This window comes from Aythya marila (genome assembly GCF_965140915.1).
Source record: "Aythya marila genome assembly, chromosome: Z".
Taxonomy (NCBI): Eukaryota; Metazoa; Chordata; class Aves; order Anseriformes; family Anatidae; genus Aythya; species Aythya marila.
This window is the reverse complement of record NC_139080.1, coordinates 63,567,131-63,639,219: the sequence shown is the minus strand read 5'-3', so window position 1 is coordinate 63,639,219 and position 72,089 is coordinate 63,567,131. Positions and strand designations below refer to the sequence as shown.

The 72,089-nt window shown below is 39.3% G+C and overlaps 1 protein-coding gene across 4 annotated transcripts; it reads left to right on the top strand.

Moving 5' to 3' along the window:
* Positions 1-24,979: 24,979 nt before the first annotated feature.
* Positions 24,980-67,714, top strand: GRAMD2B (GRAM domain containing 2B). Of its 4 annotated transcripts, none has more exons than XM_082784247.1 (14): positions 24,980-25,157; positions 46,865-46,987; positions 48,952-49,039; positions 49,334-49,400; positions 50,377-50,480; positions 56,024-56,119; positions 57,136-57,207; positions 57,329-57,409; positions 58,084-58,195; positions 59,884-60,006; positions 60,144-60,231; positions 60,702-60,803; positions 62,745-62,838; positions 66,500-67,714. In XM_082784247.1, exons 1-14 carry the CDS (start codon positions 25,030-25,032, stop codon positions 66,539-66,541), a joined length of 1,320 nt encoding a protein of 439 aa, XP_082640373.1. In that variant the 5' UTR covers positions 24,980-25,029; the 3' UTR covers positions 66,542-67,714. The 4 variants fall into 4 exon arrangements, with proteins under 4 accessions (XP_082640373.1, XP_082640372.1, XP_082640375.1 ...); XM_082784246.1 differs by having other exon boundaries at positions 60,141-60,231; XM_082784249.1 differs by lacking the exon at positions 24,980-25,157 and adding an exon at positions 34,884-35,025.
* Positions 67,715-72,089: the final 4,375 nt, after the last annotated feature.

The following is a 72,089-nucleotide window of genomic DNA, read 5'->3' as shown; positions in this document are numbered from 1 at the left end:
GTCAGTCTTTGACTGTCAGCAACAGAAGCCAGACTCAGATATAAAAATAACCAGCATCTAAGAATAAAATAATTAGGTCAGTTGAACATCCAGAAAACAAGGTGTGCTACTGTCGTCTGTAGCTACATTTCCCCTAACACCCACAAACAACAATCAACTGGCTTAACCATATCTATCAGCATGAAAAAGAAAGCTCTAACATGGTAGATAATTAATTACAGAACTATGCAAGAATTGCATTTGTAGTCTTCTCCTTGGGGAGGTACTGGCTCAGTGAGTTAGATTCTTTCCCCTTCTGCCATGACCTACAACCACTGGCTCAATTTAAGCAGCACTAATGTGCTGAACAGTGTCACTGCCCTCAGAGTGGGCTAGGTACAGCCCCTCAGTTCACAGGAGACCCTTATCAATGTTTCTAATTCTCTCCTGTTCCTTATACACAAGTTCTCCACCTCTGTTCTTTAAAGCACTCAACCCTACTACCTCAGTCTTCTGCCATTTATATCTGACACTTCCCTGCTTTCGAATAAGATGCAGTTTGTTATAAACAAGAGATGCAAAACACAACTGGATGACTATTTTACTTTCAAAGTTTCCAGCACAGTGTAAACTAGAGCAAAATTTCATCTGAATTTTTTGAAAATGCAAAGAAATAGTGCCTTTCCCTTCAAGACCAACCTTTCCCATGAAACAGATCCCAAAACAGCTTACTGGAGACCAGCTCTGAAAATTTCTTTTAAGCCAGGGCTGTTCATGCTGCTGTGAATCCTGCTGCATCAACAAAGACCCACCAAAATTCCTGAGGGCAGCTGAAAAGATTTGCGTATAGGTAAGTGACAAGTTGGATTTTAAAATCTTAACATATGAAACTCAAAAAATAAAAAAAAATAATAAAAAATAAGTAAATAAATAGTAATAATAATAATAGCTTTATCTTTAAGTGGTTTAATGTTTATATCACAGTACCACTTGTCTTTGGACTTGTAAACTGTTTTCAGCTCATAGACCAACTAGATTAATTCCCACATGATTGGAGGGCAGCTTGACCAACAGATCAGACAAAACATTTCTCAATTCCTAGCCTTCCAGCACTAGGCTGATGGTGTAAGAAACTATTGCTTAAACAAAAGAAAAGTACATTGTCTTCAACCACACACCTACCACCTTACTGTATTTATTGAAGTTCTTGTATCTTGATCTTGTATCTTGAAGTCAGTGACCTGCTCTTCATGATATGTCAGTTGCTTCATAAAAGCTAGTTAGTAACTGCTTTGTGTTCTTAGAGAATGTCTCTTTAGCATGGGACTGAACTGAAGATAATGAGAGGATTAGCTAGATACACCAAATTAAACTCCCATGCAAGAGAAACACAGACTGTATTTATCAAAACCATTCAAGAGCAATAGATTCTCTATATCTGAGTATTAACAGTACTAGTAGCTACTAGTAGGTACTAACTGTATCCAGTACTAGTAGCTACTAGTAGTAACTACTAGTACCAGCAGCTGCCTGGAGCGTTTTATAAACTGTAGACTTCAATTCTCACTGAAAGCTGCATCCAGAAACACATATATACACATGCATGTGCAAACCCACTCAACATTCATTTGAAAAGGAGGCATGGGAAATAGGTACATTCTCCACTATTTTGAAAGCGTACTATCATATACTTTCTGATGTATTTCTTTGAAATGAAGGAGGTGGTTAGGAGAGAACAGACTGAGGAACTAAACATCATGTAGAGTAAGTGTTAAAAGAAACTAAGCTCACATTATCCAAACTTCACCACCATGTTAAAAAGGAATGAAATTAACAATTAGGTAAACATAAACAAGAATTAAAATAAACCCTAGTAAGTGACTCTTTATAATAGCAGCCCAAACCTTTTCTACTTAAATAAATAAATAAATAAATAAATAAATAAATAAATAAATAAAAATTTAATGGCTCATTTAAAAAATAGTTTCTAGCACCAGTTAGAAGAAAGATGCTCATGTCTTCATATGCAGTGGGTTTCCAAGTTTGTTTTATGTTGGACAGAAAATGTACTAGTTTTATTTTACCTACATGAATAATAATAATAGTAATAATAAATTCCATATCTGCCAAAGCCACTAAGAGTTTATTAGATACATTCAAATGAGCCTCTTCCAGATTTTCTCTACTTCAATACATATCCTGGTTGTCAGTGGAAACAACAATAAAGCATAGTATTTCAGGAGAAAGGGGAAAAAGCAATTCAAGGCTACAGAAAAACTTAGATCAAAAGTTTAAAGAAACTTTTTCTTCCATGTTTTTATTTTTTTTCCTATGTGTATGTGTCTTGATGATTTTCTACGGTTATGTATTTACAGGAGTTACAGTTAAAATTAATATGAATTTAACATATTAAAATGAGAACATACCTCTCCACTCTTAAGACTTCAGATTTCTTCCTATGTCTTAGGGATTCTGAGATGACAGGTCCCAGCAGCTACAGAAGCATTTAACATACATACAAACATAATGCACAAACGCATTCACACATAATATTTAAGTAAAGCTCCAGTGTTCATTGATTGACTCTTCCTTTTCTGCCATGCTACACAAGTGAATATCCACTCCTTTGCTCTAGTACAATTTATCTAACGGTATTCCCATATAAAAATACTCCTAGGATTTTTCAATAAATTAAAATATTTTCAAAATAGGAGAGCTTTAAGAGGAAGTGTTCCTAAGAAATAAACATTCTTTCTGCTTGTAACACCTTTTGTTTGTTTGTTTGTTTCCTTTTTAAGATTGTACTGGTATCTGTAGAGCAAAGGAGTGGATATTCACTTATTCTTTGAATCCAGGCCCTTCATAGATATGGAAAATCAGCTGATATATAACAAATACAATACTATATTCTAATGTAGTTGAGATAGGTCTGTATTTATTTATATATATACACTTATACCCACAGCTGTATACAACTCAACTGCATTGTAAAGTATTGACTTTGATTTATATCTACTGGTTTGCCATTTATTAGACAGCCCATCAGAGATCTTGTGTAATTATAATGTTTTAATACTTTTTTCATCCCTGTATCTTCGTTGTGACTTTGGCACCCACAGAGCTTGGTTTACTTCATTTTTGTTCTGGCAATGAATTAAGATTTCCAAATTCTTTCTATAAATCTTACTTTTCTAAAATAATTAGCTTAAGTTAAACTATGAAGAAGGTATAAGAGTTGAAAATTCCATTACTTCTTTCTTACTTCTCCAGTGGAATTTACAAAGGACATGAATATTTATTTTTCTGCCCTTCTGATCACTACCATTCCTATATGTTTAGTCAGTACAGGACAGACAACACTTGTAACACTCTTTGCAAACAAACACAAAGAAAAAAATCAGTAATATATTTCCACTTTTCCAGTGCAACTTTTGTTCGCATTCATATATCACTGTTAACAAAAAAATCTGCTGTTAGGCCCTAAAAGAATTAAAGGGCAACTCTACTTACAATGTTATGTTGCAAGAATAGTGGGGAAGAAGCACAGTGACATAGAGCATATTATTCATAATTTAAGTTATGATTTCTTACTTGCTGGAAAATAGTTTGTATAAGTTTAACAGGAAATCTAGAACAATATATCCTGTTGCAGAAAGTCAACTAAGAAAAAATGTCTCAAACATACTTGCTGTTACATCCAAATTATACGGAGGCATAAGGCAACTGGAAACTGCTAAATAACAGAATAGAAAAACAAGAAAGGTGGCAGAGCACAAAACTAACATAAATTCAGATGGCGAGATCAGTCTGCACGTCCCTTTTCTGGGGCACTAGGTACCAGGGTCATCTAGGCACCAGAAGTTTATGATAATGGGCATGTTTAACACTGAAACAGAGCAGGATAAAAACTAGTTCTTTTACACATAGTGGCATCATTTAATTACAAATACAAGACAGCAGCACAATTTGGAAGTGATAGAAAGTAAAGGCATAAAGTAACTGAGGTGAGAACAGCAATAAAAAAATAACACTCCTGGTTCTTAGGAAGGAAACTGGGGGGGGGGGGTGTGAGGAAAAAATAAATAGCTTTCAGGAAAGTAGACTTTTATAACCTTACAGATGTGGTCACAGAGGTCTCATGGGATGAATGTCTAAAAGAAGAGAAGGGAATAAGATCTTGTAACCTTTAAAGGGAACAATGGTAAGGGCACAAGTGCAAGTTCTCACAGTGCAATGAAAAGATAAGGAAGGCTTGGAAGACACCAACTTGGTTAATTCAGTTTTTCCATGAATTCAAAAAGAAATTTATATTTAGAAATTAGGTTAGATTATTTTTTAATGCCATTTGTAATTTAAACACACAGGAGAACTAAGTCTAGAAAGACCAATTCTTGAAGAGTTAAGGAGAAAGTAAAGTTATTTTGTAAATAACTTAATGAGAAGACAACCACCAAACAGGTTGGTTTGATACACAATGGAGAGGAAGTGCTGCTTTGCAGTCCTCAGTGACTGCCACATTCAGTATCAATTTGCCTCCTTCTTTACCCAGTATGTCATCAGACAGTTTGTGTGACCAGCCCTAGTAACAGAGAGGTAAGATCTCCAGCTATCACAGGTTAAAGAGCATGTTGGATGTTTTCAAGCTGGCAGTGTTTTGAAATCCATCTTTGAATGTACTGAGACGAGAGTCCCCATGAACAATGGAGACAGTCTAACAGTGCACTAGGTCTGAGCAGGGAAGAGGACAGTGCCTTCAAAGAGCCAAAGGAAGCAACTCCAGCACTGTTAGCAGCTATCTCTCATAATTCATAAATGACCTGGAGGAGCCCAGACAACTGCGAATAGTACAACAACAACAATAACAATAATGGTGTCTGCCATTGAAAAAGGAAAAAGAACTTGGGAGTCAGAGGTCTGTCTGTCAGCTTACCTCCACTTCATAAAAAAAAAAAAAAAAAAAAAAAAACAGTAGAACAAGAAAATTTCTGTACCACAAAAGTAGCCCATAGAGCAGTACCAAATTAATCTCACTTCCTCCCTTCTTCTAACAGGGTATAGACCCTTCCAGACAGGGGAGACATAGGAAGCATTAGTAGCTCAACTTCTCATCTTTAAGCCTTGATTACAAAGCTGTTTCAGATTACATTCTTGTAAGAAATATAATATCAAGAGAGATAAACATGTAAGACAAGCTAAACAGCAAATTTATCAGCAGTTTAGTGACAAATTATAACAGGATACAGACTGACTTTTTGTAGAAGTCTTTCCCATGTCCAGATCTATTTGGTACTTCATTGCTAGCTTGGATGAAAGAAATAAGACGTATGTTTAGTAAATTTATAGACAATACCAACCTGGAAGAGACCAAGCTGAAAGAATGTATTAGTATGAAAATCCCGATTAACTGAATTCTAACTCACTACAGCAGAGGTTAGGCAGTACTCAGTAAGAACAAATGCAAATTTTCATGGTTAGAGATAATCAGTTGCACAGTCAGAGGGTAACAGATGACTGCACATGCAGCTGTGCTGTAGAAAGAGATCCAGAAGTTAACTGGGTTGTTTGTGATACAAGGGAAAAAGCATAATAGAACAGGCTTTATCACCCATGAGAATTTCTTCACACATTTAAGCAATGGAATTGCCCTCAGCTTGAATGTTATGCCTGGTTTTTGGCACTCATTCAAAAAAAGATGTGAGCAATCTGGAAAGAGCAGTAAGAATAATCAGGGGTTTGGAAAACTGGAAGAGCTGAAAGAACTAGGGTTGTTCAGTCTTGAGGGATGTGGTAAAAATCTTCCATTGAGGAAGAGTTATCTGAAAAACATATATTGGAATAAATTCTTAAGGTCCCCTGTAAACCTCAGTGATCTTAAAGGTTGAAAGTTTTACACTACATCCCATGGAAAAAATAAATAAATAAAAATAAAATAAAAAATCTTAGCATCCAGGTCTTTTAGAAAAGGAAGAGAGCACTTATCATTACTCTTTTGAGATCAGGCTAGACAAATCATTATGACAGACAGTAGAAACATACTAAATGTTTTAAATCTCTAATGAACTTCAAGATGAATTCAAATATTCAAGTAAAAAAGGCTGGAGTTGTGGAAAGAGGTGAGTGACTGTCCTATAGAGGTGAGTGACTGTCCTATAGACGGTATGCTTCTGAATTATTTGAATTACATTAAGGATATTGTACTTCAAGTAGGTATCCCCTTACTTTTCTTCCAATTATCAGTGACTACTGCATCCAAACTTCACATTGTATTGCCTTTAAATCTATCTATATTGTCAATTTATGATACATATTATTTGCAAATCTGATATTATTTCAGGAGCTGAATCGTGAAAAGGTAGAAAGTAATGATCTCATTCTACATTAGCATCTGTAAACTTTGCAAATGGGATTAATCCTCATGGGATTAAAGAAACAAAAAACAACTGATTGATATTCAGTGTCTCATTGAAAGGTATTCATCACTTAAACCATAGAACATTTTCTCACACCAAACCACCATGTCTAGTGAGATTATATATTGCCTACTGTGGTATTTGTTACCTGGGCAGACAACTCAAATGTGATACCAGAAACGCAGCAGCAGATGGCATAATTACACTGTGATCTACTGGAAATTCTAGGTCCACTTTGCTCAAAAATCTCTTTTGCTTAAATGATTAATTTAAAATACATAAATAAATAAATAAGTGCCTCTATCTAACATTTTCCTCAAAACTGAGGAAGGATGAAGCTTACTGATGTACTGTAAAAGCAGAAACAATGTAAGGGAAAATATACATCTGTTTTCATGTTGGAGAAAGTTGTGTTCCAACCCCAGTTTTTTGTAACAAGAGCCAGAACCAAACTGGAACTCAGTGTTTAAATTTACTACTTGCAATTTTACTTTACAAAACTTTCAGAAAAGATACTCATTGTGTTCTTCTGCAGATATATAGATATCATTAATGTTACTAACCATTGCTTTAGATTTTTTATTTTTTTGTCCATGCAGGTTTTATAGTAAGTTCAGTGTGGTGAAGTCTAGTTGGAGGCTGGTAGCTAGTGGTGTCCCCCAGGGGTCAGTACTGGGTCCAGCATTTAACTTACTCAACAACCTGAATAATGGAACAGAGAGCACCCTTAGCAAGTTTGCTGATGACACAAAGCTGGGAGGAGTGGCTGATACCACAGAGGGCCATGCTGCCATTCAGAGGGACCTCAACAGGCTGGAGGGTTGGGCCGTGATCAACCTCATGAAATTCAATAAAGGCAAATGCAGGGTCCTGCACCTAGGGAGGAATAACCCCAAGCACCAGTACAGACTGGGGGCTGACCTGCTGGAGAGCAGCTCTGCAGGGAGGGACTTGGGAGTCCTGGAGGACAGCAGGCTGACCATGAGCCAGCATTATGCCCTTGTGGCCACGAAGGCCAACAAGATCCTGACTGCATTAGGAAGAGTGCTGCCAGCAGGCCAGGGTGATCAGCCCTGGTGAGGCCACACCTGGAGTGCTTTTCTGGGCTCCCCAGTACAAGAGGGACATAGAGCTACTGGAGCAAGTCCAGAGGAGGGCTACAAAGACAATGAGAGGCCTGGAGCACCAGTCGTACGAAGACAGGCTGAGAGAGCTGGGCCTATTTAGCCTGGAAAAGAGAAGGTTGAGGGGAGACCTCATCAATCTGTATAAATATCTGAGGGGAGAGTGTCAAGAGGATGGAGCCAGTCTCTTTTCAGTTGCATCCAGTGACAGGATGAGTGGCAACAGGCAGAAACTGAAGCACAGGAGGTTCCGGCTCAATATGAGGGGGTACTTGAGTACTGTGAAGGTGACAAAGCACTGGGATAGGCTGCCCAGAGAGGTTATGGAGTCTCCTTCTCTGGAGATATTGAAACCCCGCCTGGATGCCATCCTGTGCAACATGCTGTAGGTGATCCTCCTCACCAAGGGGGTTGGATTGCGTGATCTTCAGAGGTCCCTTCCAACCCGCCTATTCTGTGATTCTGTAAGGTTGATTTACTTAAATGCTACAGTTTTGCCTTTGCTTTGTTTTTCTGTTGTTGTTTTAAGGAATCAATGTCATAATAATAAATAAGTGTATATCAGAATTTTTCCCTTTACTATCTCAGCTATCATAGGTCTTCAGAAATTTCACCTGAAGTTGTTTTAAATTATCAGTAAAAGCCCTCAGTGCCTTTCAGATAATGATGTCAAAGTGATGAATGGATATTACAACATTTCGCTGTAAAATAAATAAATAAAATAAATAAATAAATTGCCATAAAGAATATAATATAACAACTTCAGAAGTACAGGCAGCAGTAAAACTAAGCTTCCCTACCAGCAGGAGTCACCAATACCTTAAAGAAAACTGAATTGCCTGGTGCTTTTTTCCTTTGGACATAAGAATGTTTCAAGAAGCATGTTGTCTTGCAATGTACTTTGATCTTTATAGACTGCAGAACAAACTCTCCAACATATATCAGCATTACTTGTTCAAATGATTCTCATTCACTGGATTGTACTGCAGGCTTTGAGAAGTAAAAAAAGAACAAGGAAGGTATCCTCAAACTCCTGTAACATGACATAGCATCTAGGGATATCAGCATCTCTATCAGATCACACTAACCCCTTTAGAATCCCAGATCATCATTTCTCCATCTTAACAGTGCCTGATTTTGTTAATAAAAACATATATGTATACATATATATATTCATATTTTATGGCAAAACTCTGTCAGCATAACCACTGCTCAAGCAGCTACGTCAACTGGTATCAAAAGAGACCTACAGTGTTGCCAGGTTTAACACCACTCATTACTGCATGCACATTCACTGCATTGTCCATAGACAACCTATGGCAGCAAGGAAGCTGGAGCCAGAGGAGCTACGAGATGTCATTGACGTAGTTCATTTTTTAAAAACAAGACCTTTAAACAGTACAACCTTCACAATATTCTGTAATGAGATGAGGAATGACCATGAAAATCTTATGTTCCTCACAGAGATTTGCTGGTTACCTCATGGCAAAGGGCTTTAACAAAATGTCAAAATTAAAAAGGAATTATGCATTTTCCTTTTACAAAAAGAAGAGCCTTCCAATTTTACTGACTTGCACTGTGAAGTCAAATGAACACCAGTAGTATGGTGCCTAGCAGACATTCTCAGAAAAATAAACAGACTTAAGGTATCCCTTCAAAGTGAAGGTGACCTTTTAACAATGAATGAGAAAGTAATTGCTTTTCAAAAGAAAAATTTGTTTACCTCAGCAGGCAACTCATTTTTCATAAGTCTGTCTACTTAAATTCACAGTAGTGTTATAAGTGGAGGTCAGACAGTTAAAACTGACAGACATGAGTGTTTTCAGTGCAATTGGATCATGATCCTGAAGAAAGTTGCAGCAAGGAAATGGGTTTAAAAAAAAAAAAAAAAAAAGTGTCAGAAGTTCAGAAAAGAGCAACAGTCCAACCCAAAAGTTTCAAATACTGGAAGTATGTAACTACTTAATAAACAAACATAATCTTAGCTACAGCTACTAATTACCAATGCTATAGCTGAAATCCTTTAACAGCATACACTGAAAAAATGGCATGCATAGCCAAGTCCTGGAGATACCATTATCAACATCCAGCTTCTCAGCCTGGGACCTGCACACTGGGGCAAGATGCAGGAAAGGTGGACAGAGACAACCCCAGCTGATGAACAGCCCACTTTCTGCCCACTAATTCATAGTGCTTCTGTCTTTCATTATGGACCACATTTACACAGTAAAAAAAAAAAAAAAAAAAAAAAAAAAAAAAAAAAAAGAGTTCTTACTGCTTTCAGGCTATAGCACTAAAAGAGTCGGGTAAGACAATTCTTGAGCAGAATCAAGAATTTGCTTCACATGGGCCATTACTCCTCTAGTTTTTGTTTCAATGAGCATTAGCTGCAGTCAGGTTCCAGGTACTCAAATCATCCATTCCCTTGCTCTACGCCCTAACACCTGTTCACAAGTGATCTGCATTTTGGGAGCTCCTGGTACTTCAACTAGAGGCTGAGCTGATTTCAGAAATCAACAATTACCAATGAAAAGCAGCGATTCATTAAATCCTGATACCATCACTGTCTGATCACGTCAGCCCTAAATTTTAATCTACACAGCGATAGCTTTTGTTTTGTTTGACATTTTCCACTCCTGTGTCAAAGAAGTGCCAAATAGCTCCCAATTTGTTTGATTGGTTTATGTATAATTGGGATGTTATTTGAAGCTATTCATGTGAAGCTGCAAAGACAGTTGTTCTGAAAAATACAACAAGAGCAAAAGATTTTTTCTCAAAAGGAACTGAAACAGCTATGCAGAGTCTGAATGAGATGTTAAGCATAAAAGCTGAAGGCCCACAGAGCACGCACGCGTTCTGATGATGTAGTCCCTAAAGGCAACATGGGACCCAATACAATTTCCACCATATACTCTCAGTAAAAGCAGGGCAGGTCAGGATGACTTTTCTTGGGTTGCTGTACTCTTTGTCATTTCATCAACAGCCTCTTTATCCTTTTATAAACCAGGTAGTCTGAATCCTGGAAGGAAAACAAGGTATCACAAATTTAATATCCAGCTGAAGTTCCTCTGAGAAGAAATACATACCGACATATTCAGCTAGCAGCTTTATCTGGCTTTATAACAGGCCTTGGAGATTACATATCACCAAATGCACACTTCAGATTTACTTCCCATGGTTTGGGATGAGATGAAAGGCTAATTTTCCAATAGTACACAAATGCCTACACTTTGATTGATAACCAACTGAGGGAAGAGCTTTGTATTTATTAGAATGTAGTCGGTTCAATAAGTAACATGGGAAGCATTACTAAATCAATAGTCCCTTCTTGCCAGGGTTGTTGATTGTTGCAGAGTGTGCTGACACCCTCCTGCTTTCCTGCACACAGAGTCTTTGTACAATAAAATCAAGCATACTATGAAATCAAAACACCCCTGGATCTTTCTTAGTGTGCAACAGCTCATTCACTTGTTACCATAACAACAACAAAAGATGCAGTGGATGAGAAGTTATTCTCAACCTGGAATATCTGAAGAACTGTGTTCTTCAGGAAAATAATCAAAAGGCACTAAATACCCTCTTCTTCAATTGTATAAAGATTACAAGCTCCTGCAAGCTAAAAACATGCTTTCAAAGTGTTCCTGTGTAGTTTTAGCTAGCTCAGACAGAAAGACAATAAGTAAATAAATCATAATCCTAAAGAATTAAAACAATTAAAGCTGTCTAAGTTTACTTGATACAACACCTGAATTGTTCTTCACTTGTTTTTTTGGTTTGTTTGTTTTTTCCTCAGGCACTTGTAACAAACAGCTGTCAAATTAAGTGCTGTACAAGCTTTCAGGGGGTAAGCTATTAAATAAACAATTTTTTCAATGTAATCCAACCAGAAAATTAATTTGTTATTAAAGCTTAGCTAAAGTGCAAGCCAGGAACTCCAGATATTCATTTTAGTGCATTAACAAACAGAACACATTACTTATATCTCTAATGTAATACTCAAGACCAAGTCGATTTCCAAAGCAAACTAGGATGAGTATCCGGCTGATAGAATATTTCATCAACTAGATAGTTTAAAAGAAAAAAATGTCCACAGAAGCAGTTTAGAATGATTTTAGAGCTTCTTCACCTTCCACAGAAGTTATATATGGATGTGCTGAGGACAGAAGAATTCTCCTTTTTACTCTTTCAAATTGCTGTTATAATTCACTGACACACATGTATGGTTTTCTTGATCAGCACAGTACTTGCTTGTCTCAATACTTTAAGCACATTCGTAAGTACAGGTCTCTCATCACATTATGCTTTCCAACACAACATAAGGGAAAGCAAAGCAAAACAAAACAAAACAAAACAAAACAAACACCTCAGAAAAATAAACGTACAAGAATGAGGATTCAGTTTAACCAAGAGAAAAAAATGTATTAATGGAATAGGAATATATATTAGGAAAATATTCAGCAAAGTTGCCTGCACTCACAAGCCTCTTGCTGTGGATGCAGTCAAATAAATAATGTCAGGACACACATAACGTGTCTACAGTGATGCTTGGTCCCATATCTGTGCAACCAACTAGGAAATTTCGTGCTTATGATATAATAGAGCTTGAGTACATAGTGTAGCTTGTGCAGTAAGAGCAAAACTATAAAAGGTTTTATGTAAATATAATACTAAATACAAGGGGGTAGCAATTAAAATCAAAAATACAGGGGGTAATAATATAAAATAATAAAACAGATACAGGGGGTTAGCAATTCTAGCTACCTAGACCATTGCCCACAGACAACGTTGCCCACAAACTGTGCAGATACCTGTGTGCAGCAGGCAAAGATACTAACAACTGGGCAGAAAAATTCAGTCTCCCAGGTCAGGAAAACCAGACACTGCAAAAGTCTTCAAAAGCCTCAGATTCATAAATAGTTAGATGTAGATGAACTAAAGGTGTGCTAAAATATGTCAGCGCATTTCATGGTAAAATTGATATTCCTGATTCATCTTCTACCCATCTTCTTTTAGCGAGTATAATCTACAAAATGTTTTTTTTCGGAGACCTTTTTGTACAAAGGTGACAAAAACAAATTTGGGTTGTTTTTTGCTTTTCTCCAGGGGTGGGAGTTTGTGTTTTAAAACCACAGATATCAAACAAGCAAATCACAAAGACTCATTTTTCCCAAAATAATAATAATAATAATAATAATAATAATAATAATAATAATAATAATAATTCCAGTTCTACTTTCCACTGTGGTTTTTTTTTAGAACTGAAGATGAATGCTCAAGTCCACAAATAATTTCAGTGGTGAGCCCTCCTCACGAATTGGCCAACCAGCACTGCATGCACTTCTGTATCAGGCTCAGGACTATACCACCACTTATAATTCATCCCAGGAAGCTCAATATTTCCATCAGAATATTGTTACAAGATTGCCACCCAGGCCTAGAGCCAGAGATTCAGTCTGTGAGCATGTTCTACCACCATGGCACTCCTGTTTCTTTTAGCAGTGTGGGGAACTAGGAAGGAAATAAGCAATAACCACAACGAGTGCATTTGAGGATAAGGCATAGGAGGTGGACATTCCATGTGAAACAGATGAAGAGCTTCACACAGATAGGTATATTGCTACAGGGAAAAAAAACAGCACAAGTCAGAAGATCACTGAACTGTTCCCAGAGACCTCTCAGCTACAGAAGTATCATGTCCTGTTCACATTTCTGTGCCCTGTCCTATCAAATGAAGCACTGTCATCAGCACAACCTCTCCAGCACTAGCTTGGCAACAGCTTTCACACCAGCTTTGATCCCCTGTCAGATTACTACATTATCTGCATCTGCAAGCTTATATTGTACAATAGGCAGTCTGGATTAGTGTTCATCATTTTAACAAGTGTATTCCTACGAGCAGACAAACTATGGATTACACAGGTATCTACAACAGTTTCTGACTAAGCATAAATTTACCAGCAAACACAAAAACAATTCATCTTTCTAAATCTAGATTCCATAGCTAAACCTCCTTGGATAATACTTTTGCCCCATCATTTTCAGGATATATTCAAGGTTTGCATTTGACAGTCAGATCAATTAGGATCTGGTATTTGCCACTCTCCATAACTCATTTCAGATATATCATTTAAAATACCTGAGACCTGATATTTTAAAGCTCTTGCATAAAAATTAGATGCTGAGAAATTCCCACCTGCAGGTCAGTGGAGAAAACAACAACAAAAAATAAATAAATAAATAAATAAAATCCAACAACAAACAATATTAAACAGATAAAGCTAATGCAGAGAACAGACTCAGCAGTTCTGCAGCTAACTAGCCTTCTCAGAACTACACATAGCACCCTCTTTTCCTTTTCTTTTATTGAAGGCTTGAGATATTAATTCACAAAAGCTAGTTATCATTCATCACAATCATTCTGCAATGCTTGATTTATTCACCATAATTTTTATAGCTTCTCTTATAATTAACAAACTACAAACATCCACATCACAAGCGAGCTACAGATGAGGCAGCAGGACCTCACTGGTACTCGCTTATATCAGGTGGACACCTTCTACTCTGTTCTTTGGTAATCTCTGGTGCATAAAATGCAATATTGTCACAGAGGCTAGACAATGTTGAGTAAAAAACAGCATAAAAAAACTTTTTTTTGTTCTCATAGAGAAAATATATGACTTTCTTCTATTAAAAAAATTCTTACTTTCTATCATATCACAGAATCACAGAATCACAGAATTTTCTAGGTTGGAAGAGACCTCAAGGTCATCGAGTCCAACCTCCAACCTAACGCTAACAGCCCTCCACTAAACCATATCCCTAAGCTCTACATCTAAACGTCTTTTGAAGACTTCCAAGGATGGTGACTCCACCACTTCCCTGGGCAGCCTGTTCCAATGCCTCACAACCCTTTCAGTGAAGAAGTTCTTCCTAACATCTAGCCTAAAACTCCCCTGGCTCAACTTAAACCCATTCCCCCTCGTCCTGTCACCAGGCACGTGGGAGAACAGGCCAACCCCCACCTCGCTACAGCCTCCCTTGAGGTACCTATAGAGAGCGATAAGGTCACCCCTGAGCCTCCTCTTCTCCAGGCTGAACAAGCCCAGCTCCCTCAGCCGCTCCTCGTAGGACTTGTTCTCCAGGCCCCTCACCAGCTTCGTCGCCCTTCTCTGCACCCGCTCAAGCACCTCCATGTCCTTCTTGTAGCGAGGGGCCCAAAACTGAACACAGTACTCGAGGTGCGGCCTCACCAGAGCTGAGTACAGGGGGACGATCACCTCCCTAGCCCTACTGGTCACGCTGTTCCTAATACAAGCCAGGATGCCGTTGGCCTTCTTGGCCACCTGAGCACACTGCTGGCTCATATTCAGCCGACTGTCCACCATCACTCCCAGGTCCTTCTCTGCCTGGCAGCTTTCCAACCATTCCTCTCCCAGCCTGTAGCTCTGCTTGGGGTTATTGCGCCCCAGGTGCAGGACCCGGCACTTGGCCTTGTTAAACTTCATGCAGTTGACCTCAGCCCATCGGTCCAGCCTATCCAGATCCTCCTGCAGAGCTTTCCTACCCTCAAGCAGATCGACACACGCACCTAACTTGGTGTCATCTGCAAACTTACTGAGGGTGCACTCGATGCCCTCGTCCAGATCATCGATGAAGATATTAAAGAGGACCGGCCCCAGCACCGAGCCCTGGGGGACGCCACTAGTGACTGGCCTCCAACTGGACTTGGCTCCATTCACCACGACTCTTTGGGCCCGGCTATCCAGCCAGTTTCTAACCCAACGAAGCGTGCGCCAGTCCAAGCCAAGAGCAGCCAGTTTCTTGAGGAGAATGCTGTGGGAGACGGTGTCAAAAGCCTTGCTGAAGTCAAGGTAGACCACATCCACAGCCTTTCCCTCATCCACCCAGCGCGTCACTCTGTCATAGAAGGAGATCAGGTTCGTCAGGCATGACCTGCCTTTCATAAAGCCATGCTGACTGGGCCTGATCGCCTGCTTCCCCTTCAAGTGCTGCATGATGACTCTCAGGAGGATCTGCTCCATGAGCTTTCCTGGCACTGAGGTCAAACTGACAGGCCTGTAGTTTCCTGGGTCAGCCCTCCGGCCCTTCTTGTAGATGGGCGTCACGTTTACTAGCCGCCAGTCGATTGGGACCTCCCCCGATAGCCAGGACTGTTGATAAATGATGGACAGTGGCTTGGCCAGCTCCTCTGCCAGTTCCCTCAGTACCCTTGGGTGGATCCCATCTGGCCCCATTGACTTGTGCACATCTAAGTGCCGTAGTAGGTCACCAACCAGTTCTTCATGGATAATGAGGGCCACATCCTGCTCCCCATCCCCTTCCACCAGCTCAGGGTACTGGGTATCCAGAGAACATCCGGTATTGCCGCTAAAGACTGAGGCAAAGAAGGCATTGAGCACCTCCGCCTTTTCCTCATCTCTTGTAACTAAGTTTCCCCCCGCATCCAGTAAAGGATGGAGATTTTCCATTAAAAATAGCAAATACAACAAAAAATTACTAAGAACTTGTCTTGATATCTGGCTGCTTTCAGAACAGAACTTCCTCATTTGTTCTATGATTCCTGAATCAACCCCTTAAAGTAGCTTTTATTTATCGTCTTACAAAAATAAACATCCCTTGCACATCATTTTATGAGTCAGAAGGACTGATGGATCATACTGCAAAAAGTTTACTTTGGAAGAAAGGCTACCGATGAAGTGCTAGATTAACTTTTAATAAGTTCATTGCTGAGGTAGTCAAGAAGTTCCTAGACCATTGATTAGTCAAGCAGGAAATATTTGTAGGGGATGCTCTTTAACTGAAATGATGTGATAATAGTTTTTGCACGATAAATGGAATATGCTAAATGCCCCCCAGTCTGTGAGGAAGGAGAAAAGAAAAAAAAAAAAAAAAAATTGCAGTACTGTTCCATGTTGACTTCAGGACCTACACTTTGTCTCACTGCTGTTAGCTACCGTTCACGGTGGCCCTTGACCATGGCTCAGGTGGAGGAGGAGAGCAAACGCCTCCTGCCAGCCCTCGCGGTGCCAGGATCCAGCAGATGGAGCTGTTCTCCCACAGATTTAAGAACTGTGCGTTTCAACAAAAAAGCAAGAATAGGAAAATATTCACTAGGGGGCGTGCTGTAGGTTTCTTTTTTTTTTTTCTCTTTTTCTTTTTTTTTTCTTTTTTTTTTTTTTTTTTTTTTTAATTGTGGGGTGGTATTTGTTTGTTTATTTTTTAAGGAGAAAAGTGGAGAAAGCTCCGGAAGAATATTTTATCAGCTTCCTCTCTTAATGTATCTATATCACATCTTTTGCTTGAGGCAATGTTGGATCAGAAAATTACAATTTGCCCTGCTATTAGGAAGTTTTCTTTTTTCCTATTTTTTTAAACTGTTGTGGTCTACAATAATTTATTACTTAGACTACTCTAGTGATGTTTTCTATTATTCAACCAAATCCTAAATTATACCATGAGGGAGTCTTCTTACTTTACTAACTCAAAGAAATAGTCAACGTTAGAAAATAATGTATGTGGAAAGTACAAATTTCCTTTGTAAGTAAAAAAAAAAAAAAAAAAAGAGTTTAAATTAAATTGCAGGTAATATAACCTGATTTTTTTGCAGTTTTATATGTATATGTCACACGTTCAGTGCACACAAAGACTCTTTTTTCTAGATGACCTATTTCATTTTGTCTTCATTTCAAAGTAATAGTCTATGGCCTTCCATACCTCCTGAGGGCATACCAGGAAAATAAATTCACTGATCAGAGGGGGCAAATGATGTCCTGGCCAGATGGAGAAACGAGTAAATGATAATAAAAGATAGAATTTTCAGAAAAAAATGGTGTAAAAGTGTGACTTGAGCAACATGAGTTAATAACTTTGTTAAGGAAAAAGGTTTTAAAAGATTATGAAGGGTATCATATATAGTTGTAGGGAAACTTTTCTAAAGGGGATGGGAAGAAAGGTGTGAAAAATACTAAGCCATTAAACAAGCAGGAAAAAAAGTCATAACAAAACAACAACAACAAAAAGTGGAGAATTATCCAGTTTTACTTTCAATAGAGTTCAGAAAATAGGCACCTTGTTGCTGAAGGCCTGCATAAAGTTAGAGGAGAATTCAAGACAGTGATTGCAAGAAGCACGTTACCATCTATCCTTCCTAGTTCCAAACAGAAAGTTCAGAAACAAGGCTGAAACCAAAAGTTAGGTTGAAAATATATTAGGCAAAGAACAAATCCTGTGTTATTCTGAAAGAAATATGTTGATGAAAACTGCTATTGCACATGCAAAATTACCACCACACCAAAGAACCATGTATAAAATGGTAAGTTTGAACAGTGTTTGTAAGGATATAGTCTTCTTATGGTGCTTCGTCTGCTATTAGCTTACTAGATAGTTTCTTATGTGTTTCGTTCACCATAGAAGGTATTTTTCCACACAGCATAATGGCCTGTACTGAAATTCTAAGTCATAGAATTCTAAGTTATAACCTATGTAACCCCTGGAAAGTACAGAATGCTTGATGCATAAAGCCAGATCTTAGTACAAAGATTTTTGAAGCTTTTCCTTGTACTTTCAAACACATCTTTTTAATTTAATCAAGATTTATGCTAACATTTTTCTTGCAAGTCTTGCCAGCTTTGTTATTTTTTATACATATGCTTTGTCTAGTCTCATCCAAAAAAAAAAAAAAAAGCTACTAGAACATTAAAATGTATATGTAAAAAAGGTTGCTTAAAAATTGACCCCAGTCACCGCCACTGGAGGAATTTATACAGAGACAAACAAACCAGAATTACCATGGATCATCTCCTTTAAGTAACATTTCACTCAGCATTGATTGGTAACAGAGACTAGATCAAAATCAGCCTTTAGCCTCAGCTTTAGCCCTTAGCCTTCCTCAAATACCTTCATATCTTCAAGATTCACGTAATGTCATTGTAAAAAGTGGTCTAATGCTATTCAGGGTGGTGTTTGTACAATGGTTTAACCTCCTCATTAGAACACCCACAGAGGTATTTTTGACCAATGAGGCCCTGTTGTTATAACCTATCACTGCATAATTCCATTGTCTTTACCAGCAACTAAAGTGGGGCAAATTCTCTTAAGTGATAAATACCGGTACTGGTATTCCTATCTCCTTTGCACCTCAAGGAAAAAAAAAAAAAAAAAAAAAAAAAAAAAGGACTGTAGGCTTATATAATTTAAATCCTGTACATAGCTAAACATAACGTAATGTTCAAGGACAAAGAGCCACACCTGAACTTTAGTTTCTCTTTTGCCCCAACATGTCTCTTTCTAATTATCCTACTCTGGTAAAATAAATAAATAGATAAATAAATAAAGCTTTTCTTTTAACATACTTGCACAGAGAAATACAGCAGATTAAAATAGATTTTTACTTGCAGGGGCTGCAGTTTATTTCTGGAAAGGCAGTCAAAAGGAAAAGGTTTGTTTTGTTTTTTAAATGTACTTTATTTTGCTTTCAGGAAACTACCTCCTGTACAATCATATAAGATTAAATCAGTCTGTCTGATTCTTCCTCATATTGTTTGTTTTAAGCACAGCAAAATATATATGATAGGAGGTAGGATGGGAATGTAACTGTTGAACCTGTATTCTGACAGGACTGCTAGGCATCAGAGCAGTAATTTGCCACCTTCCTGATAAAGAACAGAAAAACAGGTTTGAAAATATGGTTACATTTCCTGGACATGTTTATATTCCTCATGGGCTAGTCTAACAACTTTCAGAGAAAATCAGAGCAATCACATCCATGATTTGTTCAGAGTGTTGATTTGATTACCGTCGGCAAGCTTCTATCAAGTGAGTTTTTTCCATAACTCTTATCTATAAATTAAGTTCAGTGTTGCAGCACAGGGTTGTCTGACAGTGATCTCACTGTAAGTCTGACAAAGTATATGAAGCTTTTATTCATTTCAGTGGTGTTTTACATAATACCTTAAATGCTCATCCCGTTTAACGATTTAGTGTACTGACATATTACAGCCGGCCTTGCTGGACTACTATTCCTATTTTGACCTTGTTGCTGATTTTTCTGATAACTGCATTACTAGCTGTTATCTCGCTGTATGTCCCACATGTTATTATTGGCTCACATGTCTTTCTGGCACTGTTACACTAGATAAATGCTACTGGAATTTCTTTTTTTATTCACTAATGTCTTCAGCCACACTACCCTCAAGAAGGGGTGCCAATGCATAGCCAGTGTTGGTACTCCACGCTGTGGAAACCAGTACCTCATTTACAAAGTGGAGTGTTTGATACAGCAGAGTCTAGATGGAAGACAGCTAGCACAAGCTCACCTCAGAGATGATGATAATTCTACAAGTAAGCAAAATTTTTCAGCATATCACAGTGCTGCTTACTGAACTTACACTGCCTTTCACATCACCAGCATGGTAAGCTAATGCCAATTCTCATTCTTAGCAACATTTTACTGCAGGCCTTGGCTGTAATCCTCACAGTGACCACAGAAAGACAAGAAAGGTGCACTTTATGAACAGAAAACAATGGAGAGAAAATGCACAGGCTTGCACAAGGCAGTGAAAGAAAAATAAATAAATAAAGGCATCCCTAACCATCAAGGACAATGTCAGATCTGAATCAGAGCAGCTGCTGTTTTAGGTAACACAGAAAATGAAAATGATTTGAGCCAAATCAACAAAGCAAGAACCCAGTGCTTTAGGCTATTTGATAAGTGTTGCTCTGTCCCCGTTCCCCATTATTTTAGGGTTTATAACATACTAATTATGCGCAGGCTTATTCCATAATCTTACAAGACTGTAACTTTTTAGACTCAGAACAAACTGATGAAACACTCAGTCATGCACCTCCCTCCTCTTTTTTATAAAATCTGTAAGGTTTTGTGGCTAAATTCCAGACAAGATGGAAACTGTTTTGAAGCTGTATGTAAAAATACTCACTATGATCTCAAATCATAAGTATTACATTCTGCCATGAGTACAACAGCTGGTTTAGTGTTGATTGGATTTATTCTTGGGTGAGTAACAAGAATGAATGTTTCCTTCAGAATGTATTTCCAGTCATCTCTTTACTTTTTTTTTTTTAGTAGTCTCTCTTTATCATCACTTCAACTTACAATCTTTATGCAGTTTATCAGCCACCTATTGGAAGGCACAAATGATTTCTCAGCAACCAAAGATCTTACTCTAATACCCAGAATTTTCCACTTTTTTCTTCTTATCTGATAACATGGGATCACTTCATCAGGATACAGTGAGTTAAAACAAATGCAACACAATTCCATGTGTTGTTAATATATGTCATGGTACCTCTTTCCCCAGAACAAATTCTTCAGGAGAAAGTGAAAACAAACCACCATTTCTTTTACTGGAGTAACTTGCTTTGAAAAAAATTCCCAGCAGTCATGAGGATTAAAACTAAACAAAACAAAACAAAACAAAACAAGAAAAAAAGAGAGAGAGAGAACTGTAATTTTTTCAGAATAAATTCGAACCTCTTAGTGGTGGCTGTGCCTGAGAATAAAGTTGTATGAAGTTCAAGGGCACCAATCATTTCTTTAATTTCCTCTACCTGCCTATCAGAAACAGTTGCAACAGCGCTAGACTCCAGAAGATATAGCCTAGCAGGTGAGCGATAAAATGTCAGGGCCAAAGGTAAGAATTAAAGGGTGTAGTTCAATAACTGAGGAAAATAAGCAGCCAGATATGAATATGGTGTTGGAGAAAAATAGAAGAGAGGAAGAGAAACAGTAAGTAAAAGGGGGAAACCTGTTTTTGTCATAACGGCCACCGAGAAACAGTCAGAAAAATGCATTTAAGCTTACACATCACTGAGCTACCAATTTCTGCAGAACATGGTGAACAATTCTCTGGGGAGAAGTCAGTGTACAGCAGATAGCTACACCATCAGGAGTATCAGCTTCTCTCCACACCTGATCCACCACATCAGAACGAGAAAAGATATACTGACAAAAATGGTTTCTTTTAACTACTGCTAAGAGATCTGAAACAAGCAGAGAGAAAAGTAAGCACTGTCTCTGCCACATGCCTCTATAGATGAAGTTTATCTGAGCATAGAAAATTTTATGGATACCAATATCCAAAAGAGAGTGTCTGTCTTAAAAATTGGCAGACTAATCACAAACTAAAATGCTTGCACATACATGCATCAGAACAGGACAATCCCCAGGCAGATCATACTGTTGAGAATCTCTTCCTGTAAAAACAGCATGAATTCAAGCCATTCAAGATTCTTATACAGCTGTGTGGACTCCTAACTATAAACTACCATCTTCTTCTTTCCCAGCCCCAATACAATCTGCAAAACATACCACACTCACAGTCGTGCAGAGGCATTAAAAATCCATCATAAGTTCAGTTTGTCTGACACTAATAGTAAGGAGAGGAAAGCTCCATGTCTTGGGCATACAACAGTACCACCACTGCACCTTCATTCTTTCCACCAGAAAAAAAATCCTTTAGGGCCTGCTTCCCTTCCTTCTAGTGGCAGCTACTGCTAGTGCTGTCAACATCCTACAAATGAGAGCATTCTTAACAAGCAGCAGCAACTCATTTGAGGTCACCATCCCACTCTCTAGTTTTGTTTCTCATGGCTGTGGATAATGCCAGTGTTGCTGCAACAAAGTTCACATAGTCAGATAATATCAGCTCTGTAGCCACAAGAGCATTTAACTCACTAGGCAAGTACATGATCTGGCTAGTTTAGCACCAACATTGGGAAACCTGGAAGCTCTTCAGTACAAGCACAAGAAGAAATTCTTCACTCAGAGGGTGGTGAGGCACTGGCACAGGCTGCCCAGAGAAGCTGTGGATGCCCCATCCCTGGAGGTGTTCAAGGCCAGGCTGGATGGGGCTTTGGGCAGCCTGGTCTGGTGGGAGGTGTCCCTGCCCATGGCAGGGGGTTGGAACTGGGTGGTCTTTAAGGTGCCTTCCAACCCAAACCATGCTATGATCCTGTGGTTCTATAAGCATACTCAACATGGTCATGTTATTGCAGGCTGGAAAGCATACACTTAACATGTGTTAGCATATGACAAAAAATGGTAATTTAGAGAGGGTCAGGGTGCTCAATAAGAGAACTTAACTGTTTTGTGGACAAACACATGGATACATAAACTTTAAGGAAGGAAACTATGTAATAGTTGCTCCTTGCTGAAAAAATTCCTGCTGTTACCCATTCAGGAAAAAAATTCAACTGCTCTCTCTCTTATACTTGCTCTTTAATGTCCAGAGGGAATAGAGTTGTCATGAAAGGTTTTCATTACTTTTTGATATACTAATACTGTGTTTTCAAAGATAAATATTTCATACTAATAATTTACAAGCTCTCTATCATAGAATCATAGAATCAATAAGGACCTCCAAGATCATCTGGTCCAACCACCCCCCTACCACCAATGCCACCCACTAAGCCATGTCCCTAAGCACCAAGTCTAACCTTTCCTTGAACACCCCCAGGGACAGTGACTCCATCACCTCCCTGGGCAACCCATCCCAGTGCCTGACTGCTCTTTCTGAGAACAAATGCCTCTTAATTTCCAACCTGAACCTCCCCTAGAACAACTTGAGGCCATTCCCTCTGGTCCTATCACTTGTCATCTGCAAGAAGAAGCTGACCCCCAGCTCCCCACAACTTCCTTTCAGGTAGTTGCAGAGAGCAATAAGGTCTCCCCTTAGTCTCTTCTTCTCCAGACTAAGTAACCGCAGTTCTCTCAGCCTCTCCTATGTCACTTAAGTTTTCTCATCAGTTACAAGGACATTTGTTTCTTTAAAAAGAATAAGGACTTAGTATCACAAGTGGGTAGATGTCAACAAAACAAGAGAGCCAAGGCAAATTCTCCCTATGACTAGAGGAAGAAGACAGCTTTTCTTTGTTGTATGTGTTGAAGGTTATATCACTTGTTTTATGGAATAGGAATAGAGTAAAGAAAGACTGCATAGCTTACCATCCCTGTGTCTGTAGTCTATGATCACACAGAATCAAGCAGAACCAAAGTAACAGAAAGGCTCAGATGGCAGGAACCAAAGACGTATAGCATAGCTACTGAAAGATGCATTCATTCTGAAAAATTAACTTAGGAAAATTTTGAGCAGCTTGAACATTGCTCCTAAATACAGATTGTTTCATTTGTTCTGTTTCACAGGGAATATCTAAGAGGATCAAGAGTGTGTATTTCTTCTTTTTTTTTTTTTTTTTTTTTTTTCCTTTCAAGAAAAGAAAGAGTCGCATCTATTTGGAATTTTCACTTCCAAGAAAATGGTTGTTTCATCTTTACCTTTACTTCTTGACTGTTATGCTAATCCTGTATTTTAATAGTTACTGTTCTTCCTGTTGTTTCTGTCATTTGCAGAGTTCATTACAGTTTGTCTAGTACTGTCTGCAAAATGAATTTTATCTTTAAAAATGCAAAGACCAGGTTTTAAGTATTTAGGAAGGTGTGACTTGGGGGGAGGGAGGGTTGAACAGGGAATGACACATTCAGAAAGACAGAATAGTTTGATTAGATTTCATTCAGCTTAGCAGCAAAATATGAGAACAGTCCAAATGCATTTGTATTGTTTCACAATCTATTTATAGATACTGACAAGAGAAAGAGAGAGCTACACTCCGCATGTTTGTTCAGTCTCACAGACTAGGGCTTATTATCATGCAGACCCTAAATTAAGATTAGCTGAAGTTCTGGAGATCTTGGGGTGTTGCTTCAGTTTTATAGGAGGGTTCACAATTTAAAGAAATGCTCCTTAACATTTCTTTTACTAACCTAATCATTATAGTCATCTTCAACAAACAGAAAACCAAGCAATTTTGTAGTTAATGTTTGCCAATTCCTATGGAAAATGAATAAATAAAAATGATTAGGCAAACTGGCTTTGTTCAGTTGGTGTTTGGTGCACTGAGATTTAAAAAGATTTTCCATGGTTAGGATGAACTGTGATGACTTTATTTCATGGCAACTACCTGCATGCATGTGCACAAATATGTTACTGCAGAAATGCAATGTAATGACTTTGGCATGTCAGAACAGGTGGATATAGTCACTTCTGAAACATATACTCATGTTGTTCAAACTTGGAAAATTAGAGACCAGCAGATAATTCACAAAGTAGAATTTCTGACAGATCATGTTACTACTTTCAGCACAAGGCTGGCAATGCAACGTCATTTGAATTAAGAGTTCTTGGCTTTTTTTTTTCTTAAATTCATCCAAACAATTTATTGCTATTTGTACCAACTTTCCAAAGACATAAATTTGATGAAATTTGTTTCAAAGTGTATCTATGAAGTGCTGCAGGTATAAAAGAAAAAAAAAAAAAAAAAACTTGTGATGTCACATCAATGTGTTACTGATTAACTGATTTTAAAACCAGCCCGAGCTGGAGTCACACCAAGAATGCATTTCCTACAGCAGTGAAAGGCTGTGCGCTTGAAGGATCGCTCCAGACCCAAACTTACCTAACTCTGCAGTTAGCACCATTAACATGATGAGAAAAGGGAATTCTTTGGAAGACTCGGTTTTTCATTTTGAAAGTCAGAGCAGCTTCAGAAAGTCAAGTAATGACCCTCCTCCAGTCAGCCCTACAGAGAGTTCCGGATCAGTATTTATAAGGTAAATTCAGGGGCGTTTGGGTGCTCTGTACATACTTGATGCAGGGAGGGACAGGGGAGCAATGTAGGAGGGCACCGGTACAAACACAATGGTGGAAATACCCTGATGGGGAAGCTTAATTTTTGAAGGCAATGCACACAGAGCTGATAATTTATCTTACATTACTGATTGCACTGGGAAGGGGAGTGTAAAGGAGGAATTTGTTGGAGGGGGGACAGGAGGGCATTGTTCTCTTTTCGTGTAACTTTTAGACTGAAGCAGGTCTTTGAGTGTGTATGCTAGTATATAAACTCAAGTCTTTAAATGACCTCTGCAAGGTCATCAAATACTATCTACTATCTTTGTACAAAACAAATTTAAACTGGGATAGAACAGGGAATTTGACAAAATATTTTGATGTATGTTTTGGCCTATAGGAAACTTTACAATGCTTATTAAGTTATGTTTCAAGAGAAATTCTACCATCAGAAAAAGGAGTATTCATGCAAGTTGAGATATTTAATGGCTTTTCTGATAGAGCAATTGCAAATGATTGTCAAGGTGAAATCTCTTTTCTTACTTTAGAAGTGTGGACTTGTTGGGTTGTGAAGTTATAATGAGGTAGAATTCATTGTAAGGAAGAGTTCTGGACAAATTGTGCACATTTTAGACAGCATGGATAAATGAGGAAATGCAGAGTCAGAGGGTTGCTGGCACTCTGCATTTATTCCTTCCCATCTACTGCAGGAGAGGGACAGGTAAACATCACCACTATCTATGTCAACCCATTATGAATAAATTATCTTTAAAAAGCTATTCAAAGTAACATTAAATATTTATTGTTCCTTAACCAACATGAAAATTCGTTAGTAAGCTCTGTCTTTCATATCTGCTCATGTCCACCTTGAAGACTGATTTGCAGGGAGCACCTCTATTTATTCTCTGTGTGACTAAATTAAATTTCTTTGTAGCTGGGTGATGGCTTGTATCACTAATTGGGTCACGAGTATAAATAAGTCTGCTGGCCTCATTTTTCCCCTTGTGAAATGTTATTTGGGCTTTTTAATACTATACCTGTATAATGTATTTTCTTACAACTCAAATGTCAGAGAGTTAATGTCCAACAGTCTGAACACAATAAGGAACCACAAATGTAAAGTTTTAATTAGAACTCTCAGGGGCTTTTACCTAGAAGTAGTTAGTCAGAGCTTGTTTTTTAAAACAGCATCCACACATGTATTTTTATGCTTCTCTTAATCTTTTCCAGTTAGGCAAGTAAGTACAGAGTAAATACAGTGGTGGACAGAGGGTTCAACGCAAGTAGGTTATGTTTAACCACTTGTAATTTGGGCAACAAGAAGTTTGCCCTCTTTTCTCTCTCCAGCCTGGAACTCTGAGCAGACAGATTTACCCACTTTTTATTTACCACTAGATAACCTGTACACAAAAAGCTACCATATACACTCTGATAGCAACATGATCAACCCTTACAAAGAACAGAGTCCTTTGCCTTGTGTTTCTCAATAATCAACCTCCCTGCCAAGTAGCAAGTGGCAGGGGGCAGGCCTTCCAGAAATAGAATTTATTCAACTGTTTCTCCAGTAAGAAGGAATCGTATGATCATAAAGCTCTGCATGAAACTATACCTCCATCAGCAGAAAATACAGAATAACAGGCTGTAAATACAAGGCAATCTAATAAGAAGCATGCATGATTGCACACGGTGAGCTTAGCAGTTGGACTGGGCTTGTTTTCACTGAACTTGCTTTTCATGTGTTTGATGCAGTCATGATATGCTTATCTAAAATGAGGCACGTGAAAAATCAAGGGAACAACTCTTGGGAAAAAGAAATGCAGACTCTGCGGTTTCACATGCTGTTTTCAATACCATCCTATTTTCTGAAAGGATATTTCCCATTAATGAAGATGTATCCACAGAGACAATTTAACTATATTAACGATTGCTCCTGTTCATCCTAATTATTCATGCCTGAGGCCCAAAACTGCCAATATACCCAAGTTTTTATACACTTCCGTTTGCACCTCACTGTAATTGGTACCATGCAGATGAGCACAAATTTTCCAGCATCCATGGGGTTATTAACATTTCAGACTAGGGAGCTCACAGTTTATCACCATGGCAGCATGTTATTCCTGACACAGAGCAGAACTGATTTCAGAAGCAAATTATGATTCTGAAGCTATAGCTGAGGTGTCACCCATGCATAATAGATCAGAGAGAGATGTGGACACATGTATATTAAGCATTTTATCAGTATGAATGTATTGAGTTACTCTGACATTAAAATGAAATATTTTCCAGTAGTCTCAAAATATTGGCCAGAAAATGAGGATTTCAACTCCCCCACCGGAACTCATCTTTATAATGTGAGTCAATATCCTGCATCCAGATCTCCTAAACTTTAGATAAACTTCAAGCCTTCTGGTTTTGACCAACCTCCAGAACAAATCTGAAAAAAAATAAAATACTTTGAACACAAGGAAATATGTTTTTTCAGCAATTTAGATTCAGAACTAGTGACTAGATCAGATCTATACCAGAAGCTCTGTCAATGTCATACTTCTAAATATGTTAAGATCAACCTTAGCAGCAATCAACTGCAGGCATAAAAGATCTAAGTATATCAGATATCTTAAAAAAAAGGCGTGGAGGGAGGGGGCAGGAAGGGGAAGCAGGGGTTCAGCATTGGCCATTGGCACTCATTGATACTAGGTAACATTAAAAAATCAGAAAGAAAGAAAGAAAAAAAAAAAAAAAAACATAATATGAATGAATTATAGAATTATGTTTTCTAAAGGCATAGTCATGGGAATGGAAGTCAAAAGGGTCTTCTTGACTTGTCATCTTCAGAGATTTTTCAATGTGATGCACCAAAAACCAGTTAATTAAACTGTTTTAGAAAAAAACTGATAGTTTTTTTCTATCTCTGATCTGCCACTAATATTTTTCCTACAGCAGAATAAGAGAAATATATATACATATTTGTAACACAATTTGTAACATAAATTGTAATGACTGTTTTATTGCAGTTGCATTTTTGTTTGGGTACAACAAAGGATTCATACACTTAGGCTTTCTTGCTGAAAATTTTTATATGGGATTGTGAACTTTTTTTTAACAAAATGTCTTGTATGTTAAAATTACAGACCTCAGAAACATATTCAATGTACTGTTGTGAGGCTGAGGCTTAGTTCGGACAAGTCCAAGCAGTAAAGTTAAAGAGATAAGTACATACCTACCACACTCCAAAAGGCATATTACGTTGCCTTTATAGCTTAATTACAAGTACTTGAAACACCAGCAAACACTTCACAGTTCAGTGGTTTGTATCTGGGGTTTGGTGCTCATGCTGTATGGCCTTCCTATCCAGGATGTACCTAGGTAATATTTTCCTCAGAATAATATAACTCCTGCTTCTGAGTGAGATGAAACAGTAAATCCATCCAGTTTATAATTCACAAGTCCATCCAGTAATTATTATAATCCAGCTTATCATTCACAACCACCTCCAGCGTAGACTGTGAGAACCCATAGCATCATGAATTTTTTCATGTCATCTTGTTCTCTTGTGCCCATCACTTTAAGCTTGCTGTCCTCAGGATAAGAGCAATACCTTTCTAAGCTCCCGGAAAGTCTGGACAATAGATATATTATTATATATATATAATTATTTATATACATATATATTTTTTGGGAAGATTCAGTGTATCCTCAAGGAAGCTGTGCTAGCTTTCACTTTCTTACATACTTAATATACTGCTGCTCCTCAGAGACTGAATGATTCTCTTCACAACGTGATCACCAAATTTAGATGTACAATGAATGTGTAAATGCATGTATATGTGGTCCAAGAAGGTGTATGTATATATACACTCCTGTACCACACACAGATCGAAAAACTGCATACATGCATGCACATTATTCATCATTATTCATTAGACATGTAATCTGTTTGATGCCGTAACATACTGGTGCACCTGGATTGAAAATTTTGTCCACATAATCTACACAAAGAAAAGTGACACGTGCATGACACCCAGGATTTCCTTTGGACATTTACAAACAAATCAAGCTAAGCTGATCCACCACAGCAGAACAAGCAATATTTTTACTTAGCTCTTGTTGCCTAGCTGGGCAAAGCATTAAATGATGGTCATAAATGCAGAAAATAAATGAATTTTACTGCCATGGGATTTGGTACTTTCATTATAAGTGACAAGATCTAGGCATCACCGCATTCTAACAGTGCCATCCATGAAGCATCCAGGGCAATGTGTTGCTTGGGAAATATGCTATGACTGCTTTTTTTCCTCATGAAATATGAGGAGACAGTGACTTGTGCTTTTCAGCAGTGCCAGCTGGCTGAATGCTATCTCGTAGAGAGCAAGAATGAACTACTACATGTACCAAGGCTGCTGTGTTCAGAATATGAGAAAATTGCCATGAATGATTTGGGGAGAGAAGAATGTTCCTTTGCCTCACCACTTCCACTGTGCTTTGCTGAGGCTGCATATTGCAGCCCCCCTTTTTCATATTTTTCTTTTGATGCATTGTGTAAGTATGCAGTGTGTCTTCAACGACTTTACACAGTAAGTTGTGTGAAGGGCATTGGTATTGAAATGACAGTGAATGTGCTGATGGAATGCATGTGCAATGTTATTATACATTCACCATGAGGGAGGCTGACACCATATTACTAATACCCCATAAGTTTTCTGTGAAAATGTTTCTGCTTTTTCCTGCTGGCTGCTACAATGCATACTTTCAGTGTGGTCTGCTGCATCCACTTCCTTCAGTATTCAGCCACTACGTACAGCCTCAGCATCCCTCACTGTCTATGGTGAGAAATGCTCCAGCTAGCTGTAAAGCCAACCTAGTTCACGTGCCCCAGGCACTTCCCTGTCTGAAGGGTCATACAACCAACACAGTAATCTAGGCTCCTTTAAACCAAAACAGGGATGGATAAGTTGATAGGACTTCTAGCAAAATGATCAGATGAAACCTATCACTTGCCATAGGTCTCTATATCACACGCTTTTAGAAAGGAATAAATTATGAAAATATTAATCCAGGCAGGGAATGGGGATCAGCTAACCAAAACTGCCTTTTAGCCTTTACAAAACTCTCACTGCGTTCTGGCACTAGTTATCTTCTACTGACTGTTTACAATGTTGATTTATTCCATTCGTTTTGAGCACACTTCAAGTATGCTGAGTGATTTGCAGATGTTTCTGAGCATTCCTGCTTGAGATAGGAGTATCACCAACACTAAATCAGGTCAGGTGTGGTTTTATATAGCTGAGACTTGAAACCTCCAAAGATACAGTCTACAGCCTCTCTGGGTAACCTTCTACAGTGCTGCACCACTCTTTTAGCATATATTTTTTTTTTCTCTTTTGCAGTCTGCACCTCCCAAGCTGTAAGTCATTTCACTGTGACCTGTGGGTGCTTTACATACATTCTGGAAATTAATTTTTCTTACTTACTTACATCTTCTCAAATGCGTCTAACTTGTGTCTGGTACTATCACAGCTCCCATTCATATGCTATTTATCATACATCTGCTTTCCTATTGTATTTCCACAGAGCAATATAAGGATTTATTTAATGGTTCTTTCATCACTTAATGGCTCCCAAGACATTTGAGTATCTTTTACAGAATCCTAACAATGCAGAATATCATATAGGAAACTGAAGAAAAGATATAACTTGAGATGTGGTCTGCCATTCAAAAGTAATAGTATTGAGGCACTATAAAGGCTGTATCTTTTTGTATCTTTGGGTTTTTTGGTTTTTTTTTTATTGCACCTGATTTTGTCATTTTTGAGAAACTGTTCCAATTGACATTTCTGATAAAAATCACCTCATTCATGGAAAGCATTTAGACTGTAACACTATGGTTTAGAAATTCATTGTACTGAATATAATAGCCAAATTTACCTACAAGTTCTCTACTATTTGACTTTGTACTGAAATTTGTAACAGACAAAGGATGTGAAAGAATAATATATGCTGTGAGAGATAAAACTCAATGACTTTATTTTAATCATCACTTACTGTAGTAGAGGCTTCTCTTTTAGATCAGATTTGCTTTCAGTTTAAAGTAGAAAAGCTTTTGTTCTGCATCTAGTATTGCAAATGAAACATTAAAGTACGGTCTTTCAGATAGCAGACTTCATTAATTATGCAGAAGACACCAGACCAAGCTTTAGGTACTCAAATTCATCTTCAACATAGGGACATCCATCTCCTAGAAAGTTGTTTTACGCAGTCTTAAACTCAAAATTTTCTTAACATGGAAATCAACTGTAACACTGAAAGGAACAGATGGAAGAGTTACTTTCAGAGCAAAACTTGTGGACTTAGGAGAAGGAATGGCACAAACAATTACAGAATAATTCTCTACTGAGTAGATAGATATGTGCTCAATATATACTGTAGTCATGTATATATAACCCTGTATGTCACTGTAGTCACTTCCTGCTTTGTTCTGTCCCAAGGAAGTTTGCTCACATTAGGCATGCTGATATCCACCATATAAACTGAGAAATACTTTATGAATATCCTTAATTACTGTACTGAAATAAAAATACAAGTTAAATAATGCTGATTATCACAATCTCTTCTGACCCAGGTTATTTCCAGCTAGATTGCCTTTTTTTTTTTTTTTATCTTTCATTGGCCATATTATATCCAAGAATCCCTAGGCATGAGTGGTAGTCCTACTGCTGTTTTATACTGACCTTCTAGGTGTGTCTCATTGGGCCCCTTTACCCTTCCCTTCCTCATGTTATTCAAGACAAGTGGAGATTAAGGACTCCCCGTGGATGATGATAGCAAACACTGGAATAGGGATAGGGAATGAACTTGATGACTTGGTGAGTCTCTCCCTGTTCAATTTTACTGTTTTCATATGTATCTTTTTTTTTTTTTTAAAAAAAAAAAAAAAAAAAAAAAAAAAAAGCTTTTCATAGTATTTCAGCTCTAGTTTTTCTTCATTCACTGTGTTATACATAATTTTAAGGTCCTACTTATTGAAAAAGGTATTCCTAACCTCCTTTGAAATTTTGACCCTTTAGGTGAGACTCTTCAGAGTGAAAGCATGTCAATTTTTGCCTACCTGGCATCACTAGTACTGCAGATATTAAATAGTAATCTGAAATTTTAACACACTATTTTTCTCTCCCCAGTCTGAACTTCACCAGCTAGAAAAATACAGTTCAGATTTTCACACAACAGGTCTCTCTCTGTTGTTGATGGCTTCATCTTGACATATTCTCTTTACCATATCTATTATACACCAGCAATTATACCTGTACAGTAAAGGCTCCTTTGTGATTTTTTGCATATTTAAGACTTGCTGTAGCATATAAAAATAAAAGCATAAAGCTTTTGAGAATATTCCACCCACATGACCAGCTGTACATTTGATAGTTTAATATAACACCTCTTGTACTACTACTCTCTCTCTCTTTACTACTGTGAATTCTGGCATTCACAGTTTTTATCACTCTGGAATCTGTCGTTTGCTCTGGAGCTGCTGCACTGTGCACATTTTGACAAAGGTTGTCCACAGAGTTTCTTTTTCAAATCCTCCAAAAACAACAAGCTAGAGCCATGGCTTACTACTTCCACTGATATTAAAGGAAAATAACAAAATTTGGAAGAATCACTATCGAAAACTTGCCAGAACCAAGTCTCTGACAAGGGTTAAGATACCATGATATGGGATAAAGTATCTAGTAAGGATTCACTTTTAGTGTCTATGCTGCAGGAATCAATTTATTTGAATGTCACTTTCTTTTTACAGCAAATACCTTGACTATTCAGTGCAGAATGTTTTGCATACCTTGAGAATGGAGCTGGCTGAAACTACAGCTGCAGAGACTAAGCTCCAGGGGCCAAGCAGCTTCTTCCCAGTTTTTTCACCACTGTGGTCGAGGCAGAAATCTCTGGAGAGGAGTGAGCAAAACAGACAGCAGTAGCATTTCTCTGCTGTAGCTAGATCTGTCAGAGCTTGAAAGCCAAAGTGTTCAAAAGGCAAATGATTTTATCTGTTCAAATATCTAAATGCTAGACTCTCACCTACTGGAAATCAGCATTATTCTGCTGGAGGGAGCAGCGCTACACAAGAAAACTAAAATAGTAACTGATACATTTTCAGTGCATCCCAGTAATGAAAGGCCTTCAAAAACAGAACAAAGGGAAGCCTGTTACTTTTTCTGCTGGTTCTAGACATACTGTGCATGCCATGGTAGTGCACACTGTCAGTGAGAATAACTCCCAGGGAACCCAAAACCTCACACAGGTTGCTGCATCCTAGCCAAGGGTCCTGGATCCTAAGAGACACAGGAAGACAGCACTGCCTTTCAGCTCCAGCTCTACTCACAGCCCATACACCTGAAGTGGGGCCTATTCTGTTTTCCTTTCCATAATCAGGACACCACTGTACAGCCACTGGTTGTGTCTGGCATACAGTGGTGATGGAGGGAATGCCAAACCAGCTCAGGTGCTGCACAGGGGAGGATAAGGCAGCAAAGTCTCACAGATACAGGACCTAACAGGTTAGGGTAATGTTTCCTGAAACTACAGCTCATTTGTTTTTCTGCGCTTGCCTTGGTTTTCACATTCTTATACATAAACATTAGTTAATGGTTTCTCCCAGAAGTACAGCTATTTAAAAATTCTTACTTCCCACCCAGCTTGGTGCATGGAGTTTACATTTTATAGGTCTGGAGCTAGCAAAACCCATCCGGTCTAGTTAAGACCAGAAATTAATCTCACATTTTCTGCAGGATGTCCAACCAGTTTTGGCAGTCCTGATCCTTTTAACCTTTGACACTTGTTTCTCTTTAGCCATTTCCTGAATATATTGCAACATTACCTAATGCTTAGTTCTTTCACTTTTCAAGATACTGTGCAAGTGTCAAGCATCTCTGAATCTTATCAATGCCACTGGAAGATACATTAGCATCAATATCCTACTCTGGTATCCACAAAGAGTTTTCTATGTGTTTTCCCCTTACCTCCCGTGAGTCTGGTGGCTGAGATGAGTGTAGATGAAGAAAATGTGATAAAACTACTATTAATTTCATTGATATATTCTAATGCATTAAGCCATGAAAATCGACCTTTTCCTAGAGACTTCGTTTTGAACTTTCATCCCAAGGTTGGCCTTTTTTAGATTGCGTCCCTAAAGCCACAGACTCTGTCCTTCTGTGTTACGGTGCTTCGTGAAAACACTAGTTCCCCAAACTGAACTATTTGTCAGGTGTTAACCAGATAAGGAGAGCATTTTCCTCCATATGTGTGTGCTCACATTTCGTGCCAGGTAGGATGGCTTGCGCCAAACTCTGCCGGGCTGCGAGCAAATGCCCCCTCGATCTGACGAGCACCGTGGGGGGGGGGGGGGGGGGGGAGGCTGTTACTTTTTGTCTGATTTTACACAACACTCTGTGATTTACCCGGGCTGACAAACCAGCCCGAAAAGAAAGGAAAACGAAAATCCTGGGGGGAGCTGGCAGGTGGAAGGAATATCCAGGCGGGGGGGGGGGGAGACGGAGATGTGTATGTGGGGGGCTGCCCCTCTGCACCTCCCCTCAGCGCCTCCACACGCCTACGAAGCCGCTCGGAGGCCATTTGCTCGTTCAGCCTCCATAGCTCCGGATCCGCCTCCCCACCGCCCGCCCCGGGGCGGGGGCAGCACGGCCCGGCCCTGCCCGGCCTGTCCCGGGCACCCGGCGGTGTGTGGTGGCCGTGAGGCAGCGCCTTGCCCATGGTGCTCATGACAGAGCAGCGCTGCGAGGCGGAGGAGCCGAAGGCTGGGCGGGCCGGAGGCAGGCGGGAATGCCGGGGCGCCCTGCGGCTGTGAGTAGCGGGGAGCCCCGGCCTCAGCTCGGGACGGGAGAGGTCGGGGAAGGGGGTCGGGTCCCTGGCTAGCCGGGGAGGGAGGTGGCGAGTGCCCCTGGCCATTTGCCACCCCGCCGTGGTGGCCGTCGATGTGCGAGGAGTTTGGCGCCGGGGAAGGACGGCGCTGGAAAACCCGCAGCTTTTCCCCGAGAGTCGCTTTCTGCCTCTCTTCGGGGGCTTTCCTCCCCGGAGGAAAACTCTGCACAAAGATTTAATCTGAAGCAGGCTCCAGGAGAGCAACTTAACAGCCACTGGCGCCTTTTCTGTAAAGAAAGTCTGTGAGGGTCTGTGGTCATTATTTTTTCTTTTGTAGCCCTGATCCCCAAGCAGCTGTATCCCCAAAATAAGTATCACGATGAAATCTGTTGCCAGAAATAACTTTCTGGTTGGAGAACAGCAATAACCCAGGTTTCTTCTAAACGTCCTTCGTCCCATCTGATGTAGTCACATCAGAGAGTTCACGAAACAAGGGAGGTGTAGCTCCCTAAACTCCCCAAAAACAGCCCTCTGACTTCCAGCCTTGGGTCCTGATCCCCCCCACAGAACTGTGCCGATGAACCTAACGAAGCTTTTCAGGTATGCAAGATCCATATCTGATTCCATGCTTAAGAATGGGGCCGGGAGCCTGATGATAAAATTTATCACCAGAGAGATTTTACACGATGCTCTCTTTTGTCCCCGAGCGTTTAATCCTTCAGAGTTGGATCTAGTGTGCTTTCAGGAGTGAGGTTAGTCCTAACCAGTGTGACAAATGGAAAAGTCTCCTTAATTACAGCCCTTTTCCTAGCCCTCAGTTTTTGCTGCACAGGAGAAGGTAGGTGTCGTGTGGGGGACAGCGTAGTGGTCTTTGGCTACAAAGTTTTCAGCAATCCTAACCTGGGCAGCAGGAGGGTAAAAAGACTGGGTGTTGCGGAACACAGCGGAAGATGTTGTGAAATGCTTTGTCATAAGCTAGAGAATCACTTACACATTTCATAGCTGGAAACAAAGCTAGAAGTTATTTGCCAATCCTGCCTTTACCGAGAAGTGGATCCCTGAAGAAGCATTGTGCTTATTTGACCGTGACTTAACGTCAGAGGCTAAGTAACTTCGGTTTGGCTGAAGTGAATCTGCAGGCGGGATTGTTCAGCTGAAGAACAAGGGCCGTGACTTGGTTTTGATACACTCAGAGCTGAGCTAGCAAAAAGTTGAATCATTGAAATTTTTTGTGTGTGTTTTTTTGTTGTTTTTTTTTAATATCTTAAATAAGCGTGTGCATTTCAGGGTGGGAGGACGGGGTGTTCTTTCCCTCCATGTACTTTCTGGAAACAGTGTGCAACCAACAGGGCTCGTGCTATCTTCTGCTTGGAAAAAAAAAATCCTTGCAGAGTTGTAGAGGCTCATGGAATCTTTTAGCATTTTCCATTGCACAGGGGAGAGAGATTTATGTGTATGCTAATCTGTACTTCCTGAAGGAATGCCTAAAATGTTCAGTTTAAAGATGGACTTTATGGCTCCATAACCTTCTGCCAGCACAACAGTTCCTCGGGGGATAGGTGCCTGTGACGGATTGAAGCTGTACAAGTATCCATTTATTTATTTGTTTATTTATTTATTTATTTAATTTATTTCAAGGTTAAATCTGAGGAGATTATCTGCTAGTGATTCAGGAAACTTTACATGGAGTTAAATACATTTGTATAGATTTAGAAAATGGACTTCTCTAGCATATTTGGTGACAGGCATGTCTTCTTTGCAAAGCCTGCAGTTCATCTCAGGGGCTTGAGCAATCCCAGAGGTATCACTGAACGGAAGATGTGTGCTGTCATTATCCACATCCAAAACAGTGGTGTGCGGAAAGTTCATCATTAAATGGAGTTCCTCCCAAGTGAGCCAAAAGTTCCTGGTCAGATAGCACTTTCCAAGTGGTCTTCAATGACAACGAGGATGGCCTGGCACCAAAAGGGATTTAACCATTGTGTTGTCTTCAGAAGACATTTATTCCTCTGACTTGTGGTGTGTTATTTGGAACATTTATGGTGGTGCTCAACCTGTCTAAGGAGCTGTTAACCCTACTGCAGGGACAGCTGGTGGAAAAGAAGTTGTATCTCTGAAAACAAAATGCTGCGTATTAAAGAGAAGTGGCAGAGATATAATAAAGAGCACTTCGTATTCAATGTCAGCATGCTTCTCCTCTCACACATACTTGTTTCTGGTGAGTTAGGGTAGCATTTTCTGTTTTCCACTACAGGCAGGATTTGTCCTGAGACCATTAAGTCTGTCTGTGTGAGGGCACTGAGTGACTGAATGGTAAGATATTGCTAACATTAAGTGGCATGTTCTGTCCTCTTACAGTTGCAGGCACAAGGTAATGTCCAGTTACTGAGTATAGCAAAGAAATGACAGGCTGAGGCTTTGAAAGGAGTAGAATCTTTTTTTTTTTTTTGAGCTAAAAAAGGTTGTAGATCCTGGGGAAAATGTGCTACTGAAAGCAGTAGAAAATGCTTACAAGCAAATTATGTACTTCTGGTAAAAGGCAGAATGCAATTTTTATCATTCTTTTCTTTTTGTTATGCTGTAATATCAGTTGACAAATAATTATGAGTTAAGTTAAAAGATAATTGTTTGGCTGACCTGCATGTAATCACAGCACACTAACTTTTGTCCTTAATGATATTACTTGAGAGAAATAGAATATGCACAGAGGTAAATGTAGGTTATTTATTACTCATTAAAAGCTGTAACATCTGATACAGATCAACCTTTTTCCAGCAGCTAAATTTCTGCTGTTTTTGTTATTGCTGCTGTTTGTATGTACCTCGCATACCTTTTTAGACTTGTGTTACTGTTACATCTGAGACACATGGTGATATTCTTTAGATATTCTTTATTCTAACCAAAATTGATAGGAAGGTGTGGATCCAGCTAGGATGCTTAGCAGCAGTCTCTTCAAAAACTGTCATCACGCAGAAAGTTCCTTCTCTGAACATAACAGGAGAGTAGGACAACCTGTTCGTTCCTGTTCCTCCATTTTTATTTGGAAATAAATATCTTGCTTTTTCTAGATCATCTCCGAGTTACCCAAAATTAGAGACATTTTCATGTTTTCTTGCCAGAAAATTGCAAACAAATATTTAAAACATCTGTTTTTCCTTCCTGACAGTGGAAGGAGGGTCAGTGGGAGACTGCAGGAGGACATGGGCAGCTGTTCCCACACAGCCCTCTGCACAGAGCCCTTGCCTCTTCTTTGTAAAACGGTGTAGCATGCTGCCTGTTACAGTAATGGAATTAAGTGCAGGTAGGTGGGACACCTGAATAAAAGGGAGAACCAGGACTGTAGTGTATGTACGAAGAGAACACGTTTTCCTCTTCTTAATTACCCGGCAACTGACCGTCAGTTCTACCCCAAAATACTCGCTTCCTTTAACTCAGTCTTCTACCTGGCACTGACAGGCTTCTGCCTACATCCTTGAAAAATAATCACACCAAGGTGAGAAATGTTAATAAACTTTCCTGAAATAGTGGCAGGAAATAATGTGCAAGTTGCAGATAGGCAGCAGAGAAACTCAGCAGGACAGAGGAGGTAGAGGCAGTCTGAAGCCTTCTTCCTCTGTGCATGGATGGGGGAAGCCTTCTAGTTACTTTACTATGAAACAGCAGTTCCTGATGCCCCCCAGGAATCAATCCTATCTAGCTGTGTCCATTACAAAGATCCGTTCTTGTGGCCACTTCATTGATTTAGCCCTCTGGGAATCTTGCCATAGAAGAATCTCTAAGTTTGAGAGTGCTGGGTAGATACTGGCAGATGAAATGCTGCAGTTAGATACCCTGGTAAAATGATGAAGTCTTCTCCCAGAAAAATGAGCTGCATTAACTTTGGCTTTTTTTTTTTTTTTTCTTTGTTAAAGGGTAATTTTAACTCCCTTTAAAAGGTAAACCTGCAGACTATTAATGTGTGTCCCATCAGACTGTCTAGTGGCTGTCTACCTTCTGCTTCCCTCCCCCTTGCTAGGTTTCCTAATACACCCTTTCTCCTTACTGGTAGGTGGTGTGTTTTTGTTTTGTTTTGTTTTCCTTCTAGTTTAGGCTATTTCTAAAGATAGACCACCTACAATCTTGATAGTAGTTTTGCAGTTACCATTTATGTTACAGTAGTTCAAGAAGAACCATTTAGGTTTGTTCAACATTTTTCTGGACAAGAAGGAATATTATAATTTCATTATACACTGGACTTTTGTATTATAAGTCCATTCATCTGTGGGGAATTTTAGAATCCATGTGAATTTGCCAAAGGCCAGCAAATGCATGGTGGTGGAGGATAGCGTATGGACTGTGGAAGTGCTCCACAAAGTAGAGGAAGAGATATACCCAAGTAAAAAATCATAATGATGATGATCATCATCATAGATTGCAGAGATAATTATGGGAAATTCAGCATTGCGAGACCCTTGGCGAGCAGGGAGCCTCCAGTAGTTATTTCACCTTCCATCAAGGGTGGAAACTGATCAAAGTGTAATGAAACAGGATAGATGGACACAATTAGATAATCATTTTCATCTCAGTTAGGCATTAAGCTTTGTTGTGTATGGTTCTTGCTGGGAATCCTAGAGGAACGAGTTGTAGATGGGCATCCCATGAAATAACTTTTTTACACTTTCTGTGCTAATATAGTGTTACCTTTTTCACAGAGAAATCTCATTGATGATTGTGGATTATTGTTGTCAATGCCAGGTATGAAAGAAACTGTTACATGATCAACCCTGATTAAAGAAAGAAAATGATTTTTTTTATCACCTTACATTGATTCAAATAGCTTGTATGCAGGATATTGAGTCAATATTTCTAAAAGAGCCATGAAACAATGTTCTGATCAAGTGATTCCTGATTTATGGCTTTATTCCATCCCCTGCCACTTAGGAAACACAAAGGTGTCAGTAGGAATGCTCCCAAACCCCTCCTGTGATCTCTAATTGTTCTGCATTGTTAATTGCAGTAGCTGGTGTGTGCTGCTTTTTTTTTTTTCTTTTTTTAATCCTAATGCAGTCTGATATAACTACTTAATTCTTATTTTTTTTCAGAAACACAGTTATTGCTGTCAGCCAAGTCTTTTATCATGTGGATGCATGTTGCTCTGGAGTTCTTACTCCAAAACAGAAATGTAGCTTCAAGTAGTGAGGCCAAACCTTTGTGTGTATGCTCTGGTGATTGTGCCTCAATTGTGCAGGTACAGAGAGAGATCTGTATCACCTTTGCCTGAGTTACGTAGCAGATGTAGTTGATATAGCCCTGTGCGGTCATATTGAACACAAGGATTGTGTACAGTTGCAGTATTTATTTTAATTTAATGTGGTGTAGAACAGTTGGTAGCCCAGGCGCGTAAGTGCCTTTGTGCTCTTTTGCTCTTTTTTTTTTTCTGCACCCTGAACAAACCATAGATCAGGAATTTTTTCTTCTTTCTCTTCCCTTTTTCCTGTCACTTGTGGCAGCTAAAGACAAAAATGTGGTTTAATAAAAGGCTGCACACTACTTCAATAGGAATTATGGTTTTGCATTTTATCTTCTTCTGGGTTAGAAGATAAGGTAGGCTAGAGATAGGAAGTAGAAAAAAACTTCCCACCTAAAGGCTGCCAGCCAGCTGGAGAATGAAAAGAGCACATGCTCCTGTCCAAAGTAGAAATGAAGGAGTATCTTCCCCAGAGACCTTTTACCCCTTTTTTTTTTTTTTTCCCCAGAAATGTGTCTATTAAGATTTGTGTCTTGTGTTTGACTTGTCTTTGCCTACATTCAGATGAATATTTGTTGGGCACCCTGCTGAGACTCCCACAAAAACTGCATCATGGGGATCTGGTGGGGTTGAGCGAAGATGTGTGTGAGCAGGCTTTTGCTTTTTGAAGTGGATATCTGACACGGAAACTCCTGACAAGACAAGAGAGCTAAATGGCTTATGTTCCTGTGCTAGTGTTAACCTAATAAAATATCTTGTTATAGTGTATCACGTTTCAGAGCACAGGGAATTCTTTTTCTTTTTTTTTTTTTTTCTTTCTGGGGAACTTGATAGCAGTCTGGTTTTGATTAGACAGGGAATACAGCCAGTTAATAATAGATGGTATTTAGAGCAGAGAATTTACATACTTGCTAATGACGTCTGTGGTGTCACAGTGATCTTGCTGATGTCCAAGTGGTAAGGTGGTGTGAAACCTGATCTGGTTATTATGTGAAATGTCTGGTCAGTGGAGGGGAAAAAAAAAAAATACTTCCTCTATCCTTCACAGTGTTGGAAGCTTTATTGCTCAGTATTAACTCAAAAATTTCATTCATCCTTTTAATATAGTTTCACAGACACTTGTAACACTCACAGGTAATTCTGTTCTTAGGGGTAAGTGTGAAATAGAACACAGTAAATTGTTCTGAAACAGTAATTCTGAAATTCAGAACTTATATAAAAATAAGACAATAATAATTAAAAAGCTGTTAGCCACTGAGAGGCAATGCTAGCTGGTGTCAAGATTCCACCTGTGTTCACAGACCAGTTTCATCAAAGAAATGCATGGAGGAGCACATGGACGTGGTATATAGGTCTGTGCTTCCATCCACTTGTGTATGATATTTGGCTAACATGCTGTTGTATGATTTGGCCTCCATTATGCTGTATTTGACCATGATCTAATGAGAAGAGAATTAGCCTGCACCTCAAACAACCTGAAGCAACTGAATCTCAGCCTGGTTCATGCTTATTTGTATTAATAAATTGACCCTTTCCCTTGTGCAGGATTTCACACCTCTGCTTCTTCATTAATGCTTTCCTGCTCTTTTCCATCTTGGGTGCAAATACCTCTGCTGGCTGTATATCTGTCATAAAAATACTTGAGTAAGAAGCACCATACAGCTGCTTTACCCATTTACTTTTCAGCCTTGAGTACAGGCTATATACTAAGTAGGATGTCAAATTACACAAATACCAAAGATACTCTGCTGGGATACGTTATGGCTATCCTTAACATCTATTACAGCACTGTTAAAGCAGATTGCTATTCCTTTGTGAGTAAGGTAACTGTAGCTCATTTTCTTCCCATTTTGATGATCTGTGACAACGTTTCGCTTTCTAGTTGCACAGTAAAAGTGATACTTTGTCTTAGAAAGAGGTTAAAACTTATTACTGTGAGCCATATTTCTCCAGGAGATGTACTTTCCCCCATTAACAGTGCCTTGTGCCATGTAGAGCTGGAGCACGGCTGCACAGCCACTGCAGGCTACGCAGGTGTTTCGGCTCTGAGCAACCAAATTTTGTAGGAATAAATGGCTCTAAAATCCTTGACTTGAGCTCTGTTGGTTTGTGCAGTACTGTTCTATGAAGAGGACAACAGGAGAGTTTACAAAGAAAGAAAGAAAAAAAAAAGGGTATTTTCTTCTGTCCAGGGGTGAAATAATTCAACTATAAAAGGTGTGAATGCAGACTTACCAGATGAAGCACTCCAGCGTCTGATTACATGAGCAAAAAAGGTTTGTTCAGGCTTGCTTGGGGTAGAAAAGATGTTTAGTGAACATAGCTTCTGAAGGAAGATTTAAGACCCCAGCATGGTTAGGCCTGGTGAAGGGAAGGCTGCGATGATTGCTCCTTCGGGGATGTCTGTGCTGAGGCAGTGGTGGCAGCCTGCGACGTGCTTAGCAGTGTCCTTCCAGACATCAGCATGCTTTGTCATGCCCACTTGCAGTCACCTCTGCTTGAAGCAGGTTGCTGGGACATTTTTAGCCTCTCCCTTTAATTTTTAGTTTCGGAAAGAATAAGCAGTTCCTTTGTCTGAACAGACTCATGTCTGCCAGTAAGAATGGCTTAGGTAACACTACTGTTATTATTTTGGCCTTTTGCACAGCTTCAATTTCTTTGACAAGTCCCAAGTCCCTTTGATCTGTTAACATCTACCCAGTAAATCCAGTAGCTACCTAAATGAGCTGAAATATACAGAATATCTTTGTATTCATGGTAAATATTTCCACGTATGTTGTACCAAGCCTGGCCACGGACAATAGAGGTGAAGTTGCTCCATGCTCTTTTGGTCGACCTTTTGCAACAATGCAGCAGTCTAGCTGCTGCTGCAAAATTAACCCTTTTCATATAAAAGAGATGGAGAAGGGTAACAGGGTGACATGACAATCCAATATGTATGCCTCGTCCACAGAGGCAAGGTTGAGCAATGCTGACTGACTCCTCTTAAACCCTAGGAAAATACTGTTTTGTCTGTGGTTTTGCAGACAATCGAAATTGCAACCCCCGGGTATTCAAGAGGCCTTTTTCTTTTCCATAGCTGCTGCGTAACCTGTGGACTGAGGGACTGGTTTGTAATAACTTTCCGTGGCTTTCAAACTTCTTTGAGACCTGTTATCACACAGACCAAGTAGCCCAGGGTTGTCTTTGTGACAGATCTGAGGAAGCTTTGTGCACAGGTGTGTGTGGATGTGGGCATTTGGAAGACAGTAACCACTAAACAGTCCTCAAGTTTTTGAGGTCTTTTACATATGTCTGAGGAGTGTTTGGTAAGACTGTATCTGGCTTTTAAAAACAGCAATTGTTCTGGGTTATTCCTTAAGGCTTGCTTTCCAAACTGTGGCCTATTACCACATCTCTTATATTACTCTGTTAAGTGTTTCTTGTTCTAACGAGTTTTGAAAAGGACAGGGAAAAAAATACATTCTATCTTTAATTCTTGATTTCTTGAAAAATTCCCACTGAATTAATGGGACACAGCACATTTTCGTAGGAGTTCTGAATTTTCCAGGTGCTGTGGAAGATTAGCTCCAAGCAAGAAAAGCACTTGAAGTTCAGAAAGCTTCCTGTAGTGCCAAGAGCTTGATACACCAGTCTGTCAGAAAGCTTTTGTTTCACAGAAACAATTCAAAGCAGACGAGGTGAAGTTCCTCTGACTTTTGAAATACAGCGACTGATAGCGTACCTCTGAGCGCTTCAGTAGAATGAAACTTTGTCTGTTTGCCTTGGTTAATTTATTTCTTCCCGTTTTCCCTTTTATGTGATTTAATCTTAAACTACCTATGTCAGTTACTGGTGTATGTTTTTAAAAGAGACATTTTTACAAGGAGTTTAACTACACTGCTTATAACTAGTGTTTATTTTATCCTCATATCTAAGCAAAGTTATGATCCCATAGTAAGCACAAGCCCTGGGGTTTGAAAATACTCCCTGTGACAAACTTCCTTTACGCTGGAGACAACTTTTTTCTTTCGGCTGTTATTTTAAATAGGTTTAGTAGTAGTATCAAGTCTACGATACACGTTCAATTTGAAAAATGTTTATTTTCATATCAGCAAAGTCCAGTGTTTCAAAGTTTACATGCTTTGCTCTGATATTTGCATGTATTCATTTACAACAACAGTTGTATTAAGCACCATATGATTTCTTAAGTGCCCTTGATCTTCATTTTTGCACGGATTGCTGACTTCCATGGTCTTTTCAGCAAGCATTTATGAATCCAGACTTAGATGTGAAAAATGTAAGGAGTGCTTTAATTTGCTTGTGGCTTGACGAAAGATAGTGTGCTGCTTTTTAGGTCATACCTATGATCTTGCCTTCTCCAGAAGGTCAACTAAAATAAGATTCTTCTGATATTTTAAAAATAGCTATTAGGGAATCAGCTGCTTTGTGGAGCTACAAATATCAGAAATATGAGGACAAATCCTTACATAGTTTTTGAAGTGGGCACACGGGAGAGGGGTGAAGGATTGATACAGCAAGACTGTCGGCTGGTAGGAATGTACCCAATTGCTACTACCAGCCACATGTGTTTAGGAGGTTGAGTCTCCTCACCTTCGAGATGTTTTGGAGGCAACTGTGGGTGTGACACAGGCTGCTCTGACCTGCCAGGAGCATTGCCAGGTCAGAAAGGCCAGCTGTCCTTGGCAGTGATGAAGGATGCTGGTCAGGCTCTAGGCTCAAGCAGCTACCTCTTAAGAATATCACTGTGTCATAGCCTTATTCACATGGGATTTTCCATGCTGCACTGCTCTTCTCAAACACAGGTGGGATTGAACCCGACAAATTTGCCTCACCTTGTTCCTCGTAGCATTAATGACTGGTATTCTCTGGCCTTCCTTGAATCCTACAAATTTGGGGAACAGAAAAATAACAGATAGCGAGACCTTAGCTAAGACATTTTGTAGGATTTGCAAGTTTTTGCTGTGTAGGCTTGACAGGTCCATCCATTTAAAATCTCAAATGATGTAAAATCTCTTTATTTGGGTTTTTCAGGCCAAAGACTGCATTCCACTTAAAATCACCCCATTTAATTCTAGTTTATATTGGCTGAGACTAAAGCTGGTGCCTGATGATCAGGCAGGGCCAATCCAGGAGTGAAGCAACAGGGAAACTATTTCTTTTTTTCCTCATAGATTTTTATTAGTCCTGTAACCTTTTCAAGTATATAAAAATGTGACTTAGTGTGTGTCAATTCAGTGCCCCTGTTGTGGGGAGGGGTAAGTGGTGGGGAAGGATTAGGAAGGGGAATAATTGCTGTATGTAAGTTTAAGACCCCTTGAGAACAAATCCCGGGACCAGCAAGGCAAAATTTGCCTGGCTTTGGTCCTGTTGCTTTAACCCCAGTGTAGCTGTGAAGTAGGATATTACTGAACTCACTAGATCTCCACTAAGACCATGTGAGGAGTGTCTTCTGACCTTTTTTTTTACCAAAGTATAATCTAAGCAATGGATTTTATTATGCCCTTATTAAAAGCAAATTAAATTACTCTGGAAACCTGTGTCAGCAAAACTTTTGTCTTAGTAGGAAGAATAAATTGTTTGTTGTCATGACATTGTCCCTTAATGGCAGTGGCTGTGTTGTTGCTGTAAAATTGCAGAAATTAAAAACTGCAATGGAAGACTTCTGTAAATGGGCTCATTCAGACCAGGCATTTAGTTAATGGGCAACATAGTTTGTCTGTCTTTAATGTGGATATCATCCTATAATCTTGCTGAGGCATTCGTCTGCCAAAAGAGGGTGTGTGTGTCTGTATGTCCATACATGTGATGTCTTATTTTAAAGTATTGCCGTTCTTCATACTCTGCTATTAATGATGTTTATTTCAAGAAAATCTAGAGGAAAAATTGTATTTGAAAATGATTAAAAGGGGATTCTGAGAAAGTGCTTTGATGTGTTTTGATGACACATCTGTTAGCACTTACTCTCGTTGCTTAGTCTGTGTTTGTGAGGCAGTGCCATGTGCCCTGAAAGGACAGCACACTGTGACAGAAGTTTTGCCTTGGTAAAGTCAGTGCTTTTGACACTTTGAGAGGACCCTTCATTTGTGAAAACCATGCCAGTCAATTCTCATGGAAAAGGTAAAGAGGCAAAATAGGATCCAGCTTCCTCTTGGAACATGGAACCACCAATTCTCTGTTAAGCACTGCGTATTGTTATGCAGGATGTTTTTCTCCCAAAGTGCCAATCAAATCAATTTCCATTAGTCATTGACTCTAAGTACTGAACATGGAATGCATTTTTCCAAAACGGCACGTTATCTTTGGAAAGGAAGCTAGAGCTGCAAATGTTATAAGCACTGAAATATCCTTGGCAGTATTTCAGTTTATTGAGGCTCTACTCATTGCTGAAATTCCAGTACGGGAGCTCATACCTGTTCAGATGTATAATACTGTCAAGTCAGTAGATGAACACTTTCCAGGACCTCAGTGCAAAATATGTCATAATTTTGTTCTTTAGTATATGCAATAATGTCAACATGTTGAAGTGGCATTTGACATTGTTATGAATCCTGCAAAACACATTGCTTTCTTTTTTTTTTTCCCCCTCTGCAGTTCAGATGGAGAAAATGGAACAGATGAAAGAAGAAAGCCAGGAAAATCACCTACTCTGTTGCTTCAGACTCCTACTGGTGAAGTGGAACATTTTGATGACCGGAAGAAAGTTGATGTTGCTAGGTAATGTCAGGAGCATTGTCAGGTTTCTGCTAGTGAGATAATCGGAATGTTTACCATCTATTCAAGAAGCTAAACTGAACGGCGAGATTCATCAGACATCTCGGTTGTGGGTTACCTTGCACACGACGTGAGTAAACAGGGATCAGAGCCTACGTCCAGGGTCTGATACGTCATTCCCCCGAAGCGGCCAGAAGAGTGGGAATATGAACTTTTGGGCTGTGTCTCAGTTTTCCTGTTCTAGGGAAAAATACTGTCCTGGTTTCAGTTAGGACAGAGTTAACTTTCTTCCTAGTAGCTGGTAGAGTGCTACGTTTTGGCTTAGGATGAGAAGAGTGCTGATAACACCCCAGTGTTTTAAGTGTTGCAGAGCAGTGCTTACACCAAGCCAAGGACATTTCAGCTTCTTGCTCTGTCCTGCCAACGGGCAGGCTGGGGGTGCAGCAGGAGCTGGGAGGGGACAGACCGTGGACAGCTGACCCAAACTGGCCAAAGGAGTATTCCATACCTTATGGGGTCATGATGAACAATATATAGGGGTGGCTAGCCAGGGTGGGAGGGCCGGACTGCTCGGGGTTAGACTGGGCATCAGTCAATGGGTGGTGAGCAATTGCATTGTGCATCACTTGTTTGTACACATTATTAGAAGTAGTACTATTATCATCTTTATTGTTATTATTATTATTTTTTTCTGTCTTAATAAACTGTCTTCATCTCAACTCACGGGCTTCACTTTCCAATTTCTCTCCCCCATCCCAGAGAGCGAGGGGGGATGGTGAGCGAACGGCTGTGTGGTGTTTAGCTGCCTGCCGGGTTAAACCACAACAAATACATTGCACTCTTCAGTGCCTCTGCTGGTTACATCACTTTCACAGTCAGTTTCACAAGCAGAAGTCCACCACATGGTGGACTTAAATACAGATTTTGCATCCCTTTCACTCTCAACTGAGCAGCCAGTGCAAAAGCTAGCTATACCTCTAGTACCTATGGGGATTCTCTCCTTTTCAGGAGAAAGCCTTACAGTTTTGACTGGAAACCCTGAACCTCACAAGTTTAGGAAATAGTGAAGATGGAAGATTTACCATGCAAGATGCAGTGCGGTAGTGGAAACTTGTAGCACCTTTTTTTCCCGATGGTATTAGCATTGCTCAGCACAACACATTCTTCCAGTCATTCAGCAAAGTTGCTGTATTGTGTTTTATCCTTCCTGCTGATCTTCACCAGTCTGCATCTGAAGACCTCTAAAAAGATCTAACTTCTTTTATAGCCTGTTTATGCATTTCTGCATGCAGTGTAGCTCAGGGATAATGTTCTCTTTCTCATTTCTGCAGTGTTATCCCACCTCTAGTTTTGTTTTTCTAAACAGTTCATGTAATTAATTTCTCCTGTTTAAAACAAACAGAACGTATTTTCACATTCATCCTCAGAGATTTTCCTCTATATTCATTCTAAAAACCCAACAACTCAGAAATAGTTGTTTTCTCTTTTTCCAGTGTGGGTGGCTAAAGGTGTACAGGAACAATTTTGTATACAACTGTCAATCATAACTCCATTTATTGGAGACCTCAGTTCTAGCCTTGCATGCTCTACTACTATGTTTTGCCTTATTTTTCTTACATTACTAAGTAACATGCTTAGTATTTTATGTGTTGACCAGAAACAAACAAATGTGGAGCTATACACTGATTAAGTTTGTAAAAATGCCTTTTTCTTTTTTTTTTTTTTTTTTTTTTTGTTACAGTTAGTAATTTAGAATATTCCTTCCAAATTAAAAAAAGACCTTCAGTGAGGACTGTCATGGTTTAAGACTAAGACAGACTCCTCTTCATTGCTGTACAGTCCTTGAAGAATTGGATAATTGTTACTGGAGGATTAATGTGTTTTGTAGACAAGCATGTCCTGTTGATAACTTACAAAGACACATGAAATGAGATCAAGTATCTCACATGCCTTCTTTTTTTTTTCAGGGCAAAAAGCAGTTCGGATAGTCCAGTCCTGACAACAGATATCAAGAATGATTCCAAGATTGAAAGGAAAAAACGTGCCTCAAATCAGGTAGGGCAGAGGATGGACTTCTTTGTTTATGACTAGTAAGAATAAATGCATAACTGCCACAAGAGCACCCTTGTTTACTAGTATTATAGTTCACAGTTGTATAAGAATACAGCTTCCTTTATTCATCTGTGTAGGGTAATGATTTTATAACCACATAGCGAAAGTGAGGATTTACTAAAAGCAAATGGGCAAAATGAGAAGGTACTGGGAGAATATGCAGTGGAATGGGTCACTTGATCATAAGAATATCTAATAAGGCATGTATCTTTGGTGGTGGGGCTTTTTGTTTTTTAGCTGAAGGCAAATGCACACTTTCATAAGCTGTTTCTGGATGTTCCCATTGATGAGCCACTGAAACAAAGTAAGTATTAAGACCCTTGTCACTGCCGGCTGTGGACCAAAATACTCTTGTTACCTGCCAACTGTGGCAGCATATAAAAGGCACTACCTACATTTTAAAATCCTTAAACTACAGCTGCCTGTAGCTTCGAGGCCTTCACCTGCATGCAGTGGGCGTTTCCAAAACATAATGCAGTGGGTGTTTGCAAAACATAATTTCTTTATTCTTCAGGTGTTGGGCATGTTTTGGAGTTGTAGTTTACTTTGCACTTCTTTACAGAGTAACCTAGTGCAACATTTTTTAGTACTGAAGCTCCCTCACTAAAGGCACTGCCTAATTGAGACAGCACCAGTCAGGTGCTTGGGCCTTTCTTTTTGATGGTGCTCTGAAATTTAAAAGCACTGTTAGGAGGAAGACTTAAAAGATTCTGCTGTTTCCTGTGATAGTTTTAACAAGAGAATTCTACATAGAGATGAAGAGCAAATGTTTCTTGAAAGGAATACAAGGATAGCAGTTCATGAATGAGAATTGCTTTGCTCAGTGGCTGTGAAGTAAAAGCAGGATTATTTTCATGTGTTCTACCTCTGTTGGTCATCTGGTCCAGACAACTGTTGACGACCTACAAGATTTTAAAGTTAAAACATTTAATTTATGCTTTTTATATTTACATAATACAGTTACAGAAAGCTAGTCTAAAATTTTGTAGGAGCCTAGCTGGTACTCTTTCAGAAAAGATTCTTGGCTTATGGGAGCCAAGTTACGCATTTCAGTCTTCTTTCAGATGTTTTGAATTAAATTTAGGTTTGTGAAATCTTCTGAGCTTCTTTATATTCTTAAAACTTTTTGAATATTTCAGGGTTTGACAATGTTTATCAAAAGACATATAGCCAAACAAATTATGGCTTGAAAAAAAAAAAAAAAGAGAAAAAAAAAGATGCCAGAGTTTTAGTGTGGGTTGTGGCTACCTTAAATGTTATAGAATATCTTTGTGTTTTAGGTTTTACCTGTGCTCTGCAGAAAGAAATTCTGTACCAAGGAAAGCTATTCCTTTCTGAAAACTGGATTTGCTTCCATTCCAAGGTTTTTGGTAAAGACACTAAGGTTTGTAAAATCATTATGTATGAAATAGTAATGCTGTTCCTTAGGAATTTGGTCATCACTAGAAATTCAATCTATTATGTAAGGCTAGAAAACACAGACTGGATACATGGACTGTTCACAATCTAAGCCCAAAAATCACTCTAGCAATGAGTGTCTGTCAAGTATTTCCTGTACGGAAAAAAAAAAAAAAAAAAAAAAAAGAAGAAAGGAAAGGATATGAAATGTAATGATGCCAAGCTGACTTAACAGAAACTGTACAAAAATGTGTCTTTTGGGTTTGAAAACACTTGAAAAAGAGGAGGAGGAGGCAAGGTTGAAAAGTTTAAGGACTACATTGGGGAAATGAAGGGAAGGATCAAGCATGCTCAGTAACAGACAGTTAAAGAAGAAACTAAACCTGTCTTCAGAGTGGAGTGGCAAAGGGGCTCTTCTAGCTGATCCTTCTGGTTTTGCATGAACAGACGAGTAGGAAAGAAAAAACAGCCTGCAAGGTTTTTACTTGTGAGTCTAATGTGAAGAACAGAAATAGGACATGAACAATTGGGAAGATCCTAATTTACTAGTTCATCATTTACTCCTTCCTCGATATAGATATGACCCACATAAGGTTTTAGGATGGCCCCTGTGGCAAATGTTATTTATACAGATCAAAAACTGTGTCCAAGAGGAAGTGTGATCTGTTTTTATTGGTTTGGAGGTTTGGGGGTCTTTTTCTTTGTTTATGTAATCTCTGCTCTGTCTTTGAGCTTTTATTGGAAAACAGCTTGATTTTTGCTTCCTTCTTTCTCAAGTACTTCCTTGAATTATTTCCTATTCAGATCCAGCCCCTTCTCAGTGAATTTAGGTGCTGAAACCAGTTTAGTAGTTGCAATATCTTATTTCTCTTCTGTCAAATGTTGTGATGGAACACAGTATGTCTTTGAAATGGCTTTTATGACGGTAGAATAGGTTTACAAAATGATTAAAATGATTAACACACTGCTGAGAGTGACTTCATGGCTGATTGCATATTACTGCTTGGCCCAAGAACTGAGCTATGGTTGTTCCCTAGTTGATGTATTAGTTATAGGTAGTATGTTAATGTGGATAGGGTGCATGTTAGTGAAAGCTGTGTAGCACTACAAGGAAATCAAAATTAACAAAGGGTTGGGCACTAGCTCATCATTTACTCTTTTCATTCATAGTTAGTAGCACCTATCCTGTCATTAAAATTAAAGTCACTGTGTAAGTAATTTCCTGCTCAGCACAAATGAAATGTGCATGGGTCTATTCCAAGCTGAGGGACAGCTTTCTAAAATTCAAGCTAAGCTAAATGTATATGACTAAAACCTAGTAAGAGTCTGCCAAGTAGAACTGGAAGACCTTTAAAAAGGTGCAAAATGATAATCATGTAGTACTAGAAAATAATGTTTGTAGAATATTTTTTAGAAAATATTGAGGGGAAAAAATGAAGAGTGAAAGAGATGGGCCTGATCATTCACTTCCGTCTGTCTTCCTCAGCCCCCGCAACACACACACTTTAAAGCTAGGTTCAGTCACGTAGAGCATGCACTGACTTTTAGTAATACCACCAACAAAACAACAGGGAAATCAGGGATATAATGAAGAATAATGTAAAAAAGGGAGGAGGAAATCAAGCCTGACAGGAAGAACCACCTTCATAGCAGTCACGCATACTGACACAGTTGCCAAGATGCAAGATCTCTATTGCTTGGAACTATCTAAACTTATTCAGAACCCATCTGTTTTGAGAAGTAGCAAGTCTACATGTTCTATTTAATTTTTCAACACGAGTTTTCTACCTACAGAATCTTTGTTAAAATCTTTGGTGGGTAAAATAGCTATGCAGGTCAGGAGACTTGAATCTGCAATACAAACACTTCGCATGTTTGAAAAACAGATTCCTTCCGCAGGACTTAATAGGCATTGAAAGACTTCGCTCTTTCCACGTCATTCTGTTTTGCCTATATGTATGGGCCTGCGGTCTTTCCTGGAGCTAAGCATCATCATAGTGTTTTAGTTGCTTTCCAAGATGCCTGCAGGAAAACTTTGTTTCATGAAAGAATTATTGCTCCAGACAGAAATAAAATACTTTGCAGTGATTTTCCCATTTTAATCTAATGCTGAAGTAAGAGTGCAGTAAGCAAGTACTTAATCCCACTTAAGTACTCTTTAGTCTTGATTACAGTAACATTATCCATCAAAATTGCATGCAGCAGAATGCCATTAACATCTCTTATTTAAAGATCTTTGAGGTGGACTGAACCAATTCAAAAACTTCTAAAACACATTTTTTTTATTATTACTGTTAGCAGAATTACTGCTGGAAAATCTGTATTGTTTTTGGATTTTGTTTAGTTTGGCTTTGTTTGCTTTTTAAAAGTGATGCAAATTCTTTTCTGACTACGTGGCAGTTGTTTTTTTTCCAGTCAAACACGCATCATAGCTACTCCCTTCTTTCCACCCAGAAAAAGAGTTTTTGGAATGAAAGTGTTACAAAAACTTTGTGGAACAAGAAAATATCCACTTCAAGAAAGAGTATAGTGGAGTACCTGCTTAATAACTGCTTTTCAAAAGACTTGACCTCTGAAGCAGGGCAAATAGACTTGACATATCAAGAACTGATAGAAAAATGATGTCCAGTCTTATGGGCCTAGGCCTAAAAATATGAAATTACAGAAATTGGGTTTTGTTTTGGTAGTCTTACCCCCTTACCCCTTCCCCTCTAGCACAGATTTTTTAAATGAAACTAAATTACTGAGTAATTGTCCTGGTTTCAGTTAGAACAGAATTAATTTTCTTCCTAGTAGCTGGTGGAATGCTGTGTTTTGGCTTAGGATGAGAAGAGTGCTGATAACACCCCGATGCTTTAATTGTTGCAGAGCAGTGCTTACACCAAGCCAAGGACATCTCAGACTTTTGCTCTGTCCTGCCAACAGGCAGGCTGGGGGTGCAGTAAGAGCTGGGAGGGGACAGACCCAGGACAGCTGACCCAAACTAGCCAAAGGGGTATTCCATACCATCTGACGTCATGCTAAACAATATATAGGGGTGGCTAGCCGGGGGGAGGGGGCCGGACTGCTCGGGGTTAAGCTGGGCATCGGTCAGCGGGTGGTGAGCAATTGCATTGTGCATCACTTGTTTGTACATATTATTATTAGTAGTACTATTATCATCATTGTATTATTATTATTATTATTATTATTATTTTCCTGTCTTATTAAACTGTCTTTATCTCAACTCACGGGCTTCACTTTCCATTTCTCTCCCCCGTCCCAGAGAGGGAGGGGGGAGGGTGAGCGAACGGCTGCGTGGTGTTTAGCTGCCAGCCGGGTTAAACCACGACAGTCTTTTTGGCGCCCAACGTGGGGCACGAAAGGTTGAGATAACGGCAGATCTGACCAGAGTGTGTTAAACTAAAATTGGTATAAGTATTAGACCTGCTTAATAGTCACTTGTCATAATGCTGATTGCTTTAATCTCAACTGTGCTGCGCCTGTTTTCCAAATTGAGTATTATAGCACGTTATTTTCCGTATGTGCTCTCTGTCATGTTGTTTATCCTCTCCGGGCCCTGGTTTCAGACCATTATGGTACTGTGTGTTGTATCAGTGGCTTATGAGATGATGAAATATCTGGCCATGACTCTAACCTGGTATTTGTACTCAGTAACATCTTCGATTCTATACTTTGGAAACTGTATTTTGGAAACTATTAGCAATTGTATCTGTTGCCTTTTTTCATTAGGGAGTCAATCTGTGGAGGGGAAAGGGGAAGATAATTTTTCTTACTTGATCACTCTCCCTTTCTCCTTCACCACCCCTGTACCCTCCTTGATCACTCTCCCTTCCTCCTTCACCACCCTCTTATCCTCCGAGTTTATTACAATAGCTCTCCAAGATATTGAATATCCTTGGGATACTCAGACCAGCATAGTCCTGTTGTTCTGCCTCCTGAATGCACTTCAGGTTCTGCTTAAAGTTAAACAACTACTTAGGAAGCTCATCCGGAGATCTGCCCGGAGGCAGTATAGTTGTGGGTGGCAGGGAGTATGGGAGGATATGGGCAGGCATCTAGACCAGTTGGCACCCCCAGTGTTTTGGAAATTCACCCCTGAACAAGTGCAAAATCCTCAAAAACTGGCAGAATGCTTGAATAAAAGGTGTCACGATTCGGGAAGTTCCAAAGTAACACAAATCATTGTAACATGCTGGGGCCTGACTCATGCCTATCGAGCTGCCATGGATACTGCTATCAACTTAGTGACAGACCCTGCGGCCACTCCAAGTCCCGTGACAGATCCAACGGCCACTGTGACCCCTACGGTGGACTCTGCAGCCGCTCCAGTCCCAGCTCCTGAAGCTGCTCCAGTCCCAGCTCCTGCAGCCGCTCCAGTCCCAACTCCTGAAGCCGCTCCAGTCCCAGCTCCTGCAGCAGCCCAGAGTGACCTTCTGGCCGTTAGATGACAATCATGGAAGTGATTAGCTGTGCTTAAACACTGTCTGGAAATCTTGCATCCAGATAAATGTATACAAGGGCATTTTTTTTATCTGAAACAAATGATAATTTTTCATTTCACGACTTGATGTTGCTTTGCATTTGTTATTCTGAAAAAAAGCTAACAAGGTTTTATGAAACTGCACAGAGTTAACTTAATTCTCCTGAACTGATGTTTTCATTTTGGTGTTCTGATCACTCCTTAATCAATCTTTGGACAATTTTAATTCTGAATTTCTCAGGTAGTTGAAGCAAAGGAATTCTTAACAGAAAGAGTAGTCTATTCTTGTGTATCCTGGATTGGTATATTTGTCTAACTCCCTAAGCTCTAGGCTTTTCAACAGCAATTCAAACCAGTTATTCAGTCCTGTGTTACATGAGGTTTACAAGACCCCATAAAGAATATCCGAATCGAAATACTCTGAAACTTAGCAGGCATATCACTAATGCAGTTGGATATAAATGCAAATGAGGCAAAATTGAGAACTGTTCAACATAAACGTTGAAGTTTGGATGGTACACACAAGAATCAATTTAAATGAGACAGTAGGTATGTGGGTATTGAATTTTTCAGTGATACCGAAGGACAAGCTGTTTACTCAGTTGCTTGTTGCAAATTAAGGGGTCTGTAAAGTAAGTGGTGAAGAGTTATAGGTTCATTCTTCAACAAGGCTCTTGTTTGATGTGTTCTGAAATGTGTTTGTTTGTTTTTTTTCCTAAACAGGAAGACTAACTTTAAGACTAGTTTGTTCTGCAGATCTACAGTGAACTAAACCTGTAGTTTTTTAAGAGCTGGAAGGAATAAGAAAAAGAAAACAGGAGCAAAAGCCTGGACTAGCATCTGATCAAAATAGAAATAGTTAAGAAATAGCGTTGTTCTGAAACCATACCTGCCCAAATGAGTTGTTAATAATCAGGGATGTAGCAGATAAATCTTTATGTGTAGAGCACTGAAGATCTGATTTATTGCAATTGGTAGACTGTCTCCTTGTGTATGCAGATTTGTGTGCATGTATTGGGACTAACACTACAATGGTCTTGTTTCAGATTAGCATACCTGTGCTCTCAGTGACACTTCTGAAGAAAACCAAAACTGCCCTTCTTGTGCCAAATGCTCTGATCATAGCAACAGTCACAGATAGAGTAAGTACTGGTAGAGAACAACACTCTCATACCCCACTGCTTTCCTTTTCATGTTTTTCTTGCTTTCTTGCCCTCACTATTTACAGGCAGTAATACCATGAGGGATTCTTGAAGGTGCCAGGTCATTTAAACAGCTAGAAGAATTGGTAAACTGTCACCATTTAGAGTTTTGACCCTGGAGGATCTGGTTTCTTAGGGGATAATTTGAGCTTCTGCCTCCTCTCTGTTGACAGGCAAAGACAATCTTTTCCCTCCTGCTAACTTCCTGTCTTTTTTCTTTGGACCTGCAGCAAACAAAATTATATTTAGCTTGATGAGGAGAAGAGAAAGGGAATCTCTAGTTGCAACTTGTTGCTTGTAATCTGTCATTCCTCATTCTCTGAGACTGCTCTGTAGTGGCACTGGGGGAACTAAAACAATTGGGTCAGAATGTGCATGCAGGGAGGGTTATCTACCTTGTTGGCAGCTCTTTACAGTATTCCTACATTTATTAGGGTGACTCATCTGATCAGCAACACCCTAGCTGCAACAAAATACAGTTTCTCCCAGTAATTCTCTGTAGTAATTGCATCAATCAGTAGAAAATGTGATTATCCGTCCTATCAGCAGCTTTAGAAATGACCCATTTTCACCACAGAATAGTTTTGTGGACATCAGGGGAGAATGTACAAAGAATGAGCTTTTTTTTTCTCTTTTTTTTTTTTTTTTTTTTTTATTTAGGGATAACACAGTATGCAAAGTCTTTAAAACAAAGAAGAAAATTTGTTTTGAATAATAGATCTGGGCTATACTCCGGTTCCTGCAGCAGAACATGGTGAATTTTCTGTGCCTGTTCTGTGTTCGATGTGATTAACCTCAGTTCATAGGTTTAGAAAGTGCAGACTTTTTCCCTGCTATATGAAGGTTCTTTAAAATAGTTATGTGATCAACAAAACCACCTACCATTTTTAGTTAGATGAAAGGAAGCTTGTACTGTGTGTCTTTTCTCAAACAGTTTTGGAAATTTTGTTTTTCAGTACATGTTTGTGTCCTTACTCTCCAGAGATACCACCTACAAGCTATTAAAATCTATCTGTAGACATCTTGGGGTAAGTACTAATGGGAATGAAAACAGTATGTAGCTTTGTGTTCATTATTACTGCTTTACTGCTTTTAAATGCTAGGCAGTTGCTAAATGTGTTCCTTGTTAAAACTGCTGCTTTTTTTCAGGATACAAGTATGGGCAACAGTTCCAATCCATCTTCTGCTGAAAACAGCTTCAGGGCTGATCGTCCTACAACTCTGACCCTGGTAAACAGCTTCAGTGTTTGTTCTTTTGTTGCATGGCACTGTTCACTGCAAGTCCTACTTATAAATTCTGAGGGAAGGAAACCAAAGGAATTTGTGACATCTGTTTCTGAGGCTTCTAAGCTTCAGAAACATTATTTAACATTCTTAATTTAACATTAAGAAGTGATGGAAATGATTAGCAAAGGTGCAGTTTGATCTGATTAGGTGCGTATGCCCTATATATTTCTCTCTAGCTGACAGATTTCACAACTCTCAGTACTAACGTAGAGTTGCCACTTCCTCTGCCATTAACTATTTTTGAAGTGTTTCTTGTTGCAATTCTTCCTTTGTTGAACCAGCTCAGACAACTGAAAGGTTTGTGTTAGCCACATGCGATGACCAGATTCTAACTAGTAATGCCTGTTCTAGACTTCAGTGTTTGTCTAATAGCATTTCTTTTGCTGACAGGCTTAATCACTTCACTTAAACAAAGGCAGGAAATGAGGCTTAAATTCTGGTGATAAGGGGCTTATTTTGCTGACATTGATCTTAACATCTTGGTATCAAAAATTGTTCCTGGTCAGACAGTTTTAAGTCTGTAATTGCTTATTCGGTTTCTAAAGGGAGGTCAGAGGAAGTAAGACCAATTAGACTTAGAACAGGGCTGAATGTTGCTGTGATTCTTTTTCCATCAGGATTTCAATGAGGACTATTCTGATCTGGATAGAATAGTGCAGCAACGAAGACAAGAGATGGAGGAGTCCAGTAGCACAGGCTCACAGACCCCAGAGCTTGAGTGCTTTCAAGGTGAGTGGGATTGTGGGGCCCCAAGAAAATGGATAGAGCTTAGCTCTCAGTTTTGCTTCTGCAATCCCCTTCCCATGTGGAGGTGTATCTATGTTCTTCACAGTCCCGTGGAGTCCTTTTTATCTAAGGTCTTCCTCCAAGTCACAATAACTGGGTTTCCATTATTATATCCTGTTGTCATCCCATGAGTTAAGAAATGACTTCGTAAGCATCAGACTTGATTTATCACTACTGCCTCCAGTTGCATGCATTGTCTGCTCCCTATACCCCCTATCAGTTATGCTACCAGACCTACAACTTGGGAGATGTTTGTCCTTTATTCTTCTCTTTTGTTGTTTTTTTCTTCTTTTTTTTCTTTTTTTTTTTAGTGAACTATTTTGAAGTTGTTCAGGTTACACAGTAATGTCTTACGTGTATAATTATACGAATAAAGATTATGTGCTCTGTCATTCACAGGCTTTTGGTCAACAAAAAAAAAATTATTTTTGAAATAGTTTTCCTTTTTTTTAAACCCTAGTTTTATAGTTTTATGAACATAAGTTCATAAATATTGCAGAATTCATTTAATGTGGCACATGCTGCATGTTATTAACAGCAAAATCTAGGGTATTAGTCTGCTATGCAATTACTATATTAATAGTAATTAATATTATATCCACATATTATAACCACATATTAATGTGGTTTTGTTCAATTTTTATTCCTGGTTCCATCTGGACTTCAGTGAATTTGTATAATTAGAAATTTTTACCTTTACTTTGAAATGAAACATTATAAATACATATTTTTAATAGCAGTTTTCAGTTGGGTTAGTTTTATTTAACTTTTCTTTCTTCCGATGTCAGTTTTGTTCAGTAGTACAATTTGAGGTTATTTGCTTTCGTATTTAGTGTGTGTGTATTTTTAATTATTTGGTGTTTGTGGAGCAGAAATTTTAGTGTCATTACTTGCAGTGTGAATGATTCTGAATAATGATCTAACTTGCTGTCTTTCTTCCTTAAAGCTGATAACTACTTCAAACCTTTCAATTTTCTTTTACACAGCAGAAAAAAAGCAATATCCAGTTAAAGAATCACCAGGAATTAAAGGAAAATCGTTTGAGGGGCCTTTGTGATTCTGTTTCTTGGTATCATTAGATCAGTCCAGAATGTACAATTAAAACATGAGCAAATCTGTGTGAGACATGATTTTTCTGTCCTATCTCACTCAAGATATCATCTGCAATTAGAGGAAAAAAAAAAAAAAAAAAAAAAAGGCAGGAAAGGGAGCTATAGTCTTCCCTTTTAAAGTAACAATGTTTTATCTCCATTTGAAATTGCTATTAAAGTAATTTGGAATCATCACTACAGTATATTCAGTCCTTTTGAGAGATTACTTCTGGGTCTGTTTAATCTTCTGACTGGAAATTCATTGATCATCTGTGGAGCTTGCATGGGCTGCGATCTCTCAAAGGATCTGGAAATGTAAATTTACCATACACAATCTTCTTCCTGTCCAGTTGCTTCTTTCTGTTTTGTCATTATGTTAATTATTATGCAAACTGTTTTAAGGACAGTAAACCAACTGCTGCTTTCTATCCATGTCCAGAAATGCTTGTTAAAATCCTCCTGTTTCTTGATAAACCTAAGATACTAATAGTTTCCTTTGACTTCATATTTTGGCTTTATTCAAAATATTGCTTTTGACAGATTATCATGTCGTCGAGACACAGACTCACTTGAAAGTTTCAAAGACCGAAGCAAAGTCTGCCCGTTCAGATGCACACAGCAAACACGTACCTGATGGAAAAGCCAGAAACAGCCTTCGAAATGGTAAGGAATTAAGGGCAGATCTTCAGTTGGAGTTAGTTAAGTTATGTAACTTATATTGTCTGTTGCATGCTTCAGAACACCATTTGTGTACCCTGCTGTGTTTTGATCAAAATAATGCTTTGTTCTTTTCCTAGCAGGTCACTCTGAAGCTTTCAGATTCTTCCACAAAATGAAGTCCCAGAAGCTCTTATCGCTGAACCACATACTTATATTTTATGCAGTTCTGTACGTAAACAATTAATATAAAGATTGTCAAAATACTTGGATTTTCTTATGCATACATAGATTAGTATCTTCTAAGCTTTGCTTGAAAAGGAGGAAATTGTTGTGAATTTTGGCCTTTATCTTTCTCAGAAATAGAAATGCCAGGGCAGACCTATTTAATGTGCCTTTTACTTATAAAAGTAAAGGATGTTTTGGTTCAGGAAACGCTGGAGTTTAACAACTTGCAAGTTCATTTTATGGGGCATTTATCAAAGCCATACTAAAGGAATAGACTTTCAGATCTGTCTGAGTGCCATTGGTTGGGTATTCCTGAGTTTTAGAAACTTAAAAGATTTTTAAAAGATGCCATTATTATTCAACATGTACAAATAATGATTTAATTGCCTTTTAATATTAATTTTTTCAGGTACTTCTGAAGTTTCCATGTTCATACAAACTTAACTAATGTACCTTATTTTTCTCTCTTACAGTGTCTGTGTTTTAATATTTTCTACCTTCTACATGAGATACAAAATCAACGTCCTGGAGGAACGTCTTATTTCCATCACATCCTTTGATTCACATGTTAAAGAGTAAGATACACTCTGTAGCTACTTTAATTTAAAAAATATTTTTTTTCCAGTGCTTCAATCTGTTTTCTTCTGAAACTCCTGTGATATTGCAGTGCCCTTGGGATTCTTTGTGTACTGTAGTTCTTGTATCTGCACAAACCTCATCTCACAGGTTTCTGTTCAAGGGTTATCATGACATATTACACTTGCATTAAGTAATATTACTTTCAGCATGTTTCAGATAGCTGTGAGTAACTTAAGTGTAAACGGCTAAAGAGAAATTCTTTCCGGATTGATGATTCTCTTAAAAAGCTATGACTTCAGTCTTAATGTCATAGTATTAGCCTAAGATGACAGAAGGTATTTCATAGTGTTTGGACTAATACATCTGATTTGTTTGTAGGATGTTTTCCAAAGCTTTGGGCTGCCCAGATCCTCTTTAGAAACTGATGTCCTGTCCTGCTAAAATAAATAATAGTAATAATAGTAAAAACTGCAACCAGGAAGCATTCTTTGTTTATTTGAAGAGGAATGGCAAAAAGATATGCCATAGGAAAAGGGTTCAAGGACTGCTCTCTATATAAAGTAGAAAGATAGTCATCAAATCATGTTTCCTGGTAGCATGTAAAAAATACTCAAACTATATAAAAATAGAAAACGTGCTGTTATTGCATGATAAGTTTAGGGAAGGACTAGTGCAGGACTGCTGATCTTTTATTAGAATTCTCCTAGCAATTCTTCAGTAATTTTATTCCATAGCTATGGAAGAACCAAAGTCATGAATGTGATCTACCCCTGATGTTATTTTTTTATCCATGTTGCATGCACAGGAAATCTGTAAACAACAAATGGACAGGCAGTTCAGGGGCATGCACCATGGCAGTATGTCATTGTAGTTTCCGATTCTTCTCTTAGGACAGAAGGCAGTTCAGCTGTACGCTAAGAATGCTATGAGCTTATTTTGCATTAACTTCTCCCCTGCTTACAATGGATTTTTTTTTCTGAGCTTCTCTGAGAAACATGACTTAAAGTCATTTGTAAATCTCACTGCAAAGCCTGCAGTGACACACAGTTAGGAACGCTGACAACTAGAGAAGCACCACCTGAAAAACAGAAGAAAATAAAATTCAAGACAGCTGTACCAGGCTGGATGGAACTGTCTGCAAAGTGTTTCAGACTTGTAGCAAATCCTTGAGTGTGGTTGCTTGTTAACTCAGCTTTCTTTGACAACCCCTCCATGACAAATATGTCACTGACAATGCAATCTTGGTCATGCTGAACGATGACGCTTATGCTTAGGATCCAGCTGCTTTCATGTGTGTTCTGTGGAAAACAGCATGACAGGCATGCTTGTGCTAGAAGATTGATTTATGTCCTTGAAAAAAAGGAATATAAAGGAAGTGGTTCTTTATCTTAAAAAGGCTGTATTTGGCTGTATTAAAAAGGCTTTATCCTATAAAAAGGCTGTGAATCTGTATTTCACCAATAATACAAGGAGAAGGGTAAATTTACCAAATAGTAGGCAATGTTAAAAAACATTTTCCCACTTCTGGCACATTTTGATTAGCAGGATACTTTCCCCTCTTCAGAAGCACTCTTAAACAGGAAGGTCCTGTTTTCTGTCATTCTGATATAAAACAGTACAAGATACAGGATGACCTAATGTGCACTTCAACCATGTCAATAGGCTGGGCTTTTTGGTTTCCTCTAAGTCACAAGGCACAGAACTTATGCAACTCTAACTTCTAGTGGAAATAGCTGTAAAGTTTTCATCCAAGCTTCTGAGGAATGAGACAATACAAAGAATGCAGTCAAGAGTACAAAAGTGGCTTAGGCCTTTGCTTCTGTAAACAAGTACAGTTCACAATGTTACCATTCAAAGTATTTCTATCTATGTGTCTTTCAGTTCTGTTTTCTACTTTTTCACTTCCATTATACTGAATTCTTCATTCTGTTTGACAGCCATCCAGTGCGCCAAGGTTTGGGATCTCATCTGCAAATTAATGCTGATGCCCTCTGTGATGAATTAACTGCCAATCTTATAAAATTGGAAAAGGTAAATTCATACGATGTGATGCAAATGCTGATATATTAATCAGGTTCTTGCTGAATTTCTATAGTCTGTTATTTTGAAAATGTCAAGTCACTCCCAGGTTTGGTACACAGAACTGGCATGTTTAGTAGACAAAAGTCTGAGGTTTTCTCTATCATAAGTTAGCCCAAGTACATGCGTTAGTATATATAAAGTGTTTTGTCTAGAGTTGAGACCCACGATAAAGAACACTAGTAAACCAGACACTTCAGGAGGTGATTATTACATATATGGATCTTGATTTTTTTTTTTCCTTTGTCCACTGGGGCTAAGGATTTGTTCAAAATTAGCAGGCAATTTCTTTAACAGGAGATCCTTTTCTGTAGCTTTTGTTTGCATTTTTGTATTTTTGATTTAAAAAAACAAACAAAAAACATGCTGGCATTCACAAATAGTCATCCTCCTTATACAGAATGGCTAGAATCTGCCTGTTTCTCTTCAGTAACACAAATGCTGCTTCACCAGCTGTGTAATTCCCTGTATATGACCTTTACACTTTACCATTCTCTAATTGCAAGACTAAATGCCCTTGCTGAAATTGGAATCCTATGCAAAACAAGAGTGGGTGGGGAGGCCTTATTTCCACTTTAGGTGTTGTGGTGGGTTAACTTTGGGCAGCAGTCAGACCCCTCATTTCAGCTGCTCTCTCACTCCCCCTCCTCAGCAGGACTGGGGAAGAAAATAGGATGAGAAAGTCTGTGGGTCAAAATAAAGACAGGGAAATCGCGAAACAGACTACTACTGCAGGCAAAAAAGACTCAACTTGTGGAAAATCAGAGTAAGTTATTGCTGTTTAAAATAGATTTGGGTAGCAAGAAACCAAGACAAATGCTAGAACATCACTTTTTAACCCCTCTATCCCAGGCTCATCTTCACTCCTGACTCCTCCCTCCCTGCCCCGAGCTGTTCTTGGGGATCAGTGGGGGGTTACAGTTGGTGCATAGGCAGTTTTGTCTCTGCCACTCCTTTGTTTCATTTTCCCCCTGCTCCAGAGTAGGCTCGTCCAAGGGCAGCAGTACCTTCAGGAAATACCTACTTGCTCTGCCATGGGCTCTCCACGAGCTGCAGTGTGGATATCTGCTCTGCCACTGGGGCACCTCCACCCTTCCTCTTCTCCTTTCCCTCCTCCACCCCCTCCTCCAGCCTTGATGTTCCCTGTGTTGTTTCGGACTCTTTCTTTCCTACTCTCTCTGTCTGGTGCCTTTGCCATGTATTAAATGTACTTGCCCAGAGGTGCAAACAACTTTTCTGCTGGGCTCAGCAGTGTCCTGAGGTGGGTCCACTGGAGTCAGCTGGAATGGCTGCATTTAACGTGGGACAGCCGCAGCCTCTCTTCACAGAGGTCACCCTGCAGTACACACTACCACCACCAAAATCTTGACACCTATGCCTAGTATAAGCATATGAAACATGTATATTGGGAAGAAGTCAGTATCACTCACCGAACACAGAAAAAAATGATTAGTGAAAACAAAACTTTCTGAAATTCCTACATGCTTAAGTCACATGGAATACTTTTGCCTCTGTTCTAAAACTGGGTGTTTGCCAAAGTCTTTCAGTGCCTTTTTATCCCCAAAGTAGGTTTCCCAAATAGCTTAAAGCTACGTTTATATAATATCACTGTTACCTGTGTGGCATAGGATTCATAGAGCCTCTGCCAAAATCAGATTTTCCCCCACACACGGCCACCCCCTTGTCTGTAGAAATCTAGAGTAATACCAGCATAACCCCTTTGTATGCTCTGGATGATGGCATTACGAATACAAGAGAAAAATGCTTACCAGATGATTACTAGTTACAATCTTTAGCCATATTAGGCCATTTTAGAGGTTACTGCCTTCCAGCTGTCCGGGGCAGGCTTTCAGCTGGCGAGATGGTTCATGGGAGACCTCATTTCATTTCAGTGGGAAGCCAGCCAGTCTTTTGTAGCAGGCCTAGGCACTTTCACAGTCCCTTATATAGTCTGAGCTAGGAGCCATGGTAAAAGGCAGCCGGGTGGTCAGAGCATTCAGCTATTCCCGGAGAAGTGACCCTCTGTCCTGAATTAGAGTCTTAAGTCATGTGCTTTTTTCAGTTAGTGCCTGCAGAATTGAAGCCTTACTTTGTCTTTGCAAAATACTCAAGACACTATTACTTGCTTCTCATACAAGCTGAGCGTTGCCTGCAGCTGCATATCACCACGTCCCTAACCCAGATCAGCAGTTGTTAGAACAGTGTTTGACCCTACTCATGTACTGCAAAACTGGTGGAAGTCTAATAGCTCCATGTCCTCCTAGCAAAGTTTCTGTAGCTGTTCAACTGGGGTTTGTTTGTTCGCTTCTTTGTTTTATGTCTTGGTGAAAAGTGCTAGTAATTGACTGCAGCTGGCTTCAGAAGCAAAACTAGCATAAAAATTTCTGTGCAAATTCTCATCTCTTCCCCTCCCTTCCTGTGGGACTGCAGCATTGTAAGATACATTGCAGAAACTAGGTTAAAATCTAAAAATTACTCTTCAGTTAGCAAATATTAAGCACAAAAGTATGTTGCAATGACTTTTTCAATGCAACCCTGTGATTTTTACCAGTTCCACTTCATACTTGGAGTCACAAAATTTCCATGGCCTAGTGGAAGTTTGCTTTGTTTTTTGTTTTGTTTTGTTTTTTAATGTTTTTAACAAGTTGTTAAAAAATGCACCATGTCTGTTAGGATAGAAGGGAAGGGAAAATGTGTCCTGATGTTACTCGTTCCCTTATTCTAATGTAGCTTGATGAATGGAAATTCATGTGTAAGGCTCTTATAAAACTACCTGCTTCTTACTGTTCTTGGAAAAGGTGTGCTTCTGGGCCAGAAGATCACGAGGTAGGATTAAGAAGTGGTATCTAGAACAGGAAGTACAATGTCTCCTCAAACTGATCCTCAAAATAAAGTCTGAAAGTAGCTGTGACTAAATCTGGCCGGTGACTACTAAGATGTATAGGACGTGTGTGGATAGGGTGTGTCCCAGTGTATTCCCCCTTTCCTGCTTTTAAAGACAGTGAGATGGAAGGTAGATAAATAGGCTGTGTAAAATTGATCTGCATAAGTAATCTTGAGGATGTGACTGACTTGAATTGCCTTCAGTGTAATTGACAGAATGTATCCCACAATCAGTACACTAAATCTGGAACATGGGACATGACTGCTTTTGTTTGGAAAACTTTATTTTTCTGTGCACATCAGCAGTCTATATAGCTGAAGCTGTTATAAAGCTCTTTCAATTACCCACTGAAACCTAGAAGCTGCGACTTGTAAGTCTGAGGCTTTTAGTAGATTTTGATCAAGTTCAAAATAATTGCATTTCTTGTCCATTCTTTCTAGCTCTGGTTTTGTTCTGTTGTTTTCTCAGACCTAATGAAGAAGAGAATCCATGGGAGGAGGAGATAGTTTTATCAGCCTGATTTCAGTTGGTCAGCTAGGTTTGCTGCTGGCTGATCATATCTAGATGTTCCTCTGACTAGTGCAGAAACACTTAACATGAATACCAGTGGTATAAATAGCTGTGGCAGAATTAACAGGCACACAGAAAGTATATTGAAGAATGTCTAGATTTTTATTAAAAATGCAGTATAACACTTCTTGTTGCCCAGTTAATTTTTGTCTTTTTTAGATACAGAACAACTTACAAAAACTACTTGAAGACGGTGAATAAAATGTTGATGTTCTTGGACTGCCTGAGCCTTCATTTGTTTCACTTGACAAACAGTTCCAAAGGAGCTCCGCTGGCCAGAGTTCAAACTTCTTTGTTTTCAGTCCAAGCCAAGGTTAAACTACTGTAAAGCTTATGTCACAATACAGAAAGTCGTTCTATTCTTGAGCAAATACATGTATCTGTATGTTTTGAAAATAAGAGTTTTTTTCCTTCTCTATTCTGTGTGAAGCAATTAATGAATTTTACAGCTTGTTTGATTTTAGACTTCCTTATACCAGTGCAAACCCGGTGCAACTCCTGTTACCTCAGCATTTATTTTCTGTCTATTGTCATGTAAGTATGAATGGGAAGAATTTCAGTTATAATTCATATTCTGAAGTGTTGTGTGAATGAGTTGGTATCTGACATGCAGCTGTGTAATGAATCAGTGCTGGTTTTTTTTCTGCCCTTGCATCCCAAAGATCAAAAAACAGACACCTCTGGATTTGATTTTATGAAGTTCTGAATGTTTTATGTGTGCTCAGGCTCTAAGGTGCTGTAAATAGGCTCAATTCCACATTGCATTAATGCTGAGGGTAAGGTCTGTTTCTACCGGGCATTAATTTTACATCAAAGTAAAGCTTGAAATATGTATGGACTTGCCAACTTACAATCAAGTTGCTTATGAACAGCAGTATGGGTGTGACAAGTCTGCACAACTTCGAAAAAATGATGATTTTTCTGTCCACACATAAAGTCTCTGTCCATTAAGTTAATCAACGTGAAGACCTCAGTCACCTTTCCTTGTGGTTGCATGGAGTCTTGGTTGTCTGAGCAAGTGCAATTCATCTTCCAGTTGATAGAAGTCTTGTCTTGGTATGTGACTCCAGGGATGCCATGTTTCCACATAACAGAAACTGACAAATTAGTAAAGCAGCAATAAAAATAATTCCAGTAGACTGAATGAAGAAGTGAACATCTGCTTTGTCATATCATTATTTTATCCAGTGTCCTGAAGTGGGGATAACTTTTTTTAGCTTTCTGATTCATCAAGCAGGCTGGTTGGTTTTAAAAAAGCAATACTTAAAATAATAACAACTAGTATATGTAAAGTAACAGTATTGTTTATATATGCTATGCATTTTATGACCATTTCTGTGAAATGTACCTTACTTTGTTTAAATAAATTTTTAAAAAAACAAACGCCTCAGTACTATAATTTGGATCATCCCAATTCCATCCATCAGTTTTAGTCAAACACGAGGCTTATGATCTGAGTAGGCTCATACCTCACCACACAAAGTTCATGCAGAATGTAGTACCAAGTACCAAGGAATTGTATCCTGCCTGTGTGCTTCCACTTACTCAGTCTTACCCAAGGTCTTCCCCGTGTGGGAAGACAAAACAAGTAGAAGAAAATTGCCCCCCCAGCATGTGTAGGAATTGCAGTAGCATAGAGTGGTTGGCATGGACCTCTGGAGGTCATCTCCATGCTCAAGCAGGTTGCCCAGGACCACGTCCAGGTGGCTTTTAAATATCTCCAAGGAGGAAGACCACAACATCTGTGGGCAGCCTATACCGGTGCTGTCACCTGAGCAGTAAAGAACTTCTGTTGTTCAAATGGAACCTCTCACATTTCAGTTACCTCTTGTAAGGAAATATTAATAATTTTCTCAAGTGGTTCCTTGTCGAGGGATGACAGATGAATAATGTAATGCGGAGGCAGCTGACAGTGTTATGTAATCTGTAATTGTGCCTGCCTGGCTCAAGTTTACATCTGAGTATGCTTGGTCAGAAATCTGTGAGATTTGACTGTTCTGCCTGTTGCAACCTCTGCCTTTCCTTCCTTAGTCAACGTGGGCTTATTGTAAAACTTGTTTTCATGAGGGAACTGTTGTAAAAGGGTTTTATTTTTCAGTTTTATTTTCTTTTCTTCTCCTTTTTCCCTGCCCCCTCCTCTTCTCCACAGTTCTGCAGCTTATGCAATATCTTGGACTCTTACCTCTTTCCCTTCTCTGCTTACTTACCTGTAAAGTCAGTTTGAGTAACAAGGCTGTAGCTCCATTTATGGGGCTTTAAAACGAAGCCATGAGTCACCTTGTCAAAGGAACTTCACGGAAACTTGATCACATCCATCAGCTGAGCTGAATTAGCCTTTTACTCCATTACATCAGCAAGGATGTGCCTTGCTCTAGGAAAACATCGGGGAGACAGGTAATATTTGACATTTACCTTATGTAAAGCAGGCCGGCTAAGCCCTTGGGCAGGCTTATCGCTAGCCATGAGCGAACAGAATAATTATAGGAGCGAATGAGTAACCAGTCAGAGGTGGACGAGTGCCCTTTAGCCTGCGTGGAAGCATGCCAGGGGAGGTGAGCCTGGACAGAGGTGTGGCAGTGCCTCACATGAGGGAGAAGGCAACTGCGCTCCAGGGAGAGCGGCACCAGGGAGAGCTTTGGGTTCTGTGGTCACCTCAGCTCACTGCGCTGTTGTTGCACGGGGCCACCTCTTCTCAGCTCTGCAGTTTGTACCCTCACGCCTCATTTCCCCTGAGGTAGGGTGAGGATGATGTCTCAAGGATTTCGTGCTGTTTGGAGATGTTGGTGCGTATTTGTGTACTGTCACACTTCCAAACTGGGGGGCAGAGCACAGACAAGGCCTTGGTGGATGTGCAAGACTACAAGTGTGTTTGAAGGGGGCTGGCTTTTGTCCTGTGACTCGGTCTGGTGATTCAGTGCCATGGGTCAGCCTCGTGAAGAAGAGTGGTTTCCCTTAATCCTGTTTGGGAGGGAAGTATCAACAGCAAGGACGAGCAAGGAAAAGCGGCTTCCAAAGAGGGTAGGAATAGGGCGAAGAGTAAGGGGGATTCTTCTCCCAGGGTTGAGATAATGGCCCAAGTGATAGGGTTTTGCTGGGCTGCAAAGATGAAACACTAGTTGTGCAGAAATAGGTGGCTTCAGGGAAGTCAGAAATATATACCAAATGTTTAACAGACGGTGTTAATAATGATAACTAGTAATTTGTTGCAGAGGTTGCCTGAGAATCTGATTAAAAAAAAAAAAAAAAAAGCTTCCATCCTTCCTTCCCTCTTTCCCTTTCTTCTCTCCTTCCTTCTTCTTCTTTTAATTATCATTTATCACCGAATGGCTTGGGGTGGAAGAGACCTTAAAGATCATCTGACTCCAACCCTCCTGCCATGTGCAGGGACACCTCCCACCAGACCAGGCTCTCCAAAGCCCCATCCAGCCTGGCCTTGAACACCTCCAGGGATGGGACATCCACAGCTTCTCCGGGCAGCCTGTGTCAGGGCCTCACCACCCTCCTAGTGAAGAATTTCTTCCTAATGTCTAGTCTAAATCTGCCCTCGTTTAAGTTTAAGACCATTCCCCTTTGTCCTATCGTTATCTACTGGAGTAAAGAATCCCTCTCCATCCTTTTTATAAGCCCTCTTTAAGTATTGAAAGGCTGCAGTGGGGTCTCCCCGGAGCCTGCTCTTCTCCAGGTCTCTCAGCCTTTCTTCACAGGAGAGGTGCTCCACATCATAGGAGAGATAGTCCAGCTTATGTGTGTCTGTTGTCAGACACATAATTGTCTGTTGTCATAAGCTCCCTCATAGTTTAGAGGCAGGACAAAATGAGGACTAAGTTCACCCAGTTCTGAAGCATGGTGGAGCAGATAGGCAAAAGCTCGCTTGATCTTGATTTTCAGTATGAATACAGACCATGAAAGTGGGGCCTCACAATCCTTCTGACTTTTGGTTTTTTTTTCAGTAGTATTAATGGGTTCTGGCAAGATGCTATGAAAGTGGAGATGTGTGGAAGGCAACAGGAGTACATCAGCAATGTTTTTCCTAGTTCAAGTTGGTGATCCAGTTATTTTAACAATCTTAGCCAAACCTTCTTCAGTTCATGCAAGTTCTTATTCTAAGAGAGGAAAACAAACAAACAAACCAACAAACTTCAAAACACTTTGTTTGAATTTCTTTCTCAGAAAATTACTTTTGAAGAAAGTGCCAAGACATTTTGGTGGTTGTGGGTGGGAGTCCTAGGCATGGCCTGCCTTTTCCACAGTACATTCTGTCAATATGCAGCAAATACAGTCCTTGCATAGTAGACTGGTGAGAATACTTAAAGATAATTTTCTCCACTTCACTGGTACGAACTTAGACCAAACAGCTGAGAGTACCTGGAGGTGGAAGGGTGGAGGAATGGAATAAGTTATGGGCATGGTTCTCTGTATTTTTGAATTCATCTAACTTCAGGCTACTGTCAAGGAGAAGAGTCCTTCCTTTGCTTTATTCCCTTTTTCATATTCCCGGTTATTTTACTGTATGTTTTCACAGAAAGGAGAAGGGAGGAGAAAATAAAGTAGTGTGAGTTTGGAGGGGATGAAGGGTTGAGGGGTTGTAGAGTTAGTTTTCTGCAAAATTACTGGCCTGATCTGGCTTGAGCTGAGGGGTATAAAGTGTATGCTACTACTGGTGAGAAGTAGTTCGTAGTCCAAGGAAGACAAATATAAAACCCCTCTCAGCAGAACATTAAAGGTGGTAGTTCATACTAACATTTGCAGATGGTTGTGTGTGTGTGTTTGATTTTAATGCTATCACTTTCACTTGAACATTCATGCAGTTGTATACTAATGCTCCCAGTTTCCTGCTATGCCAGCACCCTCATCTCCAAGCTTCCAGCTCACAGTCAGCTGGTGAACGCTAAATAAACCTTCAGACTGCCCAGACCTCTCAGGGCCATTGCTCTCCTGTTTCAGCTGCAGCTGCCAGTGAGGTGTTAGTCCCAAGAACACAGGAGTTTTTTGATTTACAGAGCAGGTGTGACATGCAGTAAAGATGACGACAACGCTGGCTATTTGTACAGAGAACTAAGCAAACAGTTTCTTTTGTGCTCAGTACCTGTGCGTATGCTTTTGTAAACAGCGGAGAAATATCATTTGAAAGGGTTTTGCCAGCACGTGCTTTCAATTTGCCTGGTGAGACTATCAGTCTGACATACACATTTGCTCCGGTGGGAAAATCAACTAACCTTTTTTGACACATCTAAGTTTACGGTTTGAACTCAGTGGAGATTTTTGTTAAATATTGCTGCATGTAATGGAGACTTCACAAAAGGAGGGTGTTTTTTGCTGTCTTGAGTTATAAATTCAGTATGATCCAAGCTTATAATTGTAAAGTTTCATGATAGCCTGTTGTTCAGAGAACAGGCACAACAAAATATATACCAATAAATTTCATTTAATTGTCTCTTAAATTATTCTCTGTTTACCAGTAACATTCTTGGATTTCAACTAAAATCAGTCACATGCATATAATAAAATAATATATGCAGTGCGTACTAACTCTTATGAGCATTTAACCCCTGAGTTTCACACAGTATTATGATGCTAACTATTCCTGTTTTAATGATAATTATTCCTACCCCAAAATGTAGGTGTTTTGATGATAAATACTCCATGACCTTCTTGTAGCGAGGGGCCCAAAACTGAACACAGTACTCGAGGTGCGGCCTCACCAGAGACGAGTACAGGGGGACGATCACTTCCCTAGCCCTGCTGGTCA

What these genes read in the sequence shown, in the direction of transcription:
- GRAMD2B (XM_082784246.1), top strand. Translation starts at nt 25,030, where the DNA reads ATGATGAGAAAAGGGAATTCTTTGGAAGACTCGGTTTTTCATTTTGAA. An exon ending in TCCGGATCAGTATTTATAAG is followed by an intron (nt 25,158 to 46,864) that starts GTAAATTCAGGG and finishes CCCCCTCTGCAG; the next exon opens with TTCAGATGGAGAAAATGGAA. An exon ending in TTTTTGGTAAAGACACTAAG is followed by an intron (nt 50,481 to 56,023) that starts GTTTGTAAAATC and finishes GTCTTGTTTCAG; the next exon opens with ATTAGCATACCTGTGCTCTC.